The sequence below is a fragment of the Apium graveolens genome, chromosome 2, assembly GCF_009905375.1.
Source record: "Apium graveolens cultivar Ventura chromosome 2, ASM990537v1, whole genome shotgun sequence".
In the NCBI taxonomy this organism is placed as follows: Eukaryota; Viridiplantae; Streptophyta; class Magnoliopsida; order Apiales; family Apiaceae; genus Apium; species Apium graveolens.
Genome location: NC_133648.1, coordinates 13,595,423 through 13,667,511, shown reverse-complemented (window position 1 = coordinate 13,667,511; position 72,089 = coordinate 13,595,423). Strand labels below are relative to the sequence as shown.

The 72,089-nt window shown below is 33.9% G+C and overlaps 3 protein-coding genes across 4 annotated transcripts; 1 reads left to right on the top strand and 2 right to left on the bottom strand.

Annotated features, from left to right (window-relative positions):
* Positions 1-4,022: 4,022 nt before the first annotated feature.
* LOC141707000 (putative beta-1,3-galactosyltransferase 2) lies at positions 4,023-8,478 on the bottom strand. Its single transcript, XM_074509937.1, has 11 exons — positions 7,995-8,478; positions 7,245-7,341; positions 7,069-7,142; positions 6,700-6,914; positions 6,528-6,591; positions 6,107-6,179; positions 5,865-5,985; positions 5,647-5,734; positions 5,340-5,465; positions 5,114-5,223; positions 4,023-4,476 (listed from the first exon to the last, which is right to left on the bottom strand). Exons 1-11 carry the CDS (start codon positions 8,105-8,107, stop codon positions 4,328-4,330), a joined length of 1,230 nt encoding a protein of 409 aa, XP_074366038.1. The 5' UTR covers positions 8,108-8,478; the 3' UTR covers positions 4,023-4,327.
* A 37,172-nt stretch (positions 8,479-45,650) lies between these two features.
* Positions 45,651-48,463, top strand: LOC141706999 (syntaxin-61-like). Of its 2 annotated transcripts, XM_074509934.1 has the most exons (8): positions 45,651-45,751; positions 45,850-45,929; positions 46,046-46,159; positions 46,820-46,933; positions 47,065-47,258; positions 47,554-47,644; positions 48,000-48,065; positions 48,181-48,463. In XM_074509934.1, exons 2-8 carry the CDS (start codon positions 45,876-45,878, stop codon positions 48,289-48,291), a joined length of 744 nt encoding a protein of 247 aa, XP_074366035.1. In that variant the 5' UTR covers positions 45,651-45,751; positions 45,850-45,875; the 3' UTR covers positions 48,292-48,463. The 2 variants fall into 2 exon arrangements, with proteins under 2 accessions (XP_074366035.1, XP_074366036.1); XM_074509935.1 differs by lacking the exon at positions 45,651-45,751 and having other exon boundaries at positions 46,816-46,933.
* Positions 48,464-50,130: 1,667 nt separating this feature from the next.
* Positions 50,131-60,631, bottom strand: LOC141706998 (NEDD8-activating enzyme E1 regulatory subunit AXR1). Its single transcript, XM_074509933.1, has 14 exons — positions 60,477-60,631; positions 58,910-59,082; positions 58,669-58,832; positions 55,331-55,441; positions 54,933-55,012; positions 53,448-53,598; positions 53,264-53,357; positions 53,043-53,131; positions 52,191-52,264; positions 51,952-52,114; positions 51,655-51,740; positions 50,909-50,992; positions 50,640-50,820; positions 50,131-50,534 (listed from the first exon to the last, which is right to left on the bottom strand). Exons 1-14 carry the CDS (start codon positions 60,512-60,514, stop codon positions 50,451-50,453), a joined length of 1,572 nt encoding a protein of 523 aa, XP_074366034.1. The 5' UTR covers positions 60,515-60,631; the 3' UTR covers positions 50,131-50,450.
* Positions 60,632-72,089: the final 11,458 nt, after the last annotated feature.

The following is a 72,089-nucleotide window of genomic DNA, read 5'->3' as shown; positions in this document are numbered from 1 at the left end:
ATAAAAATGTTTGTTTTATAGTTTTGAAAGTGTAAATTGCATAATGGGCTGATTCGGAGTGGTGGGGTTGTGTTATAATATTTTTTTGATTGATGTAGGGAAAAAATGGAAAACAAAACATGGGCTGATCAATGGGGTTCAGGAGGCTACGATGATGACAATGAAAAGACTAATCCTAAAACAAGGCTAGGGGGAGCAAAATCAAAAAGCAAGAAGATGGAAGGGGTGAAAGCAGCAGCTTCAACAGGTATAGTCAAAGCCAAGACAGTTGCGATTTTTAGTGCTAAAAAGATGAAAACTGGAACGTCCCTTGGTATCAAATGGGTCAAGAGACAGTACAAGAAGAAGTTCTCCAAATGAACATTATTCGTGATTTTTTGGATTCTCGGACAATTTTCTTGCGGTAAGATTATTCTGATGTTGTTCTTGTGAACGGCATGTAAGTTTCAATAAGCTTTGAGGGGATTGAGATTGTCCTATAAACTTTGTAATACTTTACAGGCATGTTGAAGTTGAATGGCATTTTATGATTGATCATTACAAAGAAAAAATGTCCAAGTCCATTTTATTTATGTTTACATTTAACGAAACTTATTCATAGTAGTTCACTCTCAAAAGTGTACAACTATCTTTAAACAGTTTTTCTTTCAAAAGTGGACAATTATTTTGAAACTATAGACGTAAATGACTTGAAAGTATTGTAATGCACGCTAGAATCCATATCATTATGGATGAGAATAAATGGGTTTGGAGGGGGGTGAAATTAGTGCTGTCGTGCTTCACATACTGATGAGTGATAGAGAGAGAATAATCAGATTTTATGGTTCGAGAATTGAGATAGATTTAACAGCACGCAAAGTATTATCGGTCTTTGTGTATTACGAAGCAACAGAGATCTCAATTACTCCTTGATAAAGAGGGAGCTCCTCTTGTTCTGTGCCAGATTAATACATATGAGAAATCGTTCTGATGAACTGATTTCTGGATTATAAGAAGCAGATGGCCCTGATATTATCTGAGCTAAGTGACAATATCTATCACGATTCGAACTTATTTTGATTATAAACAGTATATATAATACAAAATTCGAAAATACTACTAACATTTATCTAAATGTGACCAAGTGACTTGTTTAGCAAAACCTTATTAATTTAGATTTATATATTCTTTGTTATTAAATTTCAGGACAAAAATCGAAAAAACAGTATATATTCTTTGTTATGTACTACTAGTTTGAGTTTACTTGAATATGATCAGAAATGTAATGTATTTCATTTTCGGAAGACAAATTGTGGTGTAACAGACCAGAGCACAGTCAAGAAACAAATGAAACGTAACCTGATACTTGATGTGTTGAACAACTCTCTCACCATAATGGAAGTGTAGTTGAATGATGCAGGGTATAAAAAGAAGTGTCAATTAGTTGAAGATTTGAATGCTCAAGAAAAGAAGAAGCAGAAAAAAGACACAAGTAAACCAAACATCCTCTGCCCCTTCTACCCATCACCAGTAAATGCAGTGTATTTAAAGCTCCAGTTTTGTCCCTCTGAGTCTCCTTAAATTAATATTCCCAACTTCTTTTGTTAATGGGTAGTTGAAAATATTTATTGCTTATTTTTTCCATTCTTTTTATCACCCTCATTTCTTCAACTTGTTGGTCAGTCTTCTCACATCTTCTTGATCACCTCTCCTTTTCTCTCATTTTCCTGCATTCAAACAAACCATTTCCTTCTACCTTTCTTAGTCTTTTTGTTAGTATTTCCCTTTGATAAGATATTCGGTGTGTGTGAAACGAGACAAGTATATCTAAAGAGAGTAAGATGTACGTGGATGTTACTTTAGTTCTAGTAAAAGATTTAGGTTTAAATATAGAGGAAGCGTTTGACGCAAGGAGTAGCCAAACGGGATATTGGTCCGGTTCAATAAAAAAGTGGTGTTCAAAATATTCGGAACTTTGCTTTTTGATTGAGCCGTGCCAATATCACGTGTTGTTCCTCCAAATTTCTACTCTTTCTTCTGAAGGTACTACAAATTTTTTGATACAGCTGAACTGTTTCATGTTATTTTGGGGTAACTTGGGGTGCAAATTTTTCAAACTATCATGTCATATACTCTAGCTGTTCTTTCTTTTACCTTTCTCAGTGTTAGGTCTTTTTCGTAAACGTCTTGAGATTTGAAATGTATATGCAGTTTGTGAATAGTCATTTTACTTGTTATTGTCTGAATTTAAACAAGAGGCTCACGTTCTAGCATCTTTTACTTGTTACATAGGCCTATATAGAACTAGTATTTATGTGTAGATTCGGTTACATATGTTAAGAAAGGCCCGGAATGGTGTTAAGTTGTTATTGAGTGTTGGGCTAGTTTAAATTGGCCTAAATTTGCTTCGGAGCCCATATAGCTGGCCTAGTGTGTCTTGTTAATTTTTTTTCCCAATTCATTATGGTTTTTTGTTTCATTTGATATTTCAACTTATCTTAACTTTCACTTTATTATTAAATTGAATCTGTTAGTCTTGTGCTTGCATAAAAATACACTTCCAATTCATATAATTACTAATTGAGAGTATTAAAATAAATCTTCTAGCATTAGAAGTGCCTTCTTTTATATTTAAATGTGTATTCTGAGATTTTATGGGTGTCGGCCATAACTAGATTTATCAATTTATTATGAAAAAATATATTAAATCATACTGTTTTTCCCACCATTTTGTCATATTTTTTTGGACAGAGATGAGGACTAGAATTTACTGATTTAAATCGCATTTGTATACCACACCAATTTTTTTTTAATATTAATATATATTAGACTTGTAAAAGGAGGTAGATACATTTTGACTGAATCTAATTAACCGGAGCTACATTCAACATCAAAATGTAATTTTTAAAAATATTTTGTTCAAAACTCAAAGTCCGATTGAAACTTAATTTTGAGAGAAAACATTTTAACCTTCAAATTTAAAAGGAAAATTTAATTCTGATCCAGGTAAGATGTGAATCATTACAATTTTTGAGAATAATTATATATATTTTAGTTTGATTTCAAAAAAAAAACCACACGTGTCCAATTCTTAAAAGCCCAACCACTTTCAATTCCATTTTTTTTTATAATATTAATTATAACTTTCTTGGAATAAAAATTAGTAGAGGAGAAGAACAATTTACTGTATGTAATAACTCTTTTTTTTTGGCTAAATTTAATGTTATAACTCTTCATGACTAAGAAAAAGTAATATTCAATGATCAGTAAGTCTTTGGCAATTGATGTAACACTTTGAAGTGTGCAAAATAATACTCCCTCCGTTCCTGGAAACATTTCATATTTGTATTGCACACGTTTGCCAATGCACATGGTTAATATCTTTAAATTCGTATTAGTATTAAATATAAAAATTTCACTTATTAAAGTACTGATAAATATGAATTCAAAGAGATCACGCATAGATGTAAATTAGTAGTCAATCGCTTACCGTGAACAGTACCGAAAGTCAAAAGAGGAAACATATATATATTGGGACGGACTGAGTAGGAACTTATGACCCTTTGTCAAAGTTTGGGCACTAACCAATAACCTAACCCTTGAGTGAAGACTTCTTAGTTTCCTAGTGTTACAACTTGTAAATTGCAGGTACTTGATATACATGCTACCTAACTTTGTGATGCCACCCTAGACAAAGTAGCTCAACTATTAAAACCTGCCTTCATACTGCCCTTGCCCTTCCCCAAGTCCACCTAAAACACCATCTAACAAACTTAGAGAGTGTTTGATCTAAGCTTAGAAAGACCGATTTTGGAAATATAAGTACTTACCTTTCGAAAAATTACTACATTGTTGCCTTTTTCCCAAGAACAAGAACTTATTTTTCTAATATCTTAAACCAAACACTCATTCAAATAAAGGTGCTTGTAGTTGCAACTCACAAGTTTCATTTGTATCAATGTCAGGGATCTTGAAAGCTTTAATTTCATATGTAAATTCCACTAGAGATGCTTAAATTCAGATACTGATCAATTCCAAACAGAGATGGAAGAAGCAAAGAAACAGAATTATTTATTATGAGCTCAGTGACCATTGAATGTGACTTACATTATGGTCCTCTACAAGTAGCAAAAATACTATGGTGGCCACCACTTGCTTGCATTTCTAACCGCCTTTCGGTCAATTTGCGTAGCAAGGGCGCTCTGCCTCTTTTTCTCTTCCTCCCTCACCGTGTATATTATTACATGTTATCTTTTCAAAGTCCAGAGTAACTTAACACTAGCACGAGTAGCGCTTGTCTAAATATTCCATAAGGACTGTAGCAAGAACTTTAAGTTGCGATTGTTTCCTAAAATGCTGCTTTCCACACAGCGCCCTCACCTTCACCACACCGTCTATGAACATCCTTAATCCTGTCAACTGACCGGCATATACCAGAGCATGTCCAGTCAAATGAAGCGACACAAACATTGCCTGCCTGCGCCTTCCACTCACAGTCTGCACATAACAAATAACACAACAAGATTGGTTACGTAAAATAATTTAATTCGGTAGTTGATCCGCTTCCTATAATTATTGTCATATAATTTCTCAGCGTACTTTAAATGTGAAAGATTCATTATTGATGATATGGAACCCCACTTCTATAAACATATGGGCTTGTAGAGTTGTAGTTGTGGAATTACTGATGCAGTGGAAGAATCAATAAGTGAGTAGGGCATATAAGGTTTAGTTACCTTATGAATACTCCATTTAAAAGAGCCGGTAGTGTAGTTGTCAATGACTCAATGTTATAAATGAGTGTTTGCATAAGTGGCCAAGATAGAATGTGTCCCATTAAGGGAATCTCAATCACCAAACTTCTAACTAATTGGAGAACTCTTGTTTTCTCCAGCCACAAGATTACTTTACAGATGTACTTTTGACTCTAATTAAAGTTGTATCTCCACTGTCCTAGAAAAATGACTACTAAGCATGTTAGAGTAATATAGGATCCTGGAAAGGGTCAACCTTGAGGTTTTAGAGTAACTGGTTCCTTGACATGGTATCATAGCAGTTAAAGATTGATAATGGAAATTTGAAACTAAAATTCATGTCGATAACAATGCATAATCAATATAATGGTTTAGTTTACCAGGTGGAGTGCCACAACAAAGTCTTCGGTCATCGATATGCTCCACATCAAGACCAATGAACCATGCTCCCAGAGAAACATCTTCATTTGCATACTTGTGTAGCACATGCCTGAGATAAGTTTAAACATGTTGAATGTCAGAAGCCATCAAGTCAGAGTCAGCTAATGTTAATTTCTTAAAGTAGTTTTTTGTTATTTTTACACACAAATGAAAAGTAAAGCTTACTGATTTACTGAAATATAAGTAGCCAAATCTTTTGAAACTGCATATAATTGTCCTGTTGCATGTCGGAAATACTTGTTTCCTGCCTCCCCAAATTTCCAGTATTCAGGTTCATGATATCTCACTCCCCTGTACGATTAAAATCAGGTAACTGATTAAACGATAGTAAATTAGGATTAGTAAATATCAGCATTTCGATCAGTAGAATTTGTGATAATTTTCACCAAGACAGTAGTATCTTCTAGATTAGAATTAGTGATCTGCATTTTAGCATTAAACACTTTAGCATGTTTAGCACAAATTGACGTACTTCTGGGCAAGGACTGGACCAGACTTCATGCATCCAATGTATATTCGGGGCTTTTTGCGATGTCTAATTAAAGTTTCTCCTAGTGTTGCTGCAAAGACAATGAAATGAAGCTGAATTAAGAGGACAAACAATTACAGCCTTACAGATATCAGAGATCTTAGAAATTAAATATTTGCGAGACAGGCATGTGATACATTTTCTAAAAAAGAAGGGCTTACCTATATTTACATGGACATCATCGTCAACCTTGATATAGAATTCTGCATCCCATGTAGATACAGCTGTAGCAAAATATGTCTTTGTTTTGGCTGACAATTCAAGGTACCCCTCAACATGATCCTGCCCATATGGAATTCACATAAATTTATTGTTATTCAAGCTGTAAATGGTAAAACTTAATAGGCATTGAGTTGTGCAGAAGATATACAAAATAATGCAAGAATAAGAAATGAAGTATTACCAGTCTCAATATATCTCCATGCTTTCTCCCCTCTGCTTCAATAGCTCTGTCTAGTATACCCCCTACTGTGGCACTGAAAATTTAACTAGTTAATCGAATCAATCTCATAACATTGAAAGCCACATTCGTATTTTTGTGAATTCATAGTAGATAAATTGAGTTTTTAAGTATTATCAGACTTCGCATTCTAACAGTTTTTGGTGTAGTGAAATTCAACCTTCAGTAAAATGATCTAAGATGCAGACATTACTTTCACAATACATGAGGCCATAAGTGAGTCATACGCTTTTTTTTGTGAGTAGATTATGGGATCCTTAATATTCATTTTTTCAGCTTATAACAGAAAAGCTCTGGAATTAGAGATAATATTTTATCAAGTACGTTCCGAATTGAGATAGGCATTCAAATATTTGCTACTCACCTGTGGCCAATGACAAAACGAATGATAATGCCTTTCTCTTCCTCCAACTTTTTCCGTTTTTCACCTACATTTTAAATGCAAAAGAGGTCTTGATAAGAAAATATATTACCAAGCTGTAGTAATTATAATCCAATAGCTACACCAGAAAATGAAGCAGGTATTAATCATGAACCTTGTGGCATCCATGTGGCACGAATTGAATCTCTTCTTTTCCGGCTGCTAAAAGCAGTATTGATTCCAATTACCATAAGATATTTTCTTCTACCAGGCGACTGTCCAGTAATGTTTAAATCTTCTGATAGAGGAGAACCAATACGAATAGACTCGTGGGCTGCTTTAGCCACAGCTAGCTCTATTTCTAAATTTGATATAGTTTTGTCCAGTGTCCTGCATTCAAAATGTCCTAAATTATGATTAAAGTTACATTGAGGCTATAAAACTTAACTAATCCTGCTGTTATAAATTTGGCCGATTACAGAAATTTATATACTTGGTCCATGCCTCTAATAAGACTTGAACCACTAAAAATGGGAGAACTTACTGTATAGCATTATCTGTTTTAGAAACCATCCCTAATAGATCTTCGGTTTCACGCTTCACATCTTTCTCCTGCAACTGCAGAAACTATCCTATCAGATGACTAAGTAGATAGCACTCAAGAAAACATCATTGTGTACATTGATTATCTTAGAGAAACACAGAATTGTAGTTACTCACTGCCTTTGGATTGCAACCTTCTGAAACTAACTTTAGGCTTTCAGCTTCTAATGCAGTAATCCTAGAGAGCCCTTTAAATTCAGGAACCGTCCACATTCTGCATCAATTATCAAGCTTACTGTCAAACTATCATAAAATTGCAATATTCTAGTCTCAGGAAATCAACATTCGAAAAGACCAATTTAGCAACAAAAAAAAAATCACTTGGCAAACAAAATGAAAGAGATCATGACAATTAGTAACTAACATACATTGGCATTTGCAACTAATAGTCTAAGGCAGTTTCTCCAGAAAATTTGTGATCAAGCATGATTTAATTATAATAATTGATCATCTAAAATTAGTATTCAAGTGTAAACATATAAATTAATCAGAAACCTAACATTGTTAGTTGTTACTTTGACTTGAAACAAGAACATATGGCCGAAAAGAAAGATGAAAATTAAAGAAAAGATATGTCATTGACTAGTGGGACAAAACCTTCCAAAGCACCACAAAACTTTAAATTATAATCCCACAGATTACTATAATGATGAATGTATATAATTTGATGGAAAAAATCATTTAATTTAAGATTATATTAGATGTAACTTGAAAAATTTACAACTTGCAAGATTGATGAATGGCCCTATAACCAGCAAGCAAGCAACTTGAAGAACTGGGAACTTCATTCAGAAAAGAAAATTAACAAGAATAACACATACACATACTACACACACACAAAAATATAATAATGATAGGTTGACAAACCTATTGGTGAAGAACAATCCAGCACAGAAGCTGCCAAGGCAAAGCAGGAGAGTCCATTTTTGAGATATAACACTACTACTTCTTGATATTTGATCCCTGTTCTTCACAGACATATTCACTAATCTCTTTCTATATATACACTCACTTCTCTCACTCAGCCAATAACACCCTAGAAGCTCAAACTTTCATAATTTAGTAAACTCATTTTTAAAAGCTGGCTTTCAAAACAAAAAAATGAAAGGAATATAAACAAACAAGATAAAAGTGTTATTCCTTCCTCTCTCTTTATCCAATTCTTTTCATTGTTCTTGACTCTACCTGTCTCTTTCTATATATACTAGTTAAGCTTCGACTATTTTGAAATTCTGGTTCCGCCGCTACATATAAATATATGTGTGTGTTTGAGTATGTGAAAACTTCTATAAGTGTGCATCTCCCTCTATATAGACTTTGCAGGGAAGAGAAGTCTAGCAGAAGTGAGTGGACAACTTAACTGTCCTGGCCCTTTATAGTAATCTACATACAGTTCACTAAATGGTCCCATATTCTACGAACCTCCCATATTGAAATATTTATTCATGGTGTAACTGTAACATTTGTTTCTTCACTTGCACAAATGCAATTCAATGTATCCAACTGTTTTATTTCATTTAATGATTTTAAATTTCATGGCAGTTTAATTTAAATCCAGGCATCAAGTAACAAGCATTGTGATGTCTCCATGTGTTTGCCCTGCCTAGGGGTGTACACGGATCGAGTTGGACGGGTTGGGAGAATTTAGCAACCCAACCCAATTAATTCGGGTTTTCAAAATTTCAACCCAACCCAAACTGTTTAAATTTGTAACCCAAACCAATTTGTATACTTCGGTTTGGTTTGGTTTGGATCGGTTTATAAATATACAAAATTAATATAAAAAATTATAATAAAACATAAGGTTTTAAAGTTTAAAACACTTGAAAATAGTTCAAAATAATATTACAATCCTCCATATTAAATAGTCTTAAACATCTAATTTTCGACATCAAAAGTACTAATAATATTGCTTACACTTTATATATTGGAATGAATCATAAATGCAAAAAATATAACACTAATCAAACATCTATTGTTGTTACGAAATGAACTATGAACACGGAGGTTATAAGTTACATTTAGAGTTAGAGATATATGGATCTATGTAAATGGCATAAATATAATTTTGGATTAACTTATTAGCATGTACATATATATTTTAATCGGGTTGGGTTGGATTGGTTTAAAATTATCGAAAACCATATCCAACCCAATTAAATCAGGTTGACATTTTTTCAACCCAACTATATATCGGGTTGAAAAAAATCGGTTTGGTTCGGCCGAAATAGGACCGGTTCGGTTTGGATTGGTCGGGTTGGCCAAACCGTGTACACCCCTAGCCCTGCCTTATGTGAGCTGTGACACTTCAGCTTGTATGATTTTTGAAAGAAACAAAATTAAGAAAGCTGTTTATGAACTTGGATAATTAATAAAAAATAATGGAAAGCCAAGTGATGTCTAGTTAGTAGTTTTGATGTTTATAACAAACATATAAATTGTATTATCTCAATCTATACATTTACAAAAAAAAAAGTGATTTCAATTATTACTTCACAATTTCTTATTTTCTTGTTTTTGCTAATTACATATAACGAAATGTTGTTAATGCTTCTGTCTTATGTTTTGGAAGCACACTGCAGTTGTTAAATACGGTACAAGAACACTAATGTACCAGTGCCATAATTAAGAATTGTGCACTAGTGGATTAAGTGCGTGTTTGTTTGTGTTCATTAGTCATTATCAATAGTCATTTTATAAGAATGTCTGCGTCTGCGTCTGCGTCTGCGTCAATTCCACAATTTCCTGTCGACGTTTTCGTTTCATTATTTTACTTTTAAAATGTTTTATCTACAAAAGTAGGTCTTTTTAAAAAAAAAATTGCAGAATTTCTATTTGGCAACTCGAAACAACCCAAAACAACGTCCAATCAAATGCAACAGAAAGCAATTTCATTTATTTTCAGAAAATGTAAGAAAAAGTTGCATATTTAGTTTATTTTGATTTTAAACTGTATTTTTACAAATATTATGAGAAAAAAATTGACACAGCACGGAAGCGTACGATGATCAAGCGTTAATTCTCGCATAAACTCTTATACGAGAAATCCTTAAATACCTTGAATTCACAAGGAAGAATTCTTGAATTCACAAGAAAGAAGAGAAATATCTATAGGGTTTTGATTTCAATAAAAAAGTATACATAAGTTACATCGTAGAATTGTTTATATAGAAATAAAAAATCCTAAAACGAAATAAAAACAAATCTTAATTAATAATAAAACATAACTTATAAAGCGACATGATCATACAATATTTAGCATGATCGTGCAATCTTCCTTCATCCAGCTTTGATATTATCGGTGGAATGGCATGAGAATGCCATCAACCAGCGTGATCATGCAGTCCTACGTCCTCATTAGCATGATCATGCAGTCCTCAGCATGATCAAGCCTTTACTTTTTCTCGAATTCGTCACACCCTCGATATGTACCGCAAATCCTCCTACATCATAATCTTCCACTTCAAAAGAACTCGACATCGAGTTCTCATCTAGAATAAAAAAATACGCCGACTTGCTGTTTATCTCGCCATGATGGTACTTTTAAAGGCAACAGCCTTATTGAAACTTTGTACCTGAACTCCGCTCCAAGATTGACATATAAATGCTTGAACTTAGACCTAGCAAATCATTCGTGTCGTGTACTTTCATGTTTCGTGTACTTGGGGAGTAAACACGAACACGACACGAATTGAAGTCGTGTACCTGTTTTCTTACACAAACATGACACGAGTTCAAAACGGGTAGACACGACACGAACTGTAGTACACAAAAATTTTCGTGTACTTTCCATATACACGACAACGAAACGACACGAATTGGTACACGAAAAAAACGAAATAACGAAATGTACACGAAATGAACACGAACTGGTACATGACAACACGAATTCAGTACACGAAATTTTAAAGTTTTAAAAATCATGTTCAAATTTTGGTTAAACATAATATAAAGATAAATTAATATGAATTCCATAGCTCCAGAACAACAACAAACTTCAGAATCTTGATTCAACAGCATAGTCTCATCCCTTCAGGCACTGCAAGTACAAATTCCACCTTAAATAAATTATTTGTACAAAAAGTAAATGAACTAAGAAACTAATACTAAACCAGAAAGGTGGAAACTAGATAAAGAAACACACACGTCTGAAGGAATAAATGTCGGACTTGAGTTCTTGCATAATGTTGGTTGTTTTGAACTCTTGCATAATGGATTAACATTTATTTTTGACTAAACCAAAGTAGTTACACCAGTACAATCTGATGATTTATTCATTCATTTAATATCTTCTGTGAATGCCACAAATGTCACATAGTTATTCTTCCAAAACACAACAATACAAATAGCAAAGCATTTGACAAAGATGGGAACTAAAAACAAGGTAGCAAATATCAGGATTAATAAATAGGAAAAAAGATAACTTAAGTAATAGAGGTGGCAGACTTCTGCAATCTAAATTCATATTAAAACATAATCAGAGCAGGATTCTTACTTAGATTAATTTCATTAGATTTTATTTTATTTTTTGCGAAGTTGTTGATCAAACTGTTAGACTTATTATGCAAATGTCATTAGCCATCTATACAATCTGGTAACCCCAATTTTTTTATAGATAGATGGTATCCTATTGCTATAGCTGATGAATTGTAACTGAAACGAGGCATCATGTTTTAAAACTTATAAATAGCTTACAAACTTCCAATCAGAAGTTAGAACTTATCATCGGACACTGCAATTTTGTCCATGATCTTAAGTTCTTAACAGAAGATGGGAACCCCTGTCGTGCTTCCATAATTTAAATTGCAAATAATTTAAAATCATATGAGTTTAAGTTTAAGTTGTCTTGTTTGTAGTGAGAATCAAGTCAGGGAGATACTCGAACTTGGCAAAAAAATTAACATATGAGTTGTAGAAAGCTTAATAAGAACAAGTCAGGAATGCACCAAAGTAGCAGAATTTGACTTCAATGGACTGATACAACAAGCACAAATATAAAGCCTGAAATATGGTACATATGTGACGCCCTCCAAATCCGGGTCAAAAGTTTTGGGTTCACAACACACACACAATATATAAACTTGTATATTAAATATTATATGCATTGACCCTTCTTTGCACAATCACGGATGATAACAGGTTAAAGTATGAAAATAAACCACAACCTTAACTTGTATTACATCGTACCAAATCCCAACTAGTTCAATTTACAACTGATAATGATGTCATTTTTACAATCTTGCATAACTCATCTACAATAATAAGCTCCTGCTAGCTCGATCCAACTTAACCTGGAATCCAAGCTCGCACACTAGACAAGGAATCCTCGTTACCAATAATTTCCTTTTCAACTTTAGAATAACATAAACAGATTTGCAAGAGTGAGCGAACTATCTCAGCAAGTCATAATAGCAATAACTGAGGTTAAATAATTATCAGTTGGAAATGATTCATAGGAATCAAGTTTCTTGATAAGCAATGATTAGAATTGGATATTCACTTTCCTTTTTTAAAAATCAAGGTTAGACTGATGATCAGTCACGCACTAACCTCGAGCAAGGCACACAGCTCTGCTCTCTATACTGGATCCAAGGCAAGCATTGGCCTAATATGACCACGAATCTGGTCTGACCACGAATCTGGTCCGACCACGAATCTGGTCCGACCACGAATCTGGTCCGACCACGAATCTGGTCCGACCACGAATCTGGTCCGACCCCGAATCTGGTCCATATTTATAAAATTATCCAATTCTAAAACAATTCAATATGATAACCATTGTATTTCAATAAAAACAGAATCATGATTAACATTGATAAAGCATGTATCTCAGAGCATAAAACATTTCACATGTATCACCAGGGTATATCAAGGTGTAAATATGAAGAACGGCTTGAAGCCTGATGAAGAATCAAGTATCTGATGAACAATGGTTCAATAATAATACAGGGTATAGATATTTGATGTTATAGGGTATTTCAGGGTGTATAAGTTTTTGTATGCTCAAGAAATTTTGTTGCAATACTTGGTTTATGGTGTGTAAGTATTTGTGAAGTAGTATTGTATTTACATGGTTTAATATCTGGGAAATCAACCGTTGGTGGTTTACAAGAAATAAAGCTTACAGCACAAGTTCAATAATATAATGAGGGTTCAAGGTTGAACAGTTTAAAGCGCTTGCAATATAAAACAAGACTTAATTTGAATACTAGCAACATGTTATGGGAAAGTTTGGAAATATTTGCAATATATCTTGAAAAAGGTTCAGAAGTACTTGCCTTAACACAGATGATTTCCATCTTTATTTGTACTCATCTAACAGTTTTATTCATCAATCAATTTCCTTCTTTTTTTATACCCTGCTTCTATTCATCAATCACTTGCCTTCTCTTTCTACGCTTCAGTTCTATTTACGGATCACTGGCTTTCTTTTTCTATGTGTCGCTTACTCTGCTAGGCATCACAAGTATCTTTCAATATTCAATCTCATATTATTCTAGTCGTCACATAGACGTCATAAACTTCTATCTACCCTTCGTTTTACCCAAATCCTATTTACGGATTGAAAGTTACAGTAAAAACCGTCAAACAATAACCACATAGGCATATACCACATCAATCAGATAGCATGCAACACATATCAAACAAGATATTCGTTCAAAATAATTTTTCAAAGAAGATTCGGGGTTAAAATTATTTTTCAGGTATTTAATACGAATTTTTGAACATTTTTCGCAATTAAGACGGGTCTCCGAATCATTTTATAATAAAATAATAGGGTTCGAATACTTGAATCTGACTTTAAAATGATTAAATAATAATTATCGAGTCTTGAAAATAATTTAAAATAATATTTTAAAGCTCAAAACTATTTTTCAGAATTTTTAAATCCAAGTAAATAATTAAATTTAATTAAATAATTAATTAAAATTAATTAATAATTAATTAAATTAATTAATCAATTAATATTTGAATTAATTGACTAATTAAATAATTAATTATCAACTATAATTAATTAATTAATTAATTAATTAAGATTTATTTTAGAATTAAAAATAATTTTCAGAATCAAAAATTTTAATTTTTGGAATTTAAAATAAATAAAAACAATTTCTGAAAATAATTATGAAAATATAATACCATTTCTAAAAATTATTAAACACAAATCTAATTTTTGAATTTTTAATAAACGGGAATCTAAATTTTATAGATTTTTAAAACCAAAATACTGAATTTGCAAATCAGGGAAACTTCAGAATACTAAACGGTAGTTTCCCCCGTCGTCTTCCCCGATCCCCGCTCCGGTGGCCGTCCGGAATTAACAGCGGCCGCCAAGCTTTTCCGGCAAGCAACAGACTGCCCAAAAACTTATAAAATTAACAGTGTTTGTTCGTTTCAACGCCAGGAATCTAAATATACAACTAGAATCTTCAAATAACACAGATTTTGGCCGGAACGATCGACTAAAAATCTCGCCGCCGGTGAGGTCATTTTTCCGACCATCACTTTCCTGAGACGCTCTGTTAATCTAACATATACCATTCGAATCGTTTTTCAACGATCTACAAACTGGTAACAACAATTTCATCTAATAACCCTTAACAAAGAAACGCCTAATTTTCAATTAAGAACATTCAAACACATAAATCCTAATTTTTAATTTTGAGAATCAAACTCAATTTTCTACATGTTATTGAACTCCAAATTCATCATATAACTTACCAAAATGACCAGGAAGAAAAGATCTACATGATTCAAGCATCAAATCACACAAACAACATCAAGAACAAAATATCCTATTTTAATCATTAAATAATTCGAATTAAAATAATTAAATAATAAAATCACCTTGATTTCTGCACTGAAATGGATGATTGATTATGAAAGAACTTTTCGAGAGTTTCGATTTGATATATGGCACGCTTGATTTTGAATTCGATAACGCCTTCGTTTGTGAGTTTGATTTTCAAGAACGCAGTGATTTTAGGGGGTTTCTCTGTATTTTATCGGTTTCTACTGATTAATTATGATTATACGAATAAAATGAAATAAGAAAAGGGCTATTTATATTTATGGAATATTAATACGCGTTGGATCGTATTGATCGAAAAATAAGTTACTTAGCCACTAAGTAACTGCAAAAACGATCCGATTGGATAATATTTTAGATAACCATCCTCCTGTTTTGGATAATTATCAAAACTTTTGGATAACTATTAAAACTTTTGGATGATTATCAAGACCGAACTTCTTATAAAACACTTTGTACGAAGATAATGTTATCGAAATGATTATTGTATCGAAAATTTTACGCCGGGACGCGCACGGGTCAAACCGTAATCCAGATCGAAAAAGTCAAAACACAGAAAATGTCCAGAATTATCAGATTAGGTTAGGAAGGAGTTTTCCGAAGAGTTTCGGGTTGTAAAAACGTAAAAATGGTTGAAGTTGGACGATTCCTGATTTTATAAAATAGTTTTGTAGTTATTCAGAAAATAATTAATAAATTCATAAATTAGTATAAAATCATATAACATTCCAAAAATTACCAGAAAAATACCATAATTATCTATTTTTTATTCTGAACATAATACAATTAACATGCCTATACTTTACCATATATAAACATCCACATATCAACACCAATCATCAGATAATTCACCAAAAATCACATATTAATCACATAATAATTATTTATCGATAAAAATAATTACACGCTATGTCCCGGATATTACAACATACAACCGATTTGTACATATGCAACATTCTCAGGTTATTGTAGATCGCAATTCAAGTACAACCAGATTTATAACATAAACACCGAGCATGGAAATTATTGGATTTTTGACTTGGCATCCAAGAAGTTGAAAATCAGAAATTACAACAAACAGACCATAGACTAGACTTTAGTACGTGACGGAATCCACACATAATTATACAACCACATCTTGCATCAAAGAACTTAAGATCATTTAAAATCAGTGTTAAGAACCACGACGACTATTTAAAATCACCAATTTTAAAATTAGACAATAGAAGCAGAAGCCACCAATTTTAGGATCAATAATTTTAGCAATCAACAAACGTTTCACAACTGAACTAATAATTATACAAAATGACAGAAGCCACCAATTTTAGTGTCAAACTAAACACATATTCTATAATAGAACCGAACTTCTATTGTTTCACAACTGAACCCCTTCTTTGACGTGTATTTTTTCTGTGTGTAATGTACACTCACAACCACAAGTCACCAGGCCCAAGTTCCAGCCTAGCCCAAATATCATATTTTAAAAATGATGGATAGTAGTTGTAGTGTGAAAATAATAATTGTATTTTGGAAACAATAAAAATTTTGAAAATAATAATAATAATGAATTTTAAAGTATATTAATATATATTAATTATTTATTTATTTATGTCGTGTAGCTCGTGTCGTGTAACCAAGGGGTAAACACAAAACCGACAAGAAATATTTGTCGTATACTTTCGTGTTCGTGTACTTTCGTGTCGTGTACCTAAAATTTAAAACCAAACGCGAAATTTTTGTGTCATTTTGTGTCGTGTTTCTGTGTCATGTTTTGTTTCCGTGTCGTGTGAAAAAATGTCGAGTCTACTTAAACTAATCCAACCACAATCTCAAAAGTTTTGGGACTCACGTTGCATAACTTATGCAGTAAGTTTTGATGCTGCAAATCATCCACCAATTTATATGTGTCCAAAAATGAATTAGGCATACCTTTAATATGTAGTTCAATATCGTTCTTGTTCTTTCTTTATAAACACTATTGAGACTTACCTTGTTATTTTCTTTTCTTGCCTCGTCATTGTCGAGTTCTTTAATCGCATAAATTTCATCACAATCCATAAACATACAAATTTCAGAACCCATTATCTCGCACCTTCTTTAACTAGGTCCACGCCTTTCAAAACTTCCAAAGAAAGTTCCTTATTAAAATAATCAGACTCTTTTATCCCTTCCTCACCCAACAAGCTACCCAATTTTAGTTGAGAACAATCATCAAACTTTTGTGTAGATAATCAAATTCACAATTTTAAACTATATCATCATCATGTTTAACCATAATATGCATCTTATGCTGACAATATTTTAGTAAAAACCTCTCCATCATCAATTATTTCATATTCCGCCATGTGTTAACATGTCTTTTTATTTGTTTCTCTCTCCGTATAACAAGTTTATCCCACCATATATAAGCAACACTTTTTAACTTGATAGCCACCATGTTCACCTGCTTACTCTCAGAAATACCTATAACATCAGAGAATTTATCAACATCAATGTACCAAGTCAGAAACTCATCAAATCCTAGAGACTCGTAGAATATTGGTATATCCTCCTCTACAATATCATTGAATCGATTACCCATCTTTAAAACCAAGCCAGAATTCTCACCCACGTAATATTTTCCGCCTCTATGGACTAAATTACTATCTTCTCTTTCACCTTTGCGTTACTTCTTCTTGTTATTCAATTTATCCGTCAACGGAGTCGTCCAGTTTGCCAAAGTCTTGAGAGTCGCGGTAAAAGCCGACATAACATCTTCAAGATCTTCTCTGGTAACTGGTTTTCCCATATTAAATCAATTAATGAAAAGAGGGGATAAAAGTCTGTTTTGATGCCAACTGACGCAACATGGAAGCATAGTATAAGCAAGCGTTAATCCTCATAAGGACTCTTACATGCGAAATCCTTAAATAGGTTGAATCCACAAGGCAAAAAAAAGAGATAACTCTAGGGTTTTGATTTCAATAAAAGATTATTCGTATGTTATATTATATAATTGTTTATATAGAAATAGAAAATCCTGAAATGAAATAAAAATAAATCATAATTAAAAATAAAATTTGACTTATAAAACGACATGATCATGCAATATTTAGCATGATCATGAAATCTTCCTTTCTCCAGCTTTGATACTACTGGTGGAATGACATGAGAATGCCATCAACCAGCGTGCAATACTCCACGTGATCATGCCTTTGCTTTTTCTCGCATTCATCATACCGATATATACCGTAAATCCTCCTACATCAACAATAAATTGCAAACATTATAATTAAAAAATACTCCCTCCGTCCCTCCCAAATGTTTACATTTGGGTGGGGCGCGGAGTTTAAGAAAAATAATAAAATAGTGGAGGAAAGTTGAAAAAGTGAGTAAAGTAGTGGGACCGATTAATATTATATGTATAAAGTGGGTATAGTGGGGTGGGGCGCGGAGTTTAAGAAAAATGATAAAATAGTGGAGGAAAGTTGAAAAAGTGAGTAAAGTAGTGGGACCGATTAATATTATATGTATAAAGTGGGTATAGTGGAGAGAAATAGTGGATGTAATTATTTTAAAAATTATAAAAATTTTACCATTTTTGGAAAGTTTTGAAATGTAAACAATTGAAAGGGACATCCAAAAAAGAAAAGTGTAAACAAATGGGAGGGACAGAGGGAGTAGTATACTTGGTAAAAAAATTTATTTATCATTTATACTACTCTCTCTACCCCACTCATTTTCTTACAGTTTTTTCTCATATTTGACACGTATTTTAAGTGTACTATATACTATAGTTTCATAATTAAATTTTAAAATTAATTTTTATTTTTTATAAAAGTTGAACATTATATTTTTATTTTAAAAAGTTTTAAAAAAATCAAATAATTATATTTATAAAAATGTTAAAATGCATGTCGAGTCTCATCCCTATATATAAAAAATAGGGTGGGAGAGAGGGAGTGTTTATTAATAAAGGAACATTTTTTTCAAACATCACCGTAGTACCAAAAAATCGATTTTTATAATCACTAGATTATATCATTATAGAAGATTTATTTATTTATATTAGTTTACCATTCAATTCTTTATAACTACACAATTAAATAATATTTAATTATAATTTACTTTCAATTTAATTTTTTTCAATTCTCTACAAGTACATATTTAGATAATATTTATTAATAAAAAAATATTCCAAACTATTTTAATCAATCTAATTTTTTGATAAATCTATTTTTTAATAAGTTCTTAATAATTTTTTTATTAAAAAATAATCAGGTGTTATACCAAAATAACTATTTTTCTACTAGAAACCCCATAATGACCGGAAGCGCCGAAAGCTGCCCTAAATAAACGCATTTCGAAAATGCGTTTTTTTAACTCGCGTTTCGGAAATGCATAGTCGTTATTTTTTTTTACAATTTTAGTGAACAATACGCATTGAAGAAATGAGATTATTATGCCTATACACATTACACTAATGCGTAACCATTTTTTTAATATATAGACCACCCATGTAAATAATGCGCAGCCTTTAGAACTTTTAAAGGTTTAGTATACACATTTGTATCATGTATAATCTGTGATTATTTTAGGTGAAACTTGCTAAGAATAAGTATTTTGGGTAGTTGGACCCCCAAAATTTGATATTTTTAGGTACTTTCTTAGAAAAAATTAAAATTATGTTGATCGCTTGTTTTATCCAAATATATAAAGTATGTCATAATAATTTTTTACAACTCAATTTGATCATTAATTTAAAAAATTGTATTAATTATATCATCTACCAATGACTAAATTGATACCAAATTTTAACTTTTTTAATAACTAAATTGATACAAATTTTCAAATTAGTAATCAAATTGAGTTAAACTGTAAAGTAATAACATATTTGTTATATTTTAATAAAATGAGTGATTAATTTGATATTTTTCCCTTTTCTTTCTCAAAGTAGTCCTAGCAATTTTATAACTTATTTCATACTACCGATCATCAATATACTTACATAAATGAAAAGACGGGGGCGTTTATGTGACGCCACTTAGATTGTCTCTTTTTTTTAAAAAAATCTCAATTTTTTGAATTTAAATTTTTTAAAAACTACAATTATATTATATTCTCCTAAATTTTCTATGCAGTTTATAATATACTTTCCAATTTATTAAAAACTATAATTATCTTATATTCTCCTAAGCTTTCTACACAAGTTTTATAATGTATTTTCCAAAACTTTCTACGCAAGTTTTATAATGACATAATTAAGATTTTAAACTTTCTACGCAAGTTTAATAGCGAAATAATTAAATTTAGGGTATGTGGGCCTATATAATAATACTTTTAAAATATAAATAGAGCCGCACAGTCGCATCAAACGAGGTGCGTTATCCCCTCTCCTCACTTTTGATACTTGGTTATCAATTATTTTAAAATGTTAATTAATTTATGTGTATCTGATCATCATGTATTTACATAATTAATATATGTTTATTTATGTTAAATATATGGCTGTTTATGTTATATATGCATGTTTAAGCACGTTCATGAATTAATTTTTCCAATTGTTTCATATCATTTCAATTAATTTATATGTTCGTGAGGTAGTTTGATATTATATACGGACGGTGAGTGGTGTCTCTCGTATTGTTTCAATTCATTTTTTCAATTTTCTCAAATTTTTGTATTATTTAATAGGAAACTATCTCATATTTTCTTAACTTTCCCCTTAACTCAAATTATCTCTTATTATTCTCCTAAAATTTCTCTACGACATTAATAAATTTCCCTCTTAACATCAACTAACATCTTATTAATCTCCTAAAATTTATTTCAATGTTAATAAACTTTTTATTAACACCATCTTACTATTCGTCTAAAATTTCTCTACCATATTAATAAATAAAATTTTTAATTAATAAATTATATTAAATTATCTTAGATTTATGAATAATGAGATATCAGCTCATTAAAATAAACATATTTAATGTGAGAATGAGTTTTTCAATTTTGAAAGGGTGACTCAGTAGAAGAGTAAACATGTTTAATGAGAGATTGTTGTTTTCACTTTTATAGTTATTATATTTATTCAGCAATTTAAGATAACTGAAAATATCAAAAAAGGGTTGAATATTATTTTCAAAATTCGCTGTGAAACGCGATTTAATAAACCAGTTTATATAAATAAAATTGTAAATCGTATACACAACATGTTTTGTTGTTACAAATACTAAAACAATTAAAGTAATTTAAACACACTACACATGCAAATAATACGTACAGTATAACCTCGATAAATAAATATTCGATAAATAAATAATCTTGTTAAATAAATATTTTTTTCGATCCTAACATAACAGAGATGATCTATGTTTAACCTCGATAAATGAATAATATCGATTAATAAATAAAATATTTCGATTTCAAGGATATTCATTAAGGAGGTTTAACAGTAAATATTTTATAAATTAATTAGGGAAAAAAATCTGAATTCGGATACCCCAGGTGCGCACGTGCTACAATTTTGTTACACTGTTTACCGTCTGTCCGCTGATGATAAAGCAGCCTTTGCATGTGAATTTATCAATATGTGGCATATTTCCGAATATTACCGTTTTATTTGCCTGTTAGAAATTAAAGATTTGATTAATTAGTAGTAAAGCATTTTAAATTTTTTAACAATAATTAGGGACTTGAAATGTTAGATTAAGCAATGTGCTATATCATGTGCGTCAGCTTTAACATATGGCACGTGTTGAGATCCAAGGAACATAAACCATGGCATTCTGTTATTGGATTCTGACAGATCTCCGTACGTTGTCCGAGAGCCCAAATCTAAATGTGTAGTTTTACTCCTCTTCAACTTAATTTTAAAAATTACATTATTTTAATGTCACAACAAATATATGTCAAATTTAACGTCACATTAAATTTTAAAAATATATTCTCATATTCACTTCTTTACTAAAATAAATTTATTTTATTTATATTAAATTATTTTATTACTTTTAACTATACTTTTATATTTGAGTAACAAAATAATCTATATAATACAAAAATAATATAAAATTTAGTGTTAATAAATTGAAGTTGAATTTAAAAATAATTTAGTTTTTATACTTAGAGATGTAATCAAACTGATTCGAGCCGAATACTGATACGTTCAACTCAAATTGGATTAAAAATTATTCGGTCTAAAACTCGAGTTCGAGTTGGAGAGGAACTTAAATTTTAAGGCTTAAAAACTACACTAAAATAATTAAAATTTGACCTTCCATTCTGATTTCTGCCATGTTCATGCAGGAGAAGAGTCCGCAGGAATGGGGACATAGGATGGGTCCCACTTCACGAGCTTCCCTGACACGTGTTATTATATTGTGATGCTTTGCTTTTACTTTTTTATCATCTCTCAACTACTTCAAACGGGCTTCCTGTTTTTTCCGAAGAGGGCAATGTCGGATTTTACTTCTATTTTTCTTATAAAAAAACTAATTCTCCCAAGAAGTTCTCTTTATCGGGAGATTTGAAATCGGACGAGTTAGTAATTTGAACATTTTCATAAATAATTTTGTTATCAATTTTATTAACTGAGTTCTGATTTTATGAGCTAGACGAACTTTTACTTTTTATTCGAATCACAACCTAACCTGTTTATGTACCTAAATGTTAATTAGTGGGTCCGTTCAAAATCTTAACAAAGAAGAATCAGACTTAATTTCATATTTTTTAAAACTGTCGCTCAATCATATGATGTCACTCAATCGTATGAAAAGTTATGCTTCGATTAATAATTATATATATATATAATTAATATCAATAAAAATATTTTAATTTAATATGTGTATATATGAAAATGAATGTGCAAGTAAATTTGGGTGGTACAGTGATATAATTGTTGTTGTAGTTTTATGTTATATTCAAATTTAAGGTGCCAAAGCAAATGCAATGGTGCCCAAAAAGTTGAAACAGGTAGGGTATAAACCGTAAGATAATTCAAGACTTTGTGCTTAAGTCGTAACATAAAACATGAAAAAGAATGATATCGAAGTTACATGTGAATTGCGTGTCCCGTTCTTATTCCTTGCATAAAATGATTGATATATTGTCTGGCTTTACAAACCATGACAGATGATATGAAATAGACTTTTCATGTTACATGTTATTAGCCTTTCCTTTGTGTTAATCACAACAATATTTATGTTTACACCGTGAGGATTAATTGATTTAGGCAAACAAATATACTTAGACATCTATGTGCCTTGCCCATGCATCAAAGTAAATAGGGACGGGATCGATCCATATTTTTTGCCTTTTGGAGGCCCAATAACATTAGACAAAGTCGCCCAAGAAAACATTGTTCGGGAAACGTAATTAAGCTCTAAAAGAAATGGGCTTAATATCCCTAAGGGCATCCACAGCAAACTGTGCACATTGTCTACCATGCAGCCCATACTAACGTTCGATTTCTTTTTTGTTCAGGGTTCAGTTTAGTTCGTGGAGTGTATTAGATTGAAACGAGAAATCGGATTTGGAATTTATGAATTTGAGTCATCATTCTTTATATCATGGAGGCCATGAGGCTCGTGACCTTTGCCGATGACTTTAGCTTCCGACTAATCGTTCCCTCTATATTGCGGCCACATTCACGTAGGCCTGCACAGAACTCATGTATTTCCTCTCTTTTATAAGTTTTTAAATTTTTACACTTGGTTCGTCATTTTCCCGTTTCGTTCTTAGTTTCCTTTCACCTTTGGTCTCACCATTTACCTATATTTTATTTCAGGCTATTCATTGGGTGTTGCTGTAACGGAGAAGGTGCGGGATATGCAGGGCATGATGGCCAGAGTGGAGGAGCTGAAGATGAGGACCACTACTGCTAAGAAAGAGCTCAGAAGGGTTCAGCTTCAGAATGAAATTTTGGACGGACATGCCACTGTGCTGAAAGAAGATAACCAGCGGCTGGAGGGAGATTTAGGAAGAGTGACCTGGTGCATAAATCATCGCAATGAGCAGTTGAAGAGGTCCTGAAAGGAATTTCGGAAGACGAAGAAGAAGCTGGACATCACCGAAGAGCGCTGCTTTTGGTTAGAGGCTGATTATGTCCTGGAGAAGGCCCATGGCCTTAGATGGGATTATAAATAGCTTCTGGACGACAGCCTTGAGGATCCCATTGGTCGGGGTGTGTTGGATGCTCCTCAGAAAGTTTCTTCGGGCGAGGACGAAAAACTACGGATAATGATGCTTACTTAAAATTAGACTTGTAATTTTAAGTTTTCGTTTAATACTTTCGCCTCCGGGCTTTTAACTTTGACTACCTTCGGGCATGTAACTTTGTGGCCTTCGTGCCCTTTAATTCCAATCGCATGGTCTTATTTCCACCTTGGCAATTTTAATACTCGTTATATATAACATTTTCGACCGACTTTTGCCTTGGCAATTTCTTTTGTATTATGCATCTTTGTCTTTGCATTGTCTTGGCAATTTTTCTTGTATATTGCATCTTTGGCTTTGCATTGCCTTAGCAATTATTATGTACTTCTGCCCCAAGTCTTGAAGGGAAAAGGGCTTTTCCTTCGGAATATTATAAGGGTTTGTTTGCCCCACTTTCGAAGGATGTGCTTTGTGTCTTTGAGACTTGAAAAATGGCTATCTTCCTTGGATTGCCCCTAGATAAATATTCGCTCATTTTTTTATTCTGAGGGACGAAGGGATTATCTTCTTTGGGTGGCCCCTAGATAAGGCCTCATTCGTTCCTTTGTTTAAATTATTCATTTTAAATGTCAAACAAGAGGGCAGAGGATGTTATCTTCTCGGGATGGCCCCTAGATAATATTCATCCGCACTCTTTTGCTTTAAAGATTCATGTTATCAAGTACGTGTCTAGTTTGAACAAAGAGTAGTAAGGCAAAGGCGAAGGACATTATCTTCTACGGGATTTCCCCTAGTTAATGTCCGTTCGCTCTTTTTTCGCTAATAATAATGCCTGGGTGGATGAAGGGTTTATTTTTTTGGGATTGGCCCTAGATAATACTCGTTCATCCATACTGCGTGTTAGTTCTGATATTTCCTAGGTAAATAGTATTTGAAAAGAAAGTGTATTTTCATTGATCCTTCATTTATTATACATCTTATAATTTAGGAATAAGTATAATTGGAAAGGAAAATAAGAAAATGCAAGAAATTCTCTTACTGGTAGAATTTCTAAAGTCGAATAGCATGCCAAGTGTTTTTTTATCGTCTCTCCGGCCAATGTTTCCAACTTGTAAGTTCCTGGGCGAATGACCTTTATCACTTTGTGAGGACCTTCCCAGTTTGAATGAAGCTTTCCTTGCTTTGTTGGCATAGATGCGGCTACTTTCCTAAGGACAAAGTCACCTATATCGGAATATCTTTTCTTTATGCCCGAATCATAGTGTTGTGCGTCCTGCAACAAATATTTCATATTTCTTTGGTGAGCCGTTTCCCTCTTCTTCTTCTAGTAAGTCTATGTTCGCTCTAAGTCCGAAATCATTGGATTCCACATTGCAGACCTCCGTATGAGCGACTGAACTAAGCTTCTGTTGAATCCCGATAAACTTGTTACCCACAAACTGGGTGTCGTTGTCCGAGACACATACCTTCGGAATCCCAAATCTTAGAATCACTTTTTCGAGCATAAACTTTTTCGCTACTTCTTTGCTTATAGCGGACCCACTTGGTCATATAGTCAAATGCGATGATACAGTACTTCGCATGTCTCGTACTGATGGGATGATACCCAAGATATACACAGCCCACATGGAGAAATGTATTGGGCTTATGACCGAAGCCATTTCCTCATGTGGTTGCTTGGGGACTGTTGCGAACAGTTGGTATTGTTTACATCTTTTGGCATATTCGCCTACATTTTCTCTCAAAGTCGGCCAAAAGAATCCTTGTCGAAGGATCTTGAAGGCTAGAGGCCGACCGACATGATGCTTTCCACATATCCCTTCATGTACCGCTTCCAAAACATGTAGATGTTAGGTAATGAATACAACACAGAGGGGGGGTGAATGTGTTTTAGACAATTATAATCTTTTTGAACTTTTTTTGGATGGTGAACAAAGTAATATAACTTGTAGAGATAATATGTTTCAACGGGAATAATAAAACATGCACCGGAACACACTATCTTTCAAAACTCACTTAATTTTATATTAAGATAAAGTATGTGTTTTGCTATAAATTTTTGGATTCTTGTTATGTTAAGAACTCAGCTTCTCTCTTGAGAGTTACAAGAATTTAGATCTATTTGTTACACATAAAACTAAGCATCTGGTGTTTACTTTATAGAACAGTAACCACTGGTTTTACACAACATGCAATAGAATGAATAAACCCTACTTTAAGTTAACTAAAACTTTCTATTTCTGGTTTACTGTATCTTTGCAAACCGTGCATGTTTGTGACTTTACTTTGTCATTTAATTTTGACCTTTGATCTTGTACTCTTCAAGCTGCTTTTGTAGGCTTTTCAAATCATTGATTTATTTATTTGTTGATTGGTAATCTTGGATATTTAACTGATCAGCACTTTGTACTTTGAGTTTTACTTCGAGATCTCTAGTTTGTTATATAGAGAACTAGACATCTCGATAAGTATAATACCTTATCGAGATCTCTTATTACTCCATAATTGTTGTGACTTATCGAAGTCTCTGAGTTTTCTATAAGAGAATTTGGCTTGTCGAGGTCTCTTATCTTCATGTCTTCACTTTGGCTTATCGATATCTCTGAGTTCTCTAGTGAAGAAATGACTTGTCGATATCTCAGAGATCTCTAGTGAAGAAATGACTTGTCGATATCTCAGAGATCTCTAGTGATATTTTGACTTATCGATATCTATGAGATCTTTAGTGATAATTTGACTTGTCGATATCTCCAATCCTCATATCTTCACTTGGCTTGTCGATATCTCTGAGATCTCTAGTAGCTTTTCTTGACTTCTCAATAAGTCATTCTGGAGTTCTCGAATGACTTCTCTATAACACTTAATATGGTGACTTGTAGATTTCTTGACTTAGAATGTTTTTTTCAAAACAGATTTATTCAACTCCAAGCTTCTTCATACTGTCTCTGAGGCATGATCTTCTTCTAGAGTTTATTCTTAGGCTTGAGACTGTTTACAGAAAAATACTCTAGTCTAATCTATTTACACTTTTACAGACTTAAATGATACAATACAATATGCAAACTTAGATTACCATACAACTTACTTAAGGATGTCAATTTTGACTTATTATTGTTTAGTATAGGCATGTCTTGCACAACAGTAGCTGCTCTTCGGAATCCAAACATCTTAATAGGGGTTGAGTAGCGGATCGACAATATAGTCTTCCATTGACAATGATGTAGTTCGTCGCTTGATTTTTTTGGGCTTCCTTTATGTCGAGGGGTAAAATCCCCTTCTTTAGGTAATTTCAAATTAGGGCAATCCAGTTTTCCCCCTGGTGGATTTCTAAGCACGGTTTTCTTTCGATTGAAGGCATCTTTGCTTCGGTCAAATAATGGAGTCAATTAGGTTATATGTGTTTCGGCCGAATCTAGACTCGTAAAGTCGTCCGCCGACTATTGTTTTCTCTGCCAATCTGGCTTAGTTCTAAGGATTCGAATACTAAGGAGGTTTCTCTTACCTTCGTAGCATAAGCCTTCGTTCGGAGATTCCTTTGTTCATAGTCCCCATAAAAATGTTTGACCACCAGCATAGAGTCATTGAACACTTTTAGGTGCTTTGCTTCTAGACTTCTTGCTAGTTTCATTCCCGCCAAAAGCGCTTCATATTCGACTTCATTACTGGTAAGAGGAAAAGTGAACTGAATGGCTTGGCAGATTTCAAACCCATCGGGGCTGGAGAGAATCAATTAAGCCTCACATTTCTTTCAGGCGACCGAACCGTCAACAAATAGCTTACATTTCCCCGGGCTTGGAATGAGTTGTTCCTCAGGGGTGAGGTCATTTGTACAAGAGAAGGTGCATTCGACCATAATATCTGTTGTTGCTTGAGCCTTTATAGTCGTTCGAGGGACATACTCAGGTTCGTATTCCTCGAGTTCAATAGACCACGCCACGACCTTCCCGAGGCTTCGAGTCAAGTTAGAATTTTACTCAATGGTTGATCAGTTACCACTTGCACTGTTTAGCGTTGAAAATAGTGTCGCAATTTTCGGGAGGCCATGACTAGCCCATATACGAATTTTTTGGCATTAGGATATCTTATTTCTGCATCTTTCAACACATGGGAGGCATAGAAGATAGGGTGTTGGTTTCTTTCATGATATTTAACGAGTACACCTCCCAAGGTTCGATCGAATACAGTAAGATAAAGCGGAAGGATTTCTTTTGGATCATGTCTCATTAAAAGTGGGGCCTGGGTGAGATACTCATTTACTTCTTCAAGGCCTTCTGGCATTTGGCCCCCCACTCGAAATTCTTGGACCCCCTAAGCACGACGAAGAAAGGTAGAGCTTTCTCGGCTAATTTGGAGATGAAGCGCCGGAGAGATACCAGTCATCTGGTTAGCTTTTGGATATCCTGAATGTATCTTGGAGCCTCCATATAAATGACGGCTTGGATGTTTTTTGGATTCGCCTGATCCCTCGAGCACTAGCCATATAGCCCAGAAATTTCCATTTGCTACTCCGAACATACATTTGTGTGGATTAATCCTTATAATGTTCCTTCGGAGAGTCTCAAAGTACTCTCTTAAATCTTCTGCGTGACCTCTGAATAGTGATTTCACTATCATATCGTCCACATTGGTCTCCATATTTCGGTCAATCTATTCCTTGAACACTTTGTTCACCATTCTCTGGAACATGGCTCCAGCATTCTTAAGTCTAAATTCCATTTTGATGTATGCATAGGTTCCCTTCGGAGTTATGAATGTTGTCTTCGGCACATCCTTACTATTCATTGTAATTTGGTGATAACCAGAAAATGCATCAAGAAAACTAAGTACCTGGTATCCAGCCGTGGCGTCTATCAGTTGGTCCATGCTGAGAAGAACATAGTGGTTCTTCGGATATGCCTTATTGAGATCTGTATAGCCTATACACAGTCTCCACTTCCCATTTCACTACTTGACCACAACCACGTTGGCGAGCCAATCAACATGTTAGATATATTTGTGATGTCATGTCTAATATGATTTATGTTTAGTTTTCAGATCTTACTTAACAGGATAAATCAGTACTTAACTGGAAATTAATACTTATACAAATCAATACTTATACTGAAGTCAAGACTTAAGATATCAGAACTTAAGTTATCAGAACTTAAGTTATCAGGAGATATTTATCAGGAGATAATATCAGGACTTAATGAAACGTTCAAATAAGGAAAGCGGTTGATTGAAAGGAAAGAAGATCAAGACAAACATAAGAAGAGATATGCATGGAGAACAATTCTATAAGGAATAGAATACTTGGAAGAAAAGATAACTGATTGATATATATTAGGAAGCAGAATTGTATTCGATATCAATTAGAAGATTATCTTGTAACTGTGTAGTATATAAGCACAGACATAGGGTTTACACTATATGTGTTATCATAATCGAAATTATTATTCATTGTAACCCTAGCAGCTCTCGTAATAATATGTTCATCACTGAGAGAGGATAGTTCTTTGTAACAGAGTTTATTGTGTTGAATAAAATCTGTTTTCTGTTACTTGAGTTCTTATATTCGATTTGATTGTAGTAAACACTGTATTCAACCCCATTATACAGTGTGTGTGACCTAACAGTGGTATCAGAGCTATTTGTTAACACACATACAGTAAAGATCCAAAAACAATCATGTCTGAAGAAGTACAAACTCCAACCAAGCCCACCAAAACTGAAGAAACTCTAAAGACTCAAATTCATAATCGATATGAGACTATTAGGGTTCCCATACTGAAACCTTCTGAGTATCCCATATGGAAGGTGAGGATGTCTATGTTTCTGGAAGCTACAGATCTAGAATACCTTGACAGAATTAATGAAGGACCACACAAGCCTACCAAGCTCTCTATTATAGTTAGAGATCAGCCAACACAGACTGTACCAAAGGAGAAAAGTGAATATACAGCTGAAGATATCTCATCTATTGCAAAGGATGCAAAGGTAAGACATTTGTTGCACAGTGCCATTGATAATGTCATGTCAAACAGGATAATTAACTGCAAGACTGCAAAGGAGATATGGGATGCCTTAGAGACAAGATGCCAAGGAACTGATTCAATTAAGAAGAACAGGAGGACTATACTCACTCAAGAGTATGAGCACTTTGACTCAAAACCTGATGAGTCATTGACTGGTTTATATGATAGATTTGTCAAACTATTAAATGATCTGTCACTGGTGGATAAGGAATATGATCTTGAAGATACTAATCTCCAATTCCTTTTAGCTCTTCCTGAAAATTGGGATTTGAAGGCCACAACTATAAGAGATAACTATGCTCTTGATGAAACTACTCTTGATGAAATTTATGGTATGCTCAAGACTCATAAACTTGAGATAGATCAAAGAAGCATGAGGCATGAGAGAAAGTCAAGGACAGTTGCTCTTAAGGCTGAGGAGGAATCCCCTAAAGTGGCTGTCTCAAAGAAAGGCAAATGAAAGGCTCTCATCACAAAGTCTGATACTGAGTCATCAAGTCATGATAGTGATGAGGATTCAGAAACTGAAAGTCTATCTGAGATGGACCCTGATGAAGAGATGATGAAGCCGTGTGCTCTTATGGTGAAAGGAATCACAAAGATTGCATACAGAAAATTCAGAAGGGGAAAGAAGTTTTCCAGGAAAGGTGCAAGTTCTGATAAGAAAGGTTTCAGAAAATCTGAAGGCAAAGGAGGAAAGTCTAACAGAGGAGATTACTCAAATGTCAAATGCTACAACTGTGGTGAGAAAGGCCACATATCTCCTAATTGCAAGAAAGTGAAGAGTAAAAAAGGCAAGGCTCTTATCACAAAGAAGAAAAACTGGACAGACACTTCAGATTCTGAAAGTGAGGTGAACTATGCCTTGATGGCAAATGCTGATAGCAGCTCTGAAGTTGCTGAGTTAAAGGTACCTCAAACAACTTATGCTTTTCATACTGATGATATTACTGAGTTGAGAAGATATCTTAAAACCATGTTCATTAGTTATAGAGATCAAAATTTAACATGTGAATGATTAACTTCTGAAAATCTTGCTTATAAAAAGAGGAATGATTATTTAGAAAAAAGAGTTAGTTATGTTCCATCAAACTCAGAAAGATAGAGATGATACTTTCTATGTTAGAGATGAAGTGCTTAAAATGAATGAATCTCTAAAAACCGAGTTAGAAAAGGAAACAGAGATTATCAGGACTTGGACTAACTCTTGCAGAACAACTCAGAATTTGTTAAGTAGTGGAAACTGGAAAGAGGGCTTAGGTTATGGAGATGATAAAAATGATAAAGGAACTGTAGAAATTGAGCCTATAGTTGTTAAACAAAAACCAAAGGTAAATCCTGTTAAGTTTGTAGCTGTAAAGTCTGATATTGATAAATCAGAAGTTAAAGAGAAATTAACTTCTGACAGACCAAAACAGGATAAGCCAACTGAAGTTAACATAGGCTTAATGACAAAGAATCAGCTTAAGCATAAGCTGAAAGATGTTAAGAATGTAAACAAGGTAAAGCCACCTAGGAAAAATAGGAATGGAAAGGTAGGTGTGAATAAAAGCAATGATTATAAGCCTGTTCTTAATGCTCCTAGAAAGAAATGTTATAACTGTGGAAATTCTAACCATCTGGCTTCTTTTTGCAGGAAAAATAAGAATATAAACTCCTTACCTTCAAAATCTGGAGTTAAGAGTCAGTCTGTTAGATATAGGCCACAAAATCCTTATTTTCATTGTGGTAGTTTATGGCATTCCATTTATACTTGTAAGGAATATCATAGTTTGTACTATGATTATTATCAAATAAAACCTTCTTTAAAGAAAGTTAGCATTATTCCTTCTAGTGTAAGTTCTGATGCAAAGTCTGATATTATAAATTCTGATAAAAAAACTGTTAACATAAACTCTGATGCTAAATTCGCTGCAAATGTTAACAAACTTAATAAGGCCAAAGGATCCAAGCAAGTCTGGGTCCTTAAAACTAATCATTAGTGGTCTTTGTGATTGCAGGGCAAAAGGAAAAACATCCTAGTTCTGGACAGTGGATGTTCAGGACATATGACTGGAAATAAAGCCCTGCTATCAGACTTTGTGAAGAAAGCTGGTCCAGGTGTTTCTTATGGAGATGGCAACATGGGAAAAACTCTGGGATATGGCAATATCAATCTTGGGAATGTCATCATTGAAAAAGTAGCTCTAGTCTCAGGACTTAAACACAATTTGCTGAGCGTTAGTCAAATCTATGACAGAGGTTATCATGTGGATTTCTTTGAAGAACACTGTGAAGTTGTTAGCAAATCTACATGAAAAGTTGTTCTGAAAGGATACAGGCATGGTAACATTTATGAAGCCAAGCTTTCAACAAGTACTGATGGTTCTGCAATCTGTCTGTTAAGTAGAGCATCAATTGAAGAAAGCTGGAATTGGCACAAGAAACTCTCTCATTTAAATTTCAACAATATATTTGAACTAGTCAAGAAAGATCTTGTGAGAGGACTGCCAAAATCAGTATTTGCTCCTGATGGCCTTTGTGATTCCTGTCAAAAGGCAAAACAAAGAAAATCTTCATTCAAGAGCAAGACTGAATCTTCAATTCTTGAGCCTTATCACCTACTACATGTTGATCTATTTGGTCCAGTGAATGTCATGTCTATTACAAAGAAGAAATATGCTATGGTCATAGTGGATGAGTGCACCAGATACACATGAGTGTATTTCTTGCACACAAAAAGTGAAACTGCATCTATCTTGATTGATCATGTCAAACAACTGGATAAATTGGTCAAAGACTCTGTGAAAATCATAAGAAGTGATAATGGCACTGAGTTCAAGAATTTGATTATGGAAGAGTTCTGCAAAAACTAAGGAATCAAGCAGGAATTTTTTGCTCCTGGAACTCCACAGCAAAATGGAGTTGTTGAAATAAAGAATAGAACTCTTATTGAAGCTGCACGAACTATGCATGATGAGGCAAAGTTACCAACCTATTTTTGGGTTGAAGCTGTGCAGAATGCTTGTTTTACTCAGAATGCAACACTTATCAACAAGCATGGAAAGACACCATATTAGATGATGAAGAAAAAGAAGCCAAATCTGAAGTATTTTCATGTATTTGGATGCAAGTGTTTTGTTCTTAAGACTCATCCTGAACAGCTATCCAAATTTGATCTAAAAGCCGATGAAGGAATTTTTGTTGGATATCCACTTTCCACAAAAGCCTTCAGAGTCTACAATTTAAGAACAAGGGTTGTCATGGAATCTATCAATGTCTCTTTTGATGATAAGAAGATTACTGGACTTGAAGATTTCAATGATCATGATCAGCTGAGATTTGAGAATGAAGTTTTAAATTCTGATTCTGTAAATTCTGATAGTCTAAATCCTGATACTGCAAACTCTGATGGGTTAAACTCTGATGTTATTGAAACTATGGTTACTATGCCAAAGGAAAATGCACCTGTGCAGGGGGAGCATATAGAAGATCCAACCACATCTCAAGAAGCATCAGAATCTAGAACAGGCTCTTCAAGTTCTGATTCATCAAGTTCTGATGTGCCAAGTTCTGATAATTCTGGAAACTTAAATTCTGAAGGATCCAACTCAGAGAGCATAATTTCAGGGGGAGAATCAGAAAATGTTGATGGAGACAGCATGGATCATGGGGGAGCATCCAGTTCTAGAGATAACCTTCCATCTGCAAGGAAGTGGACTAAAGCACATACACCTGACTTGATTATTGGAGATCCTGAAGCAGGTATAAGAACTAGAACATCAACATCAAATGAATGTCTCTATCACTCTTTTCTTTCTCAGACTGAACCAAAGAAAGTGGAAGAAGCTCTTCAAGATGCTGATTAGGTGCAAGCAATGCAGGAAGAGTTAAATGAATTTGAAAGAAATAAAGTCTGGACCCTGGTGCCAAGACCAAACAACAGATCTATTATTGGTACAAAGTGGGTGTTCAGAAACAAAACTGATAGTGCTGGCATAATTACAAGGAATAAAGCAAGGCTGGTTGCAAAAGGATATTCTCAACATGAGGGAATTGATTATGATAAAATATTTGCACCAGTTGCTAGATTGGAAGCCATAAGGATATTTTTGGCTTATGTTGCTCACAAAAAGTTTACAGTCTTTCAAATGGATGTAAAAAGTGCTCTTAATGGAGAATTAGAAGAAGAAGTATATGTTGAACAACCACCAGGTTTTGTAGATTCAAAATTTTCTAATCATGTCTACAGACTTGATAAAGCACTTTATGGCCTTAAGAAAGCTCCAAGAGCATGGTATGAGACATTAGCTCAGTTTCTTCTGGAAAGTGGATTTAACAGAGGGACTATTGACAAAACATTGTTTTATCTTAACCATGGAAAAGACTTACTTTTGGTGCAGATATATATTGATGATATCATTTTTGGTTCTACAAATGACAGACTTTGTAAAAGGTTTGCCAAGCTAATGCAGTCAAGATATCAAATGAGTATGATGAGAGAACTTAGCTATTTTCTGGGCCTTCAAGTCAAGCAGAATGAAGAAGGAACTTTTATTTGTCAATCTAAGTACACCAGAAATTTGTTGAAGAAATTTGGAATGCAAGATTGTTCAAGTGCATCTACTCCTATGCAACAAAATTGGATAAAGATACTGGTACATCAGTAGATATTACTGATTACAGAGGTATGATTGGCTCACTACTCTATCTAACTGCAAGTAGACCTAATATCATGTATACTACATATCTTTGTGTAAGATTACAAGCAGATCCAAGAGAACCTCACTTAACAGCTGTAAAAAGAATTTTCAAGTACCTTAAGGGTACAGCTGATCTGGGATTGTGGTATCCTAGAGAATCAGACTTTAAGCTAATAGGTTACTCATATGTAGATTTTGCAGGATGCAAGATTGACAGGAAAAGCACAAGTGGAAGCTGCCAATTTCTTGGAGGCAGATTGATTTCTTGGTTTAGCAAGATTCAAAAGTCAATTTCCACATCAACTGCAGAAGCAGAATACATTGTTGTAGGAAGCTGTTGTGCACAGATTCTTTGGATGAAGAATCAGTTACTGGATTATGGGTTAACATATTCTAAAATCCCTATTTACCGTGATAATCAAAGTGTTATTGCTATGACAGGTAATCCAGTTCAACACTCAATGACAAAGCACATCAGTATTAGGTACCGCTTCATAAGGAAACATGTGGATGAAGGTACAGTGGAATTGTATTTTGTTCCAACAGATCAACAACTAGCAGATATCTTCACAAAACCACTGTGTGAAGCTACTTTTACAAGATTGGTAAATGAACTTGGAATGGTTTCAGGTTCTTTCTCTAAATCTGCTCAGTTTATGTTCTGATACATCAGACTTTATGATCAATATTTACAGATATTACTATCTTTGTGTATTATGTGCTTAAATTGAAATTTTCTAAGTGATGATTGTTGTCTGATGTGAATTTCTAAACTCTGATAGTGATATGAATGTTTCTGTTACTATTCAATCCAATGGGGATAACTGTGCTAGATGCTGACCTAGTAGTCTTTAATATGCTAATAATCCCATGTTTGAAGTAATTGTTTATGTGGAAATCTTTTAACACAAGCAAATTCTGATATTGAGCTTGGTTAAAGTTTATTTTTTTTATTACTAAGTCAAAAACTAGAATAGGGCTTCTCATCTGTTAAGTTCTGATGTTAGTAAATCTGATGGATGTACTAAGTGCTGATAAGCCTCAATTATCAAAAGAAAAAGAAAAGAAAAGTAATAAATATCAGGTACTCCTTTGAGATCTAGAGGAAAATATATGTGGAAGGGAAGACCCAAGTGCATTGCTGGTATTAAGTAATATGCATTAGAAAAGCAAAATAAAATTTTCTTGGTGATTTTTCACATTCTCTGATTACTGGAGAAAACTCTGATAATAACATAAATTCTGATAAGCATTTGTGACTCACTTACACTGAGAAGCCACTGTAAAAAGGAATTTCAAAAGATGCATAAAATGAGCACAAAACAGTTGAGGTGGACTCATGCATGAACTCATTCTATAGTAGACTTCAGAATAATGACAGATTTTAAGTAAAGTTCTTAGTTATGCCTTATTTCTAAGATGTACTGAAGTGAATCAGACTTTACTCTTTGTCTGATATTTAGCTTAATGCACACACATACACTCCATATGAATGATGAAAATTACTGTGGTGATAAATGTTATTTTGGATGAACAGTTTAAGTGTCAGTTGCATAAATTCTGAAGATAAGTTCTGATGGAAGTTCTGATGATTAAGTTCTGATGTACCCATATCAGTATTTGTGTGAAGAATTACTGGAATAAACATTCAATTTTCGAGTAAAGGAGCCATATTCTGATGACTTTTAAATCCTGATAAGAATTAAAATCTGATGCTCACGTGGCAGTATTAATTTACTTGGTTTTTTTTTGGTCATTACTTGAACGGTCATATTTTTACAGAATATTGGTTTATGTGAGATAAAGCAGTAATAATCATTTGTTTAGTGGGAACAGTTTTTTTTAAAAAAAAACTGAACGTGCAATGTAGTTATTACTTATTTACCGTGCCCATTAACGTTTGCCTTTACTGCTGCATGCCTAACAGGTGTAAAGGTCTGTTCCACTTCTTATTAACTGCTGTCACGTGGGGTGTTTAAGTAAAAGAGATAAAAGATTTTTAAATCTTTTATTTTCATTCTTTTCCACTCTCTCTCTTTTCTTATTCTCTCTCACATTTTCTGACGGTTTTCTTTACAGACATTTTCTCAAACACCTTACAGGCACTTTAACTTCTCACTTATTTCTGATGGTGCCCAAGGATTTAATTGTTGATGGAGCCAAGTTTGTCCCAAATAATTATGTTGTTATCCTGAACAAGGCAGAAGCTCCATCAGATTTGTACTTTGTGCAAGATTTATTAGCTCACAGTGAGATTAGATATGCTTTGACCCAACCTCAAACTATTTCCAGCCAACAAGTGTTGACATTTTGGAGAACTGGGCTTTTTGATGATGGTGGTGCTACTGGTACTCCAAGCATCATTTTCACATCAGGAGATGTCGAGCATGTGGTTACTCCTGGAGCAGTTCGTAAAGCTCTCCACTTACCTGAAGGTTGCACATTCTCAACAGTGGAGGATCGTGTCTTACAGCAGCTCATGGCCAGTTTGGGCTATGAGAAAAGTTTGGGAAAGCTGGGTCAACTGAAACGAGCAAATATCATAAAGGAATGGAACTTTTTCTTTGATTGTATCACTAAGGCATTCGCCAATAAGTGCTCCAACTTTGATGCTATTCCCATCATGAGTCAACAAATCAGGTATGCCCTTATTCATCAAACTCATTTTGATTTTGCAAGTATTGCGCTAGGTTTCATAGGGGATAGGATGATAGAGGATAGGAATGTAGTATACTTTGCTAGATTCTGTCAGCTTATATATACATTTTGTTGTGCTGATAAACCCCAACCTACCAGTGATTTAATTCCACCCTTTAAGCTTGCAAAAGGGCCTTTAATGATTTGTTAAATGCTGACATTAAGAAACAAGTACAGAGACCCTTACAGATTCCTCGGTTAGTAAAACATATTCTGGTAAATGCTGATCCACAAACATACACATATGTTTACCCTGATGTTCAACCCACCAACACATCACAACCAACTCAACAGCCATCAAAACATACCATAACTACACAAACATCTCAAACTTCTCAACCTCAACCTATTCAACCCTCCATCAGGACATATTTCAAACCATCACAGTCATCTCAACCTCAGGCTTCAGCACATCCTGTGAAGCCTTCATCTTCAAAACCCAAGAGGACTAAGATAGTACCTCAATCTCAACAGAAAAGAAGGAGAATTGTTCTGAGAGATGAGTCAGACAATGAGGAACATGTTCCAATTTCAAAACCCGTTGTTGTAGAAGCTGAGAAGATCTCTTCTCAGAAAGACACTGAAACTGGGAGTTCTAGGCCCCTCAAAAGACTTAGAAAGCTAAATTCTGATGATGAGCTCCCAAAGCCTCTAATTCTGCAAAGAGACTTAAAAAGCAAAGAGCCAGGAGGGCTGTAAGTGTATAATCACACTCTGAAGCAACTCTGGGAGAAGCAGCTAAGGAAGGGGGTCAGGAATCTCCGATCCCAACATAACCTATAGTAATTGAATTACTTCATACTGTTGAATCAGCTCAAAAGTCTCATATTCAAGAACAAGGGAATATTCCAGAGCAAGTGCTTACACCTCCTGTGTCTCCTGTAATTGATCCTGTAGATATTGAAGACCCAGGTACAAGTGCTGAAATTGATATTCATAATTTGGTTGTGCCTGAGATTCTGTACTTGGAAGCTCCACCAACTCAACTCACTCTACCAACAACACCACTTCTAGATGCTGATTTCAATGAAGATATTTCAACAACACCAATTCTGAATCTGGATGATGAAACTCAGATTTTAGGTGGGCATCAAGATTTGGCTGTTGATCAGAACTTAGCTGCAGATCAGAACTTAGAGGATAATGTTGAAGCCTCTATAGCCTCACATACTGTTCTTTTATCAGAGGATGTTGATGATGCAAGATCTTTAAGTTCTGATGCTGATAATGCTGAACTTACTGGTGAAGCTGATGCAACTGTAGGTGCTGATGCAGCTGGTCCATCAGGACATGCACCTCAACAAGCTCCAAACAAAGCTGATTTAATCTAGAAGTTTGTTAGAGAGGATGCACCAGTACCTTGGATTGAAACTCCTAGAGGACAGGAGTGGACTAAGGAATGGAACTCAGTTAGTTTTGTTCCTACTGGAAAAATTCTTGCTGAGCACCTTGCCAAAGCTGATGACATGTTGATAAATGATGATTTCAAGGCACAACTGAGAGTTACTGCAATGAGTATTAGGCACCTTCAAGGTCAACACTCAATAACTCATGACAAGGTGAATAAAATTCAGGAATCCTTGATTCAACAAGATATGAATACAAAATTGGAAAAGAACAGATTTTTCAAGCCAACCTTTGACAGAATTGGGTATATTGAAAAAACTCAGGAGAAGCAACAAGTTCAGATTGATGAAATTCTAAAGAATCAAGCTTTTCATCAAACTCAACTCAATGAGATCCAATTCTCAGTGGAATTGTTTGTCTCTCTTCTTTTACCTACTGATGCCAAAAAGGAGGAGAAAGTAATTAAGTCAAAATGCAAATTTATTCAATCACTGAAATGAAAGGATGATGGAAATGATGACCAGGGAAACTCTGGAATGGGTAGAGGTCATGGTCAAGGCAAAGGTGACAAAGGTTCTTCATCAAAGATAACTGAAATTTCTACACAAAGAACAAGTTCTGATACTGGGAGAAGAATAAGTTCTGATACTGGTAAAAGGATAAGTTCTAGTGATCATCTGGAACTTGATGAAGAAATTTCAAGGAGATTATTTCTTAAAGAAAATCCTGGAATGGAATTTGAAAGTCTAAAAGAAGAAGAAGCTAGACTTAAAGCAGAAAAAATCAACTCCAAATCTAAAGCTTCTGTTGTTGAAAAGAAACTTCCAAAACTTAAGGGTATTGTGATTAAGGAAAGGACAAATTCTGAGGCAACTAAAGCCAAATCACAAGTGGAGGTAGATCCAAGATCCAAGGACAAAGAAAAAGTTGATGAACCTGTAAAGGTATATGTGCCAGTCATGGATGAAGAAATAATTGATGAAGAAGATGCTAGTCTTACTCTGATGAAAAAGAAGATTTCTCAAACAACCTCTGACATGGCTCAAGTTGTTCAGAGTCAAGATATAGTAAGTTCTGATATGACAGTGAAGCAAGCAACCTCTGACATAGCTCAAGTTGGCTTGATATCAGAAGATAAGGAAAAGGAAACCTCTGACATTGCTCATGTTAAACCTTCAAAGATGCTACTACCAGGATTCACCAAAGCTCAACATACTCAACCTTTAAAGACTATATCAAGTGGATTTGAAGCAAGAGTTGTTACAGGAAAGGAAGCAAGAGACAAATCTGGATTGGGTAGTTCAAAAGAGAAGAGAGTAAGCAATACTACCAATGATCCAACTTCCTTAAGCGAACCAGGTGTAAGAGCAACTCCTAAGAGATTGAATCAACTTGCATCTGTACAAATGGTTTACCATTTTGTTTTGAAATAACATATCATGTTATATTTTATGATAGATGGGAGGGTATTTCAGATCAGGAAGAATGTTATTCCACTGAAGTATTTTGAAGAACTGTAGCATGTTCTATTTCTACTTCAAGTGAAAAACAGATCAACAGATGGTGCTGCAGATTATTTAAGATCAAATATTCAAAGACAGAAGAAGCTTTACTCTGTAAAGTCTGACATCCCATACTTTCCCAAGTACAGATCTCATTGTGGAGAAATTGTTGAAATGAAGCCTAATACTGCTAAAATCATCACTACATTTTTTGGTATTAAGGGACTTGAATTCAATCTTGAGTCTGACAAAGCCTACATAATCAGACTAGATCAGGATATAAGAAAAGTTAAAATAAATGATCTCAGGACTGCTATCTTTCAAACTGGTGAAGATACAGTTGAATTGAAGAATGCTAAAAGGAGGATGATCAATGAACTTGAATATGCTGAGAGATGTTTGTTGAAGAACTATCTCAAAACAACTTCTGACATCAAAGAGATAAGAAATTGAAGCCAAGTCAAAGATCTACAACTGCTTAAATTCTGAAGTGTATACAAACTGAAGCTGTAAGCAGTTATCAGATCTTGAGGATGATAAAGCTATAAGGACTATAAATTGTAGTTATCTAGTCAAATTCTCATGCATTTGTACTTAATGTTTTTGACATCATCAAATATCTGTTAAACTTGTATATTATGTTAATTTACAAGTTGGGGGAGATTGTTAGATATATTTGTGATGTCATGTCTAATATGATTTATGTTTAGTTTTCAGATCTTACTTAACTAACAAATCAGTACTTAACTGGAATCGGTACTTATATCGAAGTCAGGACTTAAGATATCAGAACTTAAGTTGTCAGAACTTAAGTTATCACGAGATATTTATCACGAGATAATATCAGGACTTAAGGAAACGTTCAGATAAGGAAAGCGGCTGATTGAAAGGAAAGAAGATCAAGACAAACATAAGAAGAGATATGCATGGAGAAGAATTCTATAAGAAATAGAATACTTGGAAGAAAAGATAACTAATTGATATATATTAGGAAGCAGAATTGTATTCGATATCAATTAGAAGATTATCTTGTAACTGTGTAGTATATAAACACAGACATAGGGTTTACACTATATGTGTTATCATAATCTAAATTATTATTCATTGTAACCCTAGCAGCTCTCGTGATAATCTGTTCATCACTGAGAGAGGACAGTTCTTTGTTATAGAGTTTATTGTGTTGAATAAAATCTGTTTTTTGTTACTCGAGTTCTTATATTCGATTTGATTGTAGTAAACATTGTATTCAACCCCCTTCTACAGTGTGTGTGACCTAACACAACATATTCAATTTCTTCAATAAATTGACATCTAGTAGTTTCTCTACTTCAGCCTCAATCACTTTCTGTTGTTCGGCGGCGAACGTTCTTTTCTTCTATTTGACTGTTTTGGCATCGGGCTGCATATTGAGGCAATGTTTAGCTGTCTTGGGATCCAAACCGGACATGTCTTTGGGTCCCCAGGCGAACACATCATGGTATTGCCGAACAACTGCAATAACCTTCTCTTTCAGATCTACCTCCATGTTCTTCCCTGTGCATATCATTTTACCCGAATGACCAGCGTAAAACTCAACTTCTTCGACCTCCGTGACTGGTTCGACTATTGGACCTGATAGATTTGCCCCAAATTTTCCAACTCGATGTTGAGGGTTTTTCGGCTACCACTTGGTTCGATGTTGATGCGTTTTCTCTTTTTGGACTCATCAGGGGCTTCGTACATCTGATCTTTCTCAAGATCTTCCAACATGATTATTCTGGCAGTCCATCAAGAATTTTAACTTGAGGTGGGGAATAGACTCCACTACTTTGAACGTAGATATAAATGGTCGTCCCGTGATTGTATTATAACGAATTTTCAATTTGAACCACATAAAACTTTACCTTCTTTTCAACGGTATAAGGTATTTTACCAAGGAGGACTGATAGGGTGATCGTACCTTCAAACTGAATAGGATGCCCGCCAAAGGCGTAGAGAGGTGCTTCGTCATAGGGTTTCAGTTGTTCTCCCACCAAGTTCATCTTACAGTATGTCTTGTGGAATAAGATATTGGATGGACTACCAATGTCGACTAATACTTTCCAAATTTTATCTTGCCCAATAAGAGGATTGATGATGAGAGGGTCTTCATGGGGGCGAATCATGGGCATGTGTTGCTTCGCTGGACCGAACTGATACATGTTATACACTTGTTGAGCATAATTTTTCTTTTATAGTCTTGATGTCTTCGTCCAACATACTGCCCCTACAGATCGTCTTTACCTCGCCCCTAATTATGTCTCTTCTTTCGGTCCCCTCACTTTTGGGCTCTTCTTTTTTATTGTCCTTCGGTCCTAGCATGTCCCTTAAGTCCTGGACGAACTGATTTAATTCTCCTTTTTTGATCATTTACTCTATCAATTTTTTGAGGTGGTAGCCCTCATCATTGTTTTACTCCTTGTCTCCGTGGTAATCACAGTATTTTTCAGGGTTCTTCTTGTGATTTGGGACCTTCATCTTAGCAGGACGAATTAATCCTGGCTTCCCTCTAATCTCATGAAGAATCTTGGAAAATGGCGCGTTCAAGGGAGTGAACATGGCTGAATATTTATCTCGACGTTGTTCAGCTCCTCTTTCAGATTCCTTCTTACTATCTTTCCTGTTGTACCTTCGGTCACTAGTGGACCTAGAAGGGTAGTCATACTTTTCTGATCGTTTCGCCCGATCATCCCTTCGGGAGTCCTTAAAACCTTATATACTCTCCATTTTCCTTTCGGAAATTTTCTCCTCTCACGTAGATATCATTAAGGGACTTGGGGGGGAAATCATAAAGAGAGGAGCAAAGCTTTTTACCTTTGTAGGTGTCTAGCCTTGCCGTGAGGAAGCCCATAGCTTTGACCTTGTCGAAGTTGGTGACCATTCCAGCTTCTTCCTCGAGTCGTGGCAGATAATCCCTCAGTTCTTCATTCCCCCTCTGTCTACAATGAACCAGAGCATCGGGTTTTTTGGCCTTTCGGCACAAGTGAGAGTAGTATTTTAGAAACTTCCTCTTCGGCTGCTCGTACGGGTTGATGGACCTAGGCTTAAGGGACTTGTACCACATTGAGGCCGATCCCTTTAGATATATCTTGAACATCTTACACAACACAATTTCATTGTGTCCCATTCCCATCACGAGAAGTTCGTAGTTATCACAATGGTCTTCGGGGTCGCCCTTCCCATTGAACTCGCTCATTTTTGGAAACTGCCTCTCTTGGCCTGGTAAGGACCGATATTGCTCAATTTTATTCATAAAAATTGGCTCCGATCAACTCTCCCGTCTTCAAAGATAGCTTTCTCCGGCCTACTCAACCTGATTCGAGACCCTCGGGTTTTTTCGTTCAAATCCTAAGAATAGTAAGTCTTCGACTGTTTTTTTATTCGAATCAGAGTCAGACTCATCTTCTTCATTATATCCCAATCGATCTTTCCTGGTCTTGGTGACCACTGTGCCATCGACCTTCATCGCCTCACGAAGCACCTTCTCCTGTAGCTCAATTTTTACCCTTTGAAGTTGTAGAGCTTTCAGTCGGAGTGCGTCAGCCTCCCTTCGTTTCTCCCGGGCTTGGGCTTCTTTTTTTGCTTGTTCGTTTTGCTTTTCTTTTCCCCTTTCAGCAGCTATTCTCTCAGCCCTGATTTTTAGCAACAGAGCTTCTTCCTCGGGGTCAGTTTGAGTACTCCATCAGCGTCAACCAACGACTGTTTCGATGGTTGTCCTCCGTCATGAGGAGGGAAACCATGCGGTGTCCCATCATTGATTGTGTTTGTCATTCTCTCAGTAACTCGTAACAATTCTCGTATGTCCCACATACGGAGCCAAATATTACGTCCATATTTTTACGAGTGCAAGAACACCCTTTGGTCGTCAAAGAACTTTCTTCGGTCTGAACCTGTAAAGGGAGTGTAAAGGGAGAGAATGTGAGGGATTGACCCTCCGATTCACCTCCTGTGTGAGAATCATTAATATAAGTGTATAGTAGTTTTGAGGATACAAGAAAGTAGTAGAGTGTTTTAGTATGTAGAGAGAATTGTCTAATTTCTTATATTTTTTTGGATATTTATGCTCAAATATTAGTGTTTAATGTTCATCCGCTATGCTGAAAATACGGACGAACGTTGGGAAAGAAAGGGGGGAGGCATTTCCCTAGTCAAGCCCAGCTCTCGCCGATAGATTATCCAACGGTCGACAATGTTTGCCTTGGGCTTATATTTTTTAAGTTTTCGTTCAGATGGACCTTCACCCGTTGGGTCTTCGACCCTTTGGCCTATGATGGACCTATAGATAACACTAACAATCCGACCACTATATCTCTCTAGTTAGATCCGTGAATGGTGCATTGACGTTTAATGAGAATTAGGATCTTGGGATGTTAAGTTCTAAAGTCAGTTGAGTTATCCGGTAGAATCTTTGTTTCAGTTTCAAAAAACTTGTTTGTTAACTTATTAAATTTTAATATTTTTTATTCAATAATATTATCAACTTGAACTAAAATATTAAGGCGTTCGATTTGAAATTTGTAATAAAATTTGAAGGTGTTCGATTTTAAGTTGGGGTCCTTTGTTAACCCGTTAGTTAGAGCATCTCCGACCATTCTCACGTATTAGGTAAAAAGTGTATGTGACATCATAATATAGATATTAGGTAAAAAAATATACCCGTCCAACTATTAAACCTGTTAACAATAATTTTAGATATTCTCCGTCACATTTTCTATAGCCGTTGATCTTGTATTCATTAGTTAAAACATTCACATCCGCTTTCCTACCTCATTTAAACCTCGACATACTCTACACATTAATATATACATAAATTTATATTACACTTAATACATATATATGTTAACATTTTTATTTTATATCTAATATTTTGAACTTTAATATATTTATTTTAATCTACATTGCATATTTGTATAATACAAATAAATATAATATAATATAATTATATATTTTATAATATGTATATAAGTAATGTTTATTAATTATGTTTGGTTATATTTAAATATGTTATTATATTTCAATTATAACATACATTAAAATTCTATTATATTTAATATATTTTCATTAGATATATTATTTACAGTTTCACTTGTATTTAACTAAATATATACTAAATTAATTTATTTTTTTGCTAATTTACTAAATTTATTTTTAACATATAAAATTCTCATATATATATAATAATAAAATAATTTTATTGAATATAACTGATACCATCGGAGTAAAAACTCTTACAAATTCAACAAATTCTTAGATAATAATCATTTAACAAACCATTAAAGAAAAGTTTTTTCAATTCAATTTTGTTGGGCCCACAATCACAGTCGGAGCTAAAAAGGAAGTGGATCGGGTAATCGGGTCAGATCCCAAATCTCATCAAGATTTAATTTTTACTTCTGAACCAAGTATCTAGCAACACAACAAATTTTGGGTATGATTTCAATCTCATTTTCAGTCTAATTACACTATCTTTTTCTTAGCCCTTTTTAATACTAAATATTTGTATGTATATATCTGAAATATATGCAGGGTTTGATGAATTTATAATCTTGATAATGTCTTCAGCTCAAGATCCTTTTTACATTGTTAAAGAAGAAATTCAAGATTCTGTAAGTCTTTTAATGGGTTGTTATTGAAATTTTATATAGATACAAGATTTGATTTTTAAGATTTGTGTGTTTTAATAGGGTTTTAATATGAGGGTTTGATTTGTATGGTTGTTTAGATTGACAAGTTGCAGACTACTTTTCACAAATGGGAACAAATGGCATTGGGTACTGTGGATCATGGTCAGCTTACAAAGGAGCTTCTTGCGGGTTGCGAGAGCATTCAGTGGCAGGTGCTGTCATTACTCGATTTTTTGTTATTTTACCTTTTCTTTGAGTTAGTGATGTAAATGGTATTTTTGTGAGATTAGTTTCGTGGTGCTGTTTTGTATTGGTTTAGTATTGAATCGATGTCGGATGTTGTTGGATCATTTTTGTTGATGTTGTGATGTGAAATGTTGGTGGAACGGTTTGTAGTTTGGGGTATTAGTGAAGCTTAGCTGAAGGATTATCTTTAGATTGAATCTCTTACTTTTGGTTGTGATATATTTACATTGTTGCATTTTATCAGCATATTGTTATGCCTCAGTTTGTTAGTTTGCTTGTTTATGAGTTTAGATAGTAGTCATGATAGCTCTAAGATTTAGGAATAATGAATGACGCAATGCGGATTTGTGTTATTAACAATATTTACCGGAAAAATATCATTTTTTTCAAAAAAGATTGTGGGGGATGTTGCAACGGTTAAACCGACTCAGGGTTCAACGTTTCACACCATGTAGATGAAAAATACTGTTTGCAAGTTAGTTTCACCATTCCAAGTTCCAACAAGCACTTTATTACAAATAAAAAGATTGTTTCTTTCAAGCTCAGATTTGATAAGCCTTTGCATCCATTTTTGTTCTAGTTAACAAATTTTGCATGTCATCTGAAACCTATTTTCTGATAGAAAGGTGGTTGAGTTGGAGAAGACAATATCTGTAGCAGCACGGGATCCTTCTTGGTATGGACTCACCGAAGTGGAGCTTGAAAAACGAAGGAGGTGGACCAGCACTGCCCGTACTCAGGTTTTCTTTGTCAACTTTCTATTCTGTTTAATTTATTTATTTTGTTTTCATAAATGTGATATTTATCTCTTTTCTTTTTTATTCTTTGATATATCTTCTCATGTCTTAAAATGTTACATTGTGTAATTTAGGTGAGCAATGTTAAGAATGCAGTAGTGGCTGGAAAGGAAATAAATGGCATGGGCAATTTCAATGCTAGTTCAACACGTCGTGAACTCATGAGGCTGCCAGAGTCTAATCAGACAGATAGATCGGATCAGTATATTGCCAGAAACAATGATGATTTCATTTCATCAGAGTCGGACAGACAGTTACTTCTTATAAAGTAGAGTCTCACTCTGCCTCAATTTCTACAATTATATTAGCCATTTTTAAGTTTAAATCAGAGATATAACTGATAGAAACCTATAATGGTATCTTCAGAAAAAAAACATAGGATATCACTAGAATTTGTCAGAATAGAGGGAAAGATGTAGATTTTAATGTTGATTTGAGCATGATATATAAAACTTGTGTATAGTGTGTTGAAATTTCAGTGCAACATATCATTGTGATTGTGAAATCTGATATCTAGTTGTTTCCTACTGTTTTTAATATTATATCATTGTGGGTCTTTCTAGGCAACAAGATGAAGAACTGGATGAGCTTAGTGCGAGTGTAGAAAGAATCGGAGGTGTTGGGCTTACTATACATGAAGAACTGCTATCACAGGTCAGTGTTATTTGTACTGAAGATAACTATATCTGTCAATTTGAGGAAGCAATTATATGATGTACGAGAAAAATGGGCATGAGGATGACCTCAGTTAACTTCTCCCATACAAATTTAGTAACATATTTGTAAATATTAAAAACGCATCCTGAAGTTACAAATTTGCCCCTCCGTATGTATATGACAAATAGAGAGGTATCCTGAGGGTGATCACAGTGCCATGATTCCTGTGATGTATTTAGTCATCAATAAGTATGACGGTTGAATTTTTTTTTTTTATAAAATGCACGAGTAATATTTTGAAAAAGTTTATTCCGTATGACTGACCAAAGCTAAATGTGAATGTGTACCACAGGAGAAGATATTAGATGATCTGGGTACTGAAATGGATAGCACTTCAAATCGTCTTGATTTTGTTCAGGTAAGTATATATGTGTGCTTGGTTGAATTGAAACACATGTTTATTATTTTCTAATTTCAACACATTACACAACATTTCTTCTTTGATTTAAGTCTAACTCAAATATCAAATGCAGAAAAAAGTGGCTATGGTTATGAAGAAGGCTAGTGTCAAAGGACAACTCATGATGATTTTCCTCCTGATTGCTCTCTTCATTATATTGTTTGTTTTGGTTTTCGTAACTTAGCTTATAGGACGAACTTAGCTGAAAATTTGCCATTTTTCTATAATTGGTAAACAATTTTATAGAATAAACTATATAGTTTCATTATAAGTGAATGTTTAGATTGATCGATGATCTTTAGTTACTTGATTCTCCTCAAGTAAGGTTTTTAAGGTTCGGTATTGGCCTGGTCTTATTTCATGTTGTTTTACCATGTTTAAAAAACTGGTTTATATTTAATGGTCATGGCAACAGATCTTTCAAAGTTAAAAAATGTATAAGTATTACTCAGGCTTCAACTGCATGGGTCCTCCGGCAGGCTGCAGAGAAGCTTCAAATTAAAAGGTCTTTAAGTACGAAAGATCCTGCCAAATTAAATTTTAGCTGGGAATTGTATTGAGTAACATTCATATGCCCGGAGAAACCAATAATTCAATTTGTGCCTAATGCTTATGCTTTAAAAAGGTTGGTGCAAAAATGAACATGTATAATATTTGGCCTCTGGTATGATCCCTCTCATGGTCCATAAGATAGTGGGGGAATTTGGGTCATGGTTGATGAGACCGATTAATGAGAATCGAAATTTCAGTTTCATTGTTTCAGTGTTTGGATTGATAATTTAATGATCGACAATGATAACTTCTTCATTTGATGGGTAAATCGAACCCTTCATTCCTCTTTGAATATCATTTTCATTTGTATCAATCTCCATTCTCATACCATTCACAATTTCCATTCGATCCAAAAGCCCCTTACATTCCCAATTTCTTGTATAAAATGTTTGAAAACTGACTTGAAATTGAAACAACAGCTTATGGTTAGAATTGATACAACATACTTGTTTTGAACTACATTCTTTTTGTAGTTTTATTCTATGGAGATTAAATTACTCTCTCTATCCCATTTTAATTATTTTTCCTCACATAAATTAAGGTGTCAGAAAAAACATAACGACACATATTTATTAATTTTAATATTTATATCAAATTGAAATTTAGAATGTAAGCTTTAATTTGATATAAAAATTATATTTGTTTATCAAATATAAGTAATACTTTTTGTTACCTTAAAATGCGTGTTAAAAAGTTAAAAATCATTTAAAATAGGACAATTGGAATATTATTTTTATGCATCATTGTCACTTATTACTCAGATTGGAGTAAGCATGTTTAACGAGAAAATAGTTTTTTAAATTTTTAAATTTATTATATTTATTATTATTCACAATTTCAGAATGACCAATAACATATAAGAAATACAAAAATGAAAAAAAAAGAACATTATCTTAGAAGGCCTTTGCGAAACGCAACTTCGTTAACTAGTTAATACTCTCTCCGTCTCTCCTAATTGTTATCGTTTCTAATAGAGTTCCCGGCACGCATTTTAAGATGAATAAAAAGTATAGCTCTATAACTTATTTTTAAAATTTTCTTTTTCTGAATAAAAATAGAATGTTAAACTTTTATTAAGAAAAATATTTTTTTTTAAAAAAGTTAAAAAACTATATTTTTTCTTCATCTTAAAATGCATATCAGGCGCTTTCACAGAAACGATAACAACATCCCGAAAACGTCCGGGTCGAAATATGGCTTTCAAATTAAGTTCCGAATTAGGGGTATAAGAGGAGAAATTGAACGCCTATATATCTCCTAAAAGTACCTTCTTCGTACACTCCTTATTCTATTTTTTGTAGATTTAAATTATTCAAATAACTCAAGTCACCCAAAACAAGTACAAATATAGATAAACCATGCGTTCTCACAATTAACACGTTAGACCTCTCATTTCTTATCGTTAAGAAATAATTTAATAATAATTGCCTGGTAAACAAGTCCACGCCAGAAATTAATGAAAAACAATATATATAATAATTACCTTTTGCATATCTTAGCATTAAAAATTGAAATGTTCTCACCAGAAATATATAGGTTCTCTGAACTTGCAATGAGAACCACCAATTCAAAAATGCAACCTTTTCCTCCAAAAATTTACATTGGCATATATTAATTTCATAAAAGCAAAAAAACGAGTCATTGACAAGGAGCTGGCTGCACTAATGGGGACTACAGTTTGAGCCTCTGCCCATGTAAAATATGATCAGCCTCCAAGGTAACTATACCACAGTTACTGTATCCCCATGCAATAAAATTAGCTAAGATGTACCATCCTACATTGCGCTTTAGCTACAGCATCAACAGTTGAGACTTGTGATCAATGCCATTAAAGATGAATGTCCCAGACATGGGAATGAACTGCCTAGTAATGAGCTGTAGCACAAAATAAGTATGAAACATAAATAACGGGAGAATGCTCCAATGCCCTCATAAGTCATATCTACAAGCTACACATAGTTCGATTATAAAAAGACAAACCTTAATAATTTCTTGTGATGCAATACCGCCAATAAAAGCAGAAACTGCATGGAGCTCTGCAGCACCATATCTGCACATTTCATTGATAAGGTCCTCTGTTAAAGTCGAGCCATTGCAACCCAAGTCATTAAGTAAGGTAACTGCTGTAGCTTTCAATCGAGATATATCCTCGTCCATAACACTGAAACAATAATACAAAATTCTCACAATTAGACCACTGACACAACTAAAGTGGGAATCATAGTAGTGAATTCTGTTGGTAGAGTTACCCCTCAAATTGCCCAGGGAAGCTGTTAAAGTTGGTAGCGAACCGATCAACAGCTCGGAGCAAAACATAGAATCCCACAGCAATACTGCCACAAATAGAAAAGCCGTTATTAAGAGCTGCTGAGGAAAAAAATTCTGTCCAGTGTCCACTAGCAAACATTCTTCACTAATCTATTAGAAGAATCACAGTTCGATCTTCGATAAAACATTACAGCTGAACTTTTCTGAAGTATAATCAGAAAAAAAGATCTGCTTAAAAGAGAATTCCAAGAATAGTAGTACCAGGACTTGTCATATACACACAAACCGATATGCAAAAGTTGATACTTAGAATCATATCTTATGTCTATATCTAAGTTGTAGATTTTAGTAGGAGGTCTAAAACAATGAAAACACGCGATTTTGGTTTCTAAAACAATTTGAAAGTGGCACACTAAAATAAATGGTGTGCACTCGAAAACATTTAACTGCATACCAAATCGAATAGACACAAGAAAGAATACATATTTTCCTGAAACACAAGTTTGAAAATCCATTTTATATAACTCATCTTCTCGCTTCACTTTCCAACTAGGAATTTTGAATTCCAGGATGTTTAACAAAGGCAACACACTACTACCATCTCAGGAAAATACTAACACCACATTTTTTTGGTATCTAAACCATATAAAAGTTATCTTTTTGAAGTTCAATAGTTTATGGTTGCAAGTGTGTGGTGTGCAGGTTGAGGTAGAACAAAACCGCATACCTATAATCGTCATCTGTTAGATACTTCTGCAACTCTGGTTGCACAGGGGAGTTAAACTCGTCCTCAAGAAGGCGATATCTGCTAACCTGACGAAGTAATGAATATAATCACACCACAGTGAATATTTATCCCAAACTTGTCTTGGACTAGGTTACACATCACCTTCAAGACTTGTTGGTTTAAGGACTACCCCTAATATTAGCCTACTCATGTATGAAAGTTATATGTTATTGAGACATATTTTTATAACTCTTTTAAGACTATCTTTGCCACTAGGCTACAGCAATGCATACTTACTGCTAGCTTTCTCGCGTTTTTACAAAAGCTTTTTATTTTGGTCTTTGAGATGCTATTTGTATCTCTGCCAATTTTCTTCAATATATCCCGTACTCGCTGCTCAACTAGGAGCATGTCAGACTCAGCCTTCGCTTGGTAAATTTTCTGCAGGTTTACATACAACCTACAAAGCACTAATCAATACATCAGAACATCTAGAAATAATAACATGCAAAAAGAAAGCAGCAGCAGGGACCGACTCGGTAGAAGATGTCATGTCTGGAATTGATCCCTCAAGTGGTGCCTCGCCGCCACCTTCGTTATTGATGAATTCCTAAAAAAAGTAAGAAATATAATACAGACAAGTTACACTTTAGTAATTGAGAAGGCAAAGGCTTCATTAGGAATAATAATAACAAAGCCTTAAGGAATAGCGTTGAAGCTGCGGGCTCCAGCCTCACCCGCTTGAAATAAGGGGAAAAAGGGATAGATATCTAAAATATATAAGCATCAAATGTTGACATGCACCAGATATAGAGTAGCCCTATATTACTTAATAAAGGATACTTTATAACTTGACTACAGTAAACTGTTCTGGAGTCTATCAGGTATGAGAATGTAGCAAAATTTTCTATATGAATATTATAATTTATACATAGAAATGAATTCCTTCTAAGCTTTGAACGGAACATAAAAAACAATGGCAGGTGAACTACTGCCAAGTTGGAATATCCTGGTACATGATTTCAGCAGGCGTAGGACATGATTTAAAAAGAAAAAATGATCCAGTTTTCAAAGAGGTATAACTAAATTGATGACAGCATAGTCTTATACAAAGTGGCAAACTATAGAAGCCAGAAAAGCTAAAGACTAGGCCAGAAAAATGATGACGTAGAGTTCAATTTAAGCTCAGAGAAAACAACCTAAGATGGCTAAATTCATGGGTGAATTTTCATTTTGGGGACACTAGGTTCACTTCCACAATAATTAAAAAAAAAGAGTAATGGCTATCTTTTCATTAATGTTAATTAAAGCAAGCTAAATTTTTACTTTATAGGTATTTTTACCTAAAAGAAATTAATAAGAAGTGGGTTAGAAAACTAAAGCATTACCTTAAGAGCTGCGACCATTATCCAAAAGTCTGATGAACTGGAAGTAACTTCTGCAGAAGGATCATTGATAACATGCAGCAAACTCGAACCTGAGGAAATAACCGGAGTATAAGAAGTTTAATTAGAATTGATAACGTCTCAGTATTTTCCACTGATTTATATTGATTAAACAACAAGTAAAAAGACAACAACATACTGCTTTTCTCTAATTAAGCACTTACTAATTCCCCGAGGAGCGAAAACTTTGAATGAGGCATCTATAGCTTCTTTATAGTTGTCTTCATCCACAGCTACCATTCTGGATTTAATCAATTCCTAAGCCAGACATGTATCAACCACCTTAGCCCAGTGAGAGAAGGAATATAGTAGCACATAAGACATGGCAGACGAAAAGAATTTTTAAACCTTAAACTCCCTTTTCTCATCCCTGGTTCCTGGAAGGCGTCCACCATGACTTTTGGCCCATTCATCAGCCATCTTTATAAGAATAATAACATATGGTGTATGTTTGTGAACCACAGGATCAGCCACATTTAGATCAATAGTTTCTGTAAACCTACAATTAACACACATCTGATATATAAATATTTATACACATAATCACACAACACGTAGATAGGACATGGTTACATGAAAGTACAAAACCAGAAGATTATAATTAATGACAGAAAAAAGATGCAAATTGTGGATTGATGCAGAATCAGGCTAACAAATACAATGAAAAGCAACAGACTGGTATAACAACAAAAAATTCAAAAAGTAATTAGTAATTATCTCTTCAAATATTATGTAATAATTAGATAATCTTTTTATCATAGTAATACTGAGAAACGCCAGCTAGGTAAAACTAGATTTTGACAAGCAAAAATTATTACCCTATTTTCTATACAAAACCAAATAGCTAAATGAAGTGTCTTCCACTGATGTGTGCAAGCTAGATTTCTACACACACATGGATTTTGAAGAGCTGCTTTTAACTCTAACATTGAAGTTTAACATCCTTCAACCTTAGAACACTCCAATATCCAATTTCCTGCCTCCATAACTGAGTATCTAAAAAACTCAAATTCATTGAAAATAAATGAATCTGAATCCTATTTCATTGATCGCATTGTCAACTTAAATTTCAGTATTTCACCCATCTATTACTTGATCATTTTTATTTATAATAGTTCGAAAAATTTATGAGTAAATAATTACACTATTTTTATACTTTTTGAAGTACTTAAAACAAATACAACCGTGTAACTCATTCAAGTCGAGCTGAATGAAATACCGGTATTTATATATACAAACTCGAGTCAGATCTAGGCAAAGTATAAAAATAAAAATTTGAATCCGAACAAGTATTTAAAAATTCAAGTCGAACACGATTAGATTGATATATGTAGGTAATTGACTTCAGTTTATTTTCATCTATTCCCGCTAACTTCGCATCCCATGATTCGAAACTCAGTAATATTGTTGTGAATCAATGGATATTACTACAAGACTCATGACACTTTATGGAGTATATTGATGTAGAATAGAACAAAAGCAGCTAGAAATTGTACCGCAGTTGAATATATATTCAAAATGTTCCTAGTCTTAGTATGACCATATCTATCTTAATTAGAATTATCTTCTCATTCAGCCTCTAAAGGAAAAAAAACATTAAACACTTGAGTGTGACTACAAGCTCTGTGCTCCTATGTTTTTAGGTCCATTGCCCTTCTTTCTTCTTCCTTCAATATTTATTTTGAAGCTTTTTAAACCCTGTTGTACTTGAGTAGTAAAAGGATTTGCTCAAACATGTAGCTAACAAAGTCCACTACGGAATAACTAAATAACAAATACTATGACAAATCATGACTGAAGTATTTAAAAAAACTCAAATTTTAAAAATTAAACCTTGTGAGCTCAGGCCACGGGTTGTTTAATCGGAGATCATCAAGAAAATGATCAGGCTTGGATTCAATTACTGTATGCTCCTGCACAAATACAAAGGTTACAAAATTGACTAAAAATGACTGTAAAATATTTTTCACTTTCTACACTCGTTCTCATTTTTTATTACAGATGCCTTAATGGCATCTAAAGTTCATAAAAACACAGGGATAGTTCCAAAAAAATTGCATTGATACAGATCATGTAACCCATCCCTTCAAAAAAAACATGAACACACCTAGTGGAAATATTGTGAAATATATATATATATATATATATTCCTGATAGTGTTTGAAAGTATGAAGATCATCATAATAAGTATTTGTAGTAGAAAGATTCCAACCTCGATGCATAGTGCATACCTTCACGCTGATGCGAACAAACCCAGTCAGACCATAAGACCGTGCAAATATCAACATAACATTTGCCTCCCGGCAGATTATATCCAGCTTTAGCATTGAATCTTCCACCAGCTGTGCACAATGATTCATTATTTGAAGAAAGGTTAAATAATTGCAACTAATACCAGCAAATTATATTAGAGAACAATACATTACAGGAAGTAAAGTACTTAGATGGTTATAGATTTATCAGCTACTACAAGACCGTATATGAAATTTAGAAAGAAAATAATAGCTCTTGAAAAAAAGGCTCCAAGTTCAATAATATTCTTTTCAGGAAGGAAAGTAAGCATTGTGAGGCAATCATTCAATATCCTGAACCTATGTATTCTTACCATCTCTAACAATCTTAGTAGAATTGTAAATCAAATTATTAGCATTGCTCTATTTTAGTCAGTTCAAATACACAGCGTCCTCAAGTAAAATTAGAGACGCATCCAAGTGTCAAACTCGATAATTTTTAAAATTTTGGCAACAGGATGATCTGTCCATATTTTGGACACTAGTGCAGAGACACATAATATTTTTATAAAAAGGGACTTCTTCCATCCGGTAAGTTTCGGCCACTTGACTTCTTCCCGCACTTTTGCATGTATAAAAAAAATTCTTACCTAATAATTCTACAAGTTTCTTAAAATTAAGCCTTGTATTTTTTAAAAAGATAAATAAATAAGAGATATTATATAAAAGTGTGATTTTTATATGAATTAATATACATACACAATTAAAAGCGACGAAAATTGTGGCCTGGGGTGATCAACAAATACTGATAAATGAAGTCACATATTGTGTCATGTGATAAATTTCAATAAAAATTGTTGGGTCCGTAGACACAGTTGTGCTGTTATGACTTATGAGATGATTATCAGCCTTTTTTATGCTTTTAAAGCCTTGCTACTTTGGCGAAATAATTGAAAATGACTTATAGATGGCAAGGGTGTTCTTAACAATAACTCAGAGTTATCGCAGCAGTTTATTAACAAAAGGGGATGTAGCGTGATAAGACAACTTAGGATAACAAAGATTTGCACAAGCAAAATTTTCTGGAATTTAATGAGATACACAGTTGATAACTGATTGTTAGGAGGAACACACACATATTCGAGATTCAATTCTACCAATACAGAGTACGCACACAAACACACAACAATATATTTGACGTGGAAAGCCCACATCCCAACTTGTATTATTAATCAAAACAATTATCGATAATACATTAATACATAACACCTCAATGGTGTCCCAAACTGATACTTGAGCCACAAGCATCTCTCACACGATACCTAAGACGACTACATCTCTTAAGCATACATCAAAACAATAACATGACTATGTATATATAGTCATCACAAACTTAGCCAACAAGACATACCTAATCTGATTACAATAATAATTGTCTGCCCATACAATTATTACCCATTCCCATTATGATAATACTTGTCAACACATACAATTATTACTCAATCTCATTATGATAATAATTGTCAACAAATACAATGATTACTCAATCCAATTATGTCTTATATCACCAAACCCATATCACATATTGGGTTTAACCCCAACACTGATAACCAAGAACACGAACTTCTAAGGTTATCTATTAGTGCAAAGTAGTTGATCAAGTAGATCATGTATGTTACGAGGTTTGGGTGTTGGACTATAATATCTGAATAAAGGTTTTATTTAGGGCATGTTTAAAAGGCCACTTAGACCAACTTCTTTATATTCTAGTAAATCACTGAAATCAACTTAAAGCTTAAACTAACATAAGTTGCATCTTGAATTTCAAAGGTTAGAAACAGGTAATCGCTTCATTCCTCCTTTTGTTTTAAAAGAATAAACTTAACTTAAACTACAGTAGAAAATAGATATCTATTTCAGTGGTATGCTTAATTTAAAATTTAACCTGCCAAAAACACATTTAATGCTCGATTAGCTTACAATAAAATAAGTTACTTGTCCCTTAAAGATATTTTTATTACCAACAATTATAAGTAATTTTTTTTTATTAGAAGTTATTATCTGTTGTTATTATTTTATTAGTAATATAAAACTTATAAGACTAACACATTAAACAATAACAAAAAAAGTACTGAATCATCAGAAGGGACAATATTCAAATAATGAAGGCGAACTGCAAATTCAAATAAGTACTGTAACATAGATAAGTATCTCCCCTACTTCTAAAAGTTCGACTTAGAAGTCACTATTTTTGTTACACAAAAAGACCAAATACTGATAAGTAGGCCTTAGTCCCATGGGTTACTTATGCTATTCTAATGTTATTTGCATACTTTACAATTTATAAATTACATGTTAATCAAACTATCGAACATATAATAGATTCTGAGTAACATTAGTACATTTTTGTGTTTAATAACACACATTCACGCACACATTTTGCTTTCCACAAGACTTGAATCCTAGAACTCCGTAGCTCCCTTTAGAGAGTGAGGCGGTACTGTTAAACCAAGAGGCCTCCAGTAAGAAAATAACAATTATTTGTACATTATAAGTTGGAGATAATGAAGTAACTTTTTCAATGTAAGGAATTCAACGACTTGTTGCAATTTTCATTCTGACGTTGACAAAAAATAATATTACCCTCACAACATGTAACTTTTAGAATTTTCTAACAGTTTTTTATACAGTATAACTTCTAAGTTATCAATTTAAATATCCGAACACAGAAGTCAAGCCAAATAGGCCCTCGCTCATTTTAATATATGAAGAATGGAACTCCCTTTGACCTCTGATTTTTATCAAATCTGGCTACTTACAGATTAATTGAAATAAAATGAAAGGCTTCATTTAGGGGAAAAAAGGAAGAGAAAGGCTTCAAAAGTGCCTCCTTCGGATCTGGTTTCTCTCATCAATTTATTTAGTGCTTCGCATATTTCATTACACTAGTACATATTTATAGAACCCTAATTGAAACAGGAGACTGCAAAATATATATATAAATATTTCCGCTACGGTTTATCATTAAATGTTGCCACATCATACAAAAACTGACTTCTGCCAGATAAACAATAATGACATAGTAGAAATTAGAAAATAGTCAAACACAACATTTTAGTGTAGCACGTTATATTTAATAGTTCCGGGATATATTGTGTACATCATTCCTTTCCATGAGAAATAAAAACAAAAGATAAACTCTGAACTGCTCATGCAGTGGGTACGGCTGTGTGGTTAAGAACTTTTATAGTATATTTCATAGTAACCCTGAAATCTTCTAGAGTAATTTTTGTATAGTTTAAACATAGAAATGCATATATTACAAGAGAAAAATATACCTGTGTAGCTACTACCAAGGTAAACTGAGAAAAAAACAAAGGATTAGTTTTTATCAATTCCTCTGGATTCTCTTCAATGAACTTGGCTTTAACAGCATCATTTAACTCTTGGAGAAACGAACAGACACATTTAGCCTTCGACTGCCCAACGCATGATTCATCCACTAATAACATCAAAAACACAACATGAGATACAGATTGCAAACATGAACAGGGCAGATACTCGAGAGACGTCACATACCCATAAAATTATTTCCAAAGTCGCCCTCTTCAACTTTGGATCCATCAACAATGGTAATACTTCCAATACCACCAAGAACAAGATTTTTTAGGGTTTCGGAACCAGTAGGACCGCAATTAAGTAAGCATATACTTGCTTTCTCTAGGGCAGCTTGTCCTTGCTCACCCCATATCCTGCCATGTAATCATCACAACCTTTTCACATTTTATCCCAAAAAACAATGCAACTAGAACAAACATGCTTCAAACCCATCACATCCAAATCACATTGTCAATACTTTATAGGCGCACAACAAAGTGAAATCCAACCTTTGTCAAAATTTCTTTAACTTATCATGAAATTTTCACACTGTTCCCAGTTCCCACAATACTACCGTAATTCATAACTAGACCAAACAAACTTCATATCCACGAAATCCGAAGCAGAATTTCGGTGTCTTTTGCACGTAACATAATTAATTAGCTAATTAGGTCAGGTACAAATCGAACTCACATTTGTCAAATTACTCAAACTAACACTAAACAAAAAATTAGATAATCGAAACTACAAAGAATGGTTAGTGTTTTTTACATGCAACAAATAGCCAACTAGGCCAAGTACAAATTAAAATCACATTTGTCGAAATTACTCAAACTAACACTAAACACAGAATTAGCTAATGGAAACTACAAGCTACAACGAAGACACCGACTAATAAACTACAGTCAGTAAAGTAGTATAATTCAAAATTCTTCGAATCCTCTAAATCCATGAAATCCGAAGCAGAATTTTGGTGTCTTTTGCACGTAACATAATTAATCAGCTAACTAGGTCAGGTACAAATTGAACTCACATTTGTCAGAATTACTCAAACTAACACTAAACAAAAAATTAGATAATCGAAACTACAAAGAATGGTTAGTGTTTCTTACACGCAACAAATAGCCAACTAGGCCAAGTACAAATTAAACTCACATTTGTCGAATTTACTCAAACTAACACTAAACACAAAATTAGCTAATCGAAACTACAACAAAGACACCGACTAATAAACTACAGTCAGTACAGTAGTATAATTCAAAATTCTTCGAATCCTCTAAATCGAAACAAACTGAGATTTAACAATGTCAATATTAGTATAATCAATTGGTACATATACACAACTAGTAAGATCTTATTTAAATATTTATAAGCAACAAAATGAATTAGCCAACTAGATCAAGTGACATTTATCGAAATTACTCAAACTAACACTAAATTAACAACTAGGTAAACGAAACTACAACAGAGACATTGACTAATATATTACAGTCAGTATACACTTCACAATCCTTCAATTCCTCTAAAACGAAGTGCGGTTTAACTATGTGTCTTTGTGAATATAAGTATAATTAATTGGTACACTTACACAAGTAAGAGCTCACTTAACTATTTATAAGTTCCCAATCATTTTAATTTATACAACAAAAAATGATAAAATAGAGTGAGAAATTTGGGCAAAACGATTTAAATAGAGAAAGAGAGAGATGTATAAAATTTTAAGTAATATAGAGAGAGAGACAGAGAGTGTGTGTGTGGAGAGAGAGACCTGAGTTGACGATCGTATTTAGTTTTGTGTTCCGCCATTGCGAGAGAGAGAGAGAAGCTTCGCTTGCTTAACACGCACAACTGTGTGCTGAGAGAGAGAGTAGTTGTAGTATCAATGGATTCTAGAATCGAAGCCGATATTATATTGTGGGCTTTCAGGCCCTGTTGATAATTGGTTTATTTATTTCTCCATCGTTGGTCCAGCCATAGATACCGTCTAACTTTATTTTTATCGATTGCTTAAGAGATTTAGGCCCGTTTAAAATTGTCGTTCCATATTGCTACAGCAGCTGAAAAATTTAAAAATTGTTATTTGGAGAAACGATTTTGGTGTTGTTGTTAGTAATAGCATGTCTTCTATTTTTGAAAAAAGTTGTTTTCAGCAAGTAGCTATCAGTTTTACCATCAGACTTTCTCAAAAATATTATTTTTATATATTATATCTTAAAATATGCATAAATTAAAAAAATTACGATATCTAATTTTCCTTACAGCACTTTTTCCACTATCACTTTTTTCTCACAGCAGCACAGTTTTTAACAGCACTCTCAAAGGAGCCTACAATTTGCATCCTTTTTTATTTGGACTATAAGTTTAATACTTGAATTAATTGAAATAAAAATTGGATATATTTAATATTTAATATTATTTAATATATTATTATAATTATATTAATTATTTTTTTACAAATATATATATTTATTATATCACTAATTCTATAATTAGTCATATTTAAAAAGATATAACACTTTAATTATAATAAACTAATATATGTAAAGATATCATGTAAGGATTAATAAAAATCGACATATATAATACAATTGGAAAAATGTAAAAGAATATTATTGTAAAATATATCTAGTCTAATTTAATATGTAAATTTCAGTTTTTTAAAATAATTAGAGGATAGTTTTTTATATTTAGTCAAAATTTTGATCAATTTGATTCTTTATACATTACTTAGTCCAGATATCTTTTATTCTAAAATCTGCATTAAGGACCTGTTGCTTGCTATTTTGGAATCATATCTAACATCGGCCAAACTCTAATGAATCTAAACTTTGTTGTCAAAGTGTTAAGACCTTTGTACATGATCACTACTTTAATTTTATTTACCTAGTTCTACCAAATAAACATGTTATTACAATCATGTTAGGAATTTTTAGTGTCAATCTCTATTTCAAATAAAACATAGGTAGGAACAAAATCATAAATTATATGTATAGCTAAAAAAATGACATGACTAGTTGATAATCACAACTAGGCAGGGTATATAGAAAATTTTAAAATAAATAACTTATAATGTAAATTGTAAAAGTGATTTATAATTAATAAATAGATAAATACTTACAAGTGATATAAGTGTTTGAATAATTTTACTTATTAGTTAGATTTTTTTATTTAAAATAAATAATTTTTAAATGTAATTATCTCAATTAATAAATTTTAGATTAGATTAACATTTAAAAAAATATATATTAAAGCAATAGTTAATTCAAAACCCAAAAATCAAAATAAGTTGAGAAAAATTATTTTGTTACTCACATTCAATATTTGACTGAATCAACAAATTCGATAAATACTCAACTACAGCTTTATTAGTTATATGAGTAACCACTAACTTAATTATTTAGTTTAGTTTTTTAGAAAAGTCAAACTTAGATATTTAGTTAGTTTTCCCGCCAAAAGTTAGTTAGAAGCTTCTTTGTCATTTTGCATTGTATATAAACTACAACAGTTTAATGAAATGAGTAAGGTTTTCTCCTTCATCATTCTGGCATAATTTGAAGATTATTTTACAGTCTTTCACATTACATTCCTATATTTAGTCCTACATTTAGTTCATTCAGTTTCATTATCAAAGCTTTTATGGTATCAGAGCTATGGTGACTTAATTGATAATTCGCTCGCTGTTTTCTCAAGTTTGCAACGATCATCTTCTCGAGCTGCTTGTCAAACTACATCCAGGTTCTAAAGTTACAGATTTGGATAATTCTCGTTAAAATTGTTGTTCTGAATTTGTTTTCTACAGAAATTACTTTTCTTAAACTGTTTCTCTGCACATTTCCTAGTTCTGAATTACTCGAAATAGATCAATTGATCAATTTTTTCTCTGAATTCTGTTGTTTTTCTAGAATTTGTGTTTATTTGTTGAAACACAGAAACTCCGAAGGCATCGATAATCTGCTTCACAATATGTTGAAATACTGATTGCACGACAACTGTTTGATAAAACTCCTCTGAGAATCTCTTGATAATCTTGATATAATCGTTTGCAAAAATGTCTTCTACTTCTACTGAACAAAACATTTTTGTCAACAATCATGATCCGTCTAGCGTTTATTACATACATCCTTCCAATGCATCATCAACTCAGTTAGTATCTGTTAAGTTTGATGGATATGGTTTTAATAACTGGAAAAGATCAATACTGTTAGTATTATCAGCAAAGAACAAAATAGGTTTTGTTGATGTAACTATTGAAATTCCTGACAAAACTTCATCTGAATACAAGTTTTGGCAAGATGCAATGATCTTGTGATTTCCCGGCTCATCTTCAATCTTGATGTTACTATAGCGAAGAGTTTTCTGTTTATGCAAACTGCTAAAGAAATCCTGTCTGATTTAGAAGAGCGTTATGGATATGCTTCCATGACAGAGGTTTATTCTTAAGAACATAAATTATCAGAAATTGAACAGGGTTCTCAGAACATTTTAGAATTCTTCACTGCAATTAAAATAGTTTGGTGGAATTTCATATGTTAATCATCTTCCAGTGTGCACTTGCAAAAACTGCACATGTAATTTGACACAGAGGATATAAGATAGACAACAGGATCAGAAACTACTGCAGTTCATGATGAAGCTAAATGATAAGTTTGCTGCGGTAAGAGCAAATGTTTTGATGATGCAACCATTGCCCAATGTTTCTGTTAGGTCGCACACACTGTAGAAGGGGGTTGAATACAGTGTATAGCACAATTAAATCGAATTCAAATAACACAAGTAACAGAAAACAGACTTTATTCAATGCAATAAACTCTGTTACAATATGGAACTGTACTCTCTCAGTGATGAACAAATATCACGAGAGCTGCTAGGGTTACAATTAATAATATTCTCGATTATAATAACACTTATAGTGTAAACCCTATGTCTGTGTTTATATATCACACAGTTACAAGATAATCGCTAATTGATATGGAATATAATTCTGCTTCATAAAATATATCAATCAATTATCTTTTCTTCCAAGTATTCTATTCTTCATAGAATTCCTTCTTCATGCATATCTCTTCTTACGTTTGTCTTGATCTTCTTTCCTTTCAATCAGCCGTATTCCTTATCTGAAAGTTTCCTTTAAGTCCTGATATTATCTCTTGATAAATATCTCCTGAATCTTAAGTACTGATAACTTAAGTTCTGACTTCAGTATAAGTGCTGATTTTAGTTAAGTACTGATTTGTCCTGTTTAAGTAAGATCTGAAACTAAACATAAATCATATTAGACATGACATTATCAAATATATCTAACAATCTCCCCAAACTTGTAAATTAGCATAATATACAAGTTTAACAGATATTTGATGATGTCAAAAATATTAAGTACAAATGTGTGAGAATTTGACTAGATAATCTACAACTTACAGTCCTTAAAGCTTTACCAACTTTAACTTCTGATAACAACTTCAGTCTGTATACATATCAGAATTTGAGCAGTTGTAGATCTTGACTTGGCTTCACTTCCTAATCTCTTTGATGTCAGGAGTTGTTCTGAGATAGTTCTTTAACAAACATCTCTCAGCATATCTGAGTTCATCAATCATCCTCCTTTTAGCATCTTTGAGTTATGCAGTATCTTCACCAGTTTGGAAGATAGCATATCTGAGATCATTAATTTTTGCTTTTCTCAACTCCTGATCTAGTCTTATGACATAGGCTTTGTCAGACTCTAGATTGAATTCACTTCCTTAATACAAAGATATGTTCTGATCGTTACAGTATTAGGCTTCATATCAACAATATCACCCGTGTGATCTCTGTACTTGGGACAGTATGTGCTGTCAGACTTTACAGAATAAAGCATTTTCTGTCTCTGAATTTGAGTCTTCAAATAATTTGCAGCACTTTCTGTTATTCTGTCATTCACTTGAAGTAAGAATAAAACATGTTCTAGTTCCTCAAAATACTTCAGTGGTATAGCATTTTCCCTTATATGGTAAACCCTTCCATCTGTCATGAAATATAACAAGATGTGTTCTTTCAAGAAGGTATGGTAGACCATCTATACAGATTCTAGTTGATTCAATCTTTCAGGAGTTGCTCCAACACCTGGTTCACTTAAGGAAGTTGGATTATTGGTTGTGTTTTACACTCTTCTTTCATCAGCACTACCCAATCCAGATTTATCTCTTACTTCCTTTCCAGTAACCACTCTTGCTTCAAAACCATTTGCTGCAGTCTTCAAAGGTTGAGTCTGTTTGGTTTTAGTGAATCCTGGTAGGAGTTACTTTGAGGATTTAACATGAGCAATGTCAGAGGTTTTCTTTGACTTATCTTCTGATATCAAGTCAACTTGAGCTATGTCAGAGGTTGCTTGCTTCATTGTTATATCAGAACTAACTATATCTTGACTCTGAACAACTTGAGCCATGTCAGAGGTTGTCTTAGAAATCTTCCTTGAAGTCGGAGTAAGATCAGCATCTTCAACAGAAATTTCTTCATCCACATGAGGCACATAAACCTTTACAGGTTCACCAACTTTTTCTTTTCCCTTGGACCTTGGATCTATCTGCAATTGTGATTTGGCCTTGATTGCCACATGATTTGTCCTTTCTTTTATCACAATGCCTTTAACCGTAGGAAGTTTCTTTTTAACAACAGAAGCTTCAGATTTGGAGTTAACTTTTTCTGACTTAAGTCTAGCTTCTTCTTCCATTAGACTCTCAAAGTCCATTCCTGGATTTTCTTTCAGAAATAACTGTCTTGAAATTTCTTCATCAAGATCCAAAAGTTCATCAGAACTTATCCTTTTACCAGTGTTAGAAGTTATTCTTCTCCCAGGATCAGAACTTGTTCTATGACTTGTAGTTCCAGCTCTACTTGATGAGAGACCTCCACCTTGACCATGACCTCCACCCATTCCAGAGTTTCCCGGGTCATTACCATCATTCTTTTTCTTTAGTGTCTTATCAGGTGTGCATTTGGACTTAATTACTTTCTCCCCCTTTTTGGCATCAGCAGGTAAAAGAAAAGAGACAAGCAATTCCACTGAATATTGGATTTCATTGAGTTGAGATTGCTGAGAAGCTTGATTTTTCAAAATTTCATCAATCTGAGACTGTTGCTTCTCTTGGGTTTTCTCAATGTAGGCAATTCCGTCAAAGGTAGGTTGGAAAAACCTTTTCTTTTCAAGTTTCAGATTCATATCTTGCTGGATCAAGTTTTCTTGTATTTTATTCACCTTGTCATGAGTTATTGAGTGTTGACCTTGAAGGTGCCTTGTACTAAATGCAGTAACTCTCAGCTGTGTCTTGAAATTATCATTGATCAGCATTTCTTCAGCTTTTGCAAGATGCTCAGCAAGAATCTTTTCAGAAGGAACAAAGGTAACTGAGTTCCACTCCTTAGTCCACTCCTGTCCTCTAGGAGTTTCACTCCAAGGTACTGGTGCTTCCCCTGTAACAAACTTCTTAAATATCTCAGCTTTATGAACAGTTTATTGAGGTGCATGTCCTGATGGACCAGCTGCATCAACATCTACATTTGTAGCAGCATTACCAGTAGCATCAACATGTGCAGCATCAGAACTTATAGAGTCATCAGCTTCAACATCTTCTGATACAAGAACAGTATGAGAAGCTATGGAGGCTTCCACATCATCCTCTAAGGGCTGATATCCAACTAAGTTCTGATCAACATCCAAATTCTGATGCTCACCTAAAATCTGATCTTCAGTATCTAGATGCAGAGAAGGTGTTGTAGGCAATTCTGGATGAAAATCAGCATCAGGAATTGGTGTTGTTGGTGGAGTGACTTGAATTGCAGGAGCTTCTAGATGCAAAACTGGAGGCACTTCCAAGTTATGAATGTCAATTCCATCACTTGGCCCCTGGGTATCAGCATTTACTGGAGATACTGGAGGTGTAGGAATGTGAGTAGATTCTGGCTCATGTAGTGGTGAGTGATGAGTGGCATGAGGATCTGAATCAGCACTAGGAGAATTGTGAGCTTCAACAGAGTCTTGTGAGATCAGAGATTTTTGATCCCCTTCCTTAGCTGCTGCTTCCATTCCTTTACTAGAATCTTCAGGCCTTTTTGCCAATATTTTGAATCTTTTAGCTTTTAAGGTGACTTTAGGAGCTGTATCATCAGAATTATGCTTTCTAAGCCTTTTTAGAGGCCTAGAACTCCCAATATCATCATCCTTCTGAGAAGAGACCTTCTCAGCTTCTTTAACAACAGATTTCGTTACAGGAACCTGTTCCTCATCATCTGATTCATCTCGCAGAATGAATCTCCTTCTCTTCTGTTGAGTCTGAGGTACTTTATTAGTCCTCTTAGGTTTGGAAGATGAAGGCTGCACTGTAGGTTCTGATGGTTGAGGTTGAGAAGTTTGTGGTGGTTGAGTAGAGGTGGTAGGCGCTGAGGGATGAGATTCAGATGGTTGAACATCAGGATATAACGCAGTGTACTGAACAGGATCATAGGTTATTAAGTCTTGTTTGACAGATAAAGGAATTAAGAGGGGTTTTAACACAGCCTTCTTATTATCAGTAAATAATAAGTCAGTAAAAGCTCTTTTAGCTATTCTGAATGATGAAATTAATTCACCATAACCTTGGGGCTTATTATCACAACAAAAACTACAAATAAGCTGACAAAATCTAGAAAAGTAAATAGTAGATCTATCTTCATTCATTTTGTCCCCAATAAAACCTAAGACATCACTTAAATAGTCAAAATCAGTTTGATTTATGAGAGCATACCCGATTTGTTGGCTGAAAATGGGAATTGCATCAAAATTGGAACATTTGTTTGCAAAGGCTTTAGTTATGCAATCAAAGAAGAAACTCCATTCCCTCCTAATAAAAGATCTCTTCAACTGGCCCAGCTTTGCCAATGTTCTTTCATATCCCAGACTGGCCATCATGTTTTGAAGAATTATCTCGTCAATAGTGGAGTAAACACAGTTCTCAGGTAGCTGCAGTGTTTGTCGAACCGTAGACAAAGTCACAACATACGCATCCTCCCCAGATGAAAAAATGATACTTGGGGACCCTTGAGCACTACCATCATCATACACACCGCTTCTCCAGAACTCCAGTACTTGAGTACCAGAAACTGTTTCGGGTTGAGTCAGAGCATACCCAATATCAGAACTAGCAAGAAAGTCCTGAATGAAATGAAGTTCAGAGCGTGCTTCTGACTTGCTAAGAATGGCATAGAAGTTATTGGGAACAAACGTTGCTCCATCGAAGATTATGTCCTTGGGTGCCATGAGAATTTATGAGAAAGAAAGTTGCCTGTAAGGTGTTTGAGAAATTGTCTGTATGAAAAATCATCAGTAGATGAGAGAGAATTGAAGTAAAGAGAGAGAGATAAAATGTGAAAGTAAATAAAAGATTTTACAATCTTTTCTCTCTTTTACTTATACACGGTAGAAAAAATAACCGTTGGGACACCTGTCAGACATGCAGCAGTAAAAGATAATTAATGGGCACATGTATTCAGTAATCATTACTTATCACATGCAGTTTTTCAAGGAAAAACCGTTTCACTTACCAAGTAATCCCATTAATTAAGGTAGTTCAGTTTTATTTTAAAATGTAAAACTGTTCCCACTTAATAAATTATTTCACTGCGAGACCAATATTCTTTAAAAATATGACCAATAAGAGAATGACCAAAAATAAATCAAGTAAATAAATCCTGCCACGTCAGAATCAGAACTTGATTTGTATCAGAGCTAGAAAGGTCATCAGAATATGGTTAATATCAGGATTTAAAAATGCATCAGAATATCAAACGACTCAGAGACAAAATCTTGCATAAATATAAAATTTCATTAATATATTACACAAATGCATTTCATGAAATTTAAATTACATGCTTAAAAGTACAAGATTGTCCTAAGCTACAAATCCTAACATCAACAGCTTTTGTCCTAAGCTAAGAAGCCAGACAAAGCTGACGGTGAAGAAAAACAGGTAGGAGAAATTATTTCTTCTTCCTACTCTCAACAAAAAGAATAGCAAGACGAATAATACGCTCCAGCTGTCGGAGAGCTTTCAGCCGTTCCTCTTCCAGTCGCTCAAGATGGCGAAGGTAGTCCATGTAGAAGAACAAGAGGTCTGTGAGGACCTCTTGGGGAACCGAGTCCCAAATTTCATCAGGAATGGCAGTAACATGCCATTCCTCCTGCTATTCTGTACAGCTCATATTGACGGTGAATGTGTCATTGTTCAGAACTAAGTTGTAATGAACCATGGTTGAGATGAGTGAAAAAGAAATGAGTTGGAGGGTTTGAGAGAAAATGAGTGATGTGATGGATGGAATGAAGTGTTGGTTTAAATAGGCAAAAGAATGTCAAGAGATGCAAGGAAAATTGAATGATTACAGGTAGAAATAATTCTACCTCGTCTCCCTAGACTGATGAGAATAAAAACAGCCATTGGAAGTGTAAAACAGGATTTAATGCGCACATGAAATAAGTAAAAATTACTGTGCATAGACGTGTACCACTAACCCAAATTATATTGACTGTTAATATCTCACCCAAACATATTCTTACTTTAAATAAGACTGTTTCAGATTTTAACCACAAATAAGTCAAGTAAAGAATCAGAGTGTAATATCAGAACTTAGACTTATATCAGAACTTAACAGTCATCAGAACATGATTTCTTAACTCGAAAAATGAATGCCTATTTCTGTAATTCTTCACATAAATTCTGATTTCGTTTCTTCAGAACTTAATCATCAGAACTTCCATCATAACTTGTCCTCGGAATTTATGTAACTGACACTTAAATGTTCATCTAAAACACCATTTATCACCACAGTAATTTTTCATCATTCATATGGAGTGTATGTGTGTGCAGTAAGCTAAATATCAGATAAAGATTAAAGTCTGATTCACTTCAGTACATCTTCAAAATAAGGCAGAACTAAGAACTTTGCTCAAAATCTGTCATGATTCTGAAGTCTACTTTAGAATGAGTTCATGCATGAGTTCACCTCAACTATTTTGTGCTTATTTTATTCATCTTTTGAAATTCCATTTTACAGTGGCTTCTCAGTGTAAGTGAGTCACGACTGCTTATTAGAATTTATGCTATTATCAGAGTATTTCTCCAGTAATCACAGAGTGTGAAAAGTCACCAAGGAAAATATTTATTTGCTTTTCTGATGCATATAACTTAATACCAGCAATGCACTTGGGTCTTCCCTTCCACATTTTTACTCTAGATCTCAAAGGAGTACCTGATTTTTATTTCTTTTCCTTTTTCTTTTGATAAGTGAGGTTTATCAGCACTTAGTACATCCATCAGATTTACTAACATCAGAACTTAACAGATAAGAAGCAATATTCTAGTTTTTGACTTAGTAATAAGATACACAAAGTAAACTGAACTAAGCTCAATATCAGAATTTGCTTGTGTTAAAAGATTTCCACATAAACAATTACTTCACACATGGGATTTGTTAGGATATTAAAGACTACTAGGTCAGCATCTAGCATATTTATCCTCATTGGATTGAATAATCACTGAAACATTCATATCACTATCAGAGTTTAGAAATTCACATCAGAACTTAACAATCAGTACTTAAGCAATTTTCAATTTAGCACAGAATACACAAAGATGATAATAACTGTTAATACTGAGCATAAAATCTGATGCATCAGAACAAAAATTAAGCAGATTTAGAGAAAGAACCTGAAACCATTCCAAGTTCATTTACCAATCTTGTAAAAGTAGCTTCATACAGTGGTTTTGTGAAGATATCTGCTAGTTGTTGATCTGTTGGAACAAAATGCAATTCCACTGTACCTTCATCCACATGTTCCCTGATGAAGTGGTACCTAATGCTGATGTGCTTTGTCATTGAGTGTTGAACTGGATTACCTGTCATAGCAATAGCACATTGATTATCACAGTAAATAGGGATTTTAAAATATGTTAACCCATAATCCAGTAACTGATTCTTCATCCAAAGAATCTGTGCACAACAGCTTCCTGCAGCAATGTACTCTGCTTCTGCAGTTGATGTGGAAATTGACTTTTGTTTCTTGCTAAACCAAGAAACCAATCTGCCTCCAAGAAATTGGCAGCTTCCACTTGTGCTTTTCCTGTCAATTTTGCAAACTGCAAAATCTGCATCTGAGTAACCAATTAGTTTAAAGTCTGATTCTCTAGGATACCACAATCCCAGATTAGCTGTTCTCTTAAGATACTTGAAAATTCTTTTCACAACTGTTAAGTGAGGTTCTCTTGGATCTGCTTGAAATCTTGCACAAAGACAGGTCGCATACATGATATCAGGTCTACTAGCAGTTAGATAGAGTAGAGAGCCAATCATACCTCTGTAATCAGTAATATCTACTGATTTACCAGTATCCTTATCCAATTTTATTGCAGTGGCCATGAGAGTGGATGCACTTGAACAATCTTGCATTCCAAATTTCTTTAGCAAATTTCTGGTGTACTTGGTTTGACAAATAAAAGTGCCTTCTTCATTCTGCTTGACTTGAAGGCTCAGAAAATAGCTAAGTTCCCCCATCATACTCATTTGATATCTTGACTGCATCAGTTTGGCAAACTTCTTGCAAAGTCTGTCATTTGTAGAACCAAAAATGATATCATCAACATATATTTGAACCAAAAGTAAGTCCTTTCCATGGTTGAGGTAGAATAGTGTTTTGTCAATAGTTCCTCTGTTAAATCCACTTTCCAGAAGAAACTGAGCTAAAGTCTCATACCATGCTCTTGGAGTTTGCTTAAGGCCATAAAGTGCTTTATCAAGCCTGTAGACATGATTTGGATATTTGGGATCTACAAAGCCTGGAGGTTGTTCAACATATACTTCCTCTTCCAATTCTCCATTGAGAAAAGCACTTTTCACATCCATTTGAAAGACAGTAAAGTTTTTGTGAGCAACATAAGCCAAATATATCCTTATGGCTTCCAATCTAGCAACTGGTGCAAATGTTTCATCATAATCAATTCCCTCATGTTGAGAATATCCTTTTGCAACCAGCCTTGCTTTATTTCTTATAATTATGCCATCACTATCAGTTTTGTTTCTGAACATCCACTTTGTACCAACAACAGATCTGTTCTTTGGTCTTGGCACTAGGGTCCAGACTTTGTTTCTTTCAAATTCATTTAACTCTTCCTCCATTGCTTGCACCCAATTACCATCTTGAAGAGCTTCTTCCACTTTCTTTGGTTCAGTCTGAGAAAGAAAAGAATTATAGAGACATTCACTTTAAGTAGTTGTTCTAGTTCTGATACCCGCATCAGGATTTCTAATAATTAAGTCAGGTGTATGTGACTTAGTCCACTTCCTTGCAGATGAAAGGTTTTCTCTAGAACTGGATGCTCCC

What these genes read in the sequence shown, in the direction of transcription:
- LOC141707000 (XM_074509937.1), bottom strand. Translation starts at nt 8,107, where the DNA reads ATGTCTGTGAAGAACAGGGATCAAATATCAAGAAGTAGTAGTGTTATA. An exon ending in ATGGAGATATATTGAGACTG is followed by an intron (nt 5,986 to 6,106) that starts GTAATACTTCAT and finishes CCATATGGGCAG; the next exon opens with GATCATGTTGAGGGGTACCT. An exon ending in TGATGTCCATGTAAATATAG is followed by an intron (nt 5,735 to 5,864) that starts GTAAGCCCTTCT and finishes TTGTCTTTGCAG; the next exon opens with CAACACTAGGAGAAACTTTA.
- LOC141706999 (XM_074509934.1), top strand. Translation starts at nt 45,876, where the DNA reads ATGTCTTCAGCTCAAGATCCTTTTTACATTGTTAAAGAAGAAATTCAA. An exon ending in AAGAAGAAATTCAAGATTCT is followed by an intron (nt 45,930 to 46,045) that starts GTAAGTCTTTTA and finishes ATGGTTGTTTAG; the next exon opens with ATTGACAAGTTGCAGACTAC. An exon ending in AGACAGTTACTTCTTATAAA is followed by an intron (nt 47,259 to 47,553) that starts GTAGAGTCTCAC and finishes GGGTCTTTCTAG; the next exon opens with GCAACAAGATGAAGAACTGG.
- LOC141706998 (XM_074509933.1), bottom strand. Translation starts at nt 60,514, where the DNA reads ATGGCGGAACACAAAACTAAATACGATCGTCAACTCAG. An exon ending in TTGTTCGCATCAGCGTGAAG is followed by an intron (nt 55,013 to 55,330) that starts GTATGCACTATG and finishes GTATTTGTGCAG; the next exon opens with GAGCATACAGTAATTGAATC. An exon ending in CTAACAGATGACGATTATAG is followed by an intron (nt 50,993 to 51,654) that starts GTATGCGGTTTT and finishes TATTTGTGGCAG; the next exon opens with TATTGCTGTGGGATTCTATG.